Genomic DNA, 57,309 nt, shown 5'->3' on the forward strand with positions numbered 1-57,309 from the left:
AGCGAGCCGCCCCCCGATCCCCTGATGTCAGAGCCCGGGCAGGCTGTAAACCAGCCCCTGAGCACACTGAGTCCTTAAGCTGCGCTGGGTGTCAGAGCCCGTGGCCGCCTTGTCCTTGAAACGTCGCGGCTCGGTGCCCGGTGACCTCTCCGCGCCGAATGGCTCAGGCCTGGCTCGCCGGAGAGTTTTAAAGCTCCCTTCCGCGGGCCGTGGTCAGCTGCGCCCGCTGTGCGCTCCTCTCCGCCACTGCCACGATCGGCATCAGCCCGGGGGCTTTGTCTTCCTGGGGACACTGTGTCCACCTGAGTGAATGGGGCGCTCGACTCCTCCCCGCGCTGCCAGGGAGCTGGGGCCGCCCTACGCATTCAGACCCAGCTTCGCAGGGCGAGAGCTGCCGAAGCTGGAATTAGCCGGAGGCTTGACAGAGGAACAATTATTCCACAGTTATGAGTAACTCTGAAATCCTCTTGGCGCTGGGCCGGGTTTGGATCGTCAGACCCGAATGTGGGGAAGGCCCGATTAGAAAACCACTTGGTCTTTTAAAAAGTGGATTTCAATTGACCAAAGCCAATCACAAAACCCAGGTAAAAATGCAGCTACTGCCCTAATCAGATCATTCAGATGTAGTGACCTCGACATCTAACCTACTGTGTTGCTATCATACTGCTTCAAACAACTCATAGGAACATAAGAATGGCCATACTGGGTCAGACCAAAGGTCCATCCAGCCCAGTATCCTGTCTACCGACAGTGGCCAATGCCAGGTGCTTCAGAGGGAGTGAACCTAACAAGTAATGATCAAGTGATCTCTCTCCTGTCATCCATCTCCATCTTCTGACAAACAGAGGCTAGGGACACCATTCCTTACCCATCCTGGCTAATAGCCATTAATGGACTTAACCTCCATCAATGTATCTAATTCTCTTTTAAATCTTGTTATAGTCCTAGCCTTCACAACCTCCTCAGGCAAGGAGTTCCACAGATTGACTGGGTGCTGTGTGAAGAACTTCCTTTTATTTGTTTTAAACCTGCTGCCCATTAATTTCATTTGGCAGCCCTAGTTCTTATATTATGGGAACAAGTAAATACTTTTTCCTTATTCACTTTCTCCACACTACTCATGCTTTTATATGCCTCTATCATATCCCCCCTTAGTCTCTTCTTTTCCAAGCTGAAAAATCCTAGCCTCTTTAATCTCTCCTCACAGGGGACCTGTTCCAAACCCCTAATCATTTTAGTTGCCCTTCTCTGAACCTTTTGTAATGCCAGTATATCTTTTTTGAGATGAGGAGACCACCTCTGTAGGCAGTATTCAAGATGTGGGTCTACCATGGATTTAACTCAGCCGACCTTAGTTGAATCATTATTTGGGAAGAAGTCTACTTATATGCATTTTAAAAAACTTTTTACATCGATTTTTTTTAAAGAAATCAGGCCGCCTTGCTAGATTCTGATTACCTTGCTTTCTGGGTTGTCTTTTTATCCCATTTCCCTTTTTAGATTTTAATTAGTTTGCTCTGTATTTGGATATTTCTGGTTTAATGTCTTCTGTAAAATACATTCTTTGCTTACAAGTAATGGCTCTCTGTTGGGAGGGAAAAGTCTTTTTCTAAATTCGTTAAGCAATACATATGCTAATCGTTTTTCTATTCCTCTTTAATAAAAATCCGTTCTTGCTCTCAATGTTAGTGCAGATTTGTGGATAGATTTCCAAAGGTGCGTGGAAAAACGAAGTGAACGAAAATGAAGGGCAAGCAAGTGTAAGAGACGCGTTTCTCACGGTAAAACACTGATGGTTACTTCGGAGAACGAAGTGTATAGAAAATCCAAACGTTACTGGCATCGGAGTTTAACTACTGTCTCAGACCCTGGGACCCACCGCAGGCTTAACACAGCTTCTGATTTAAATGTTTCCTCTACATTCCAGTTGTCACGAAAAGGGGCGTTGTTTCCTGGAAATATCACAACATCTTCAGCTCCTTCCTGTTGGTTTTACTCCTCCCAGTTTGTCCTACTAAATCCCAGTCTCATTGAAGCCAATGGGACTAATGGGAGTAAGTAAAACAAGCAGGGTCTGGCTTCATGCCTTGACACCAGTGCAGGCTTGGGGAAGGGAAGGGAAGAGATTTCGTAGACAGACTTTCGCCGCATTATAGGGGCGTCAATCATGGTGCTGGTCAGCAGCCGGAGTCCGATCAGATCGTTTCCCTTCGCCAGGGGATTGCTCTCCAGCAATTCTGCATGGGCACCAGCTGCACATCCAATAGACCAACTAACTTCTTCAGCAAGTTAGGGGTGCTGGAGAGACACTCTGGGCTTGGCTGCCAGGCAAAGCACAGCGACCCCTTTTCAACGCTCAGAGCTCGGTGATAGCAGGGAGAACCTACATAAAATTGACGATGGGCTTGCTGGAGTCTTTCATGAAGTCCAACAGGGTAGTTAAAATTCTACCGTGTGTCTCAGCTCATCAGAAACCTTTAATTACATTAACCATAACAATAAATAATCCATTAACAGGTAGAGTTCTTGGTCCATACCTGACGTTTTCTCTGACCATCTGTTGACGTTTTGCTCTCCAAATTTGGCCAACGTAATTAAAAAAAAAGAAGCATAAATAGGTTTCAAATAGAAGCTGACTTCAAACGAAGAGGGGTTATGTGTTGGGATCACAGTTACTGATCTACCATTATTTCTAAATCTGAAAACGGATCTGGGCGTTATTCCTAAAACAAGCTGAGCATAAATAAAGGAGGTTAAAACTGAGATTCTGAGTTACACGACGGCTGGAAGGAGTGCCTGGCTCCTCGCGGGGCGATAACCCTGACCGAGGCAGGATAGAAGCAGTGATGAAGTGATCAGATTTGCCTAATGCCTAGAGATGGAATGATTTTGTACTGGATGATCAGACATGGGGCCACTGAGTGGACCTTCAACTAAGAAGAGGGACGGAACAAATTACAAGTGAGCTTCCCGCAGGGCAGGGAAACCATTCATAGTACTTTGCTGTCTCGGATAGTGTCAGAGTTAATAGTTATGCCATGGTATGGCCAACGTGCGCCCATCACGTAGGACAGTCAGTAGAGGAGTTTGTGCCTGTCCAGTTTCTGCTCACCGGGAGGGAGAGGAAGTTAGTGAGCTAGTTAATTTTTCCTTGGCACTTGTCTTTCCCCCTACCTGAGGAAGTGGACTCTCTCTCTCTCTCTCTGGATGGATAGAAAAGTCTAAACTGAGAGAGAAAAATACACAAGACAGCAGCCTGTAGCCTATGGGCACGTTCAGATCCCGCGTTTGTTCCTCCAAGAGAGATTGGCAGCGCTTTCCTGCGCTCCTGCCCACACGCTGCTAAGGGGCTTATGGTTTTGTTTGTTTCCCCAAAGATAATTCCGTTTAGAACTGCCCGGCTCTCCCGCATAGCGCCAGCTGAGGTTAGCCTGGAGTTACTGTGTACTGGGGGAAAGCAGGAAAAAACTCAGCAGCCATTGGCAAGGAGGGAAGAGCCAGAGAAAGGACAAGAAAAGGTTAGGCTAGCTTTTGTGTGCAGTATAAAAAGCAAGTCAATACCATTGTGGGGGCATTGGAGGGTACTCAAAGCAATCAGCCGGGGGTCATTGTGATGGTTTAATCTACATGTGTATTTCCCAAGAGCGCTATTAGTGAAGATGAATGGACTGTGCAATGTCCCTAATTTCTTCTCATTTGGAGCTGGATGTTTAGGGCCCTCACACCCGCACACAAAATGCTCCCGTCCCTCCAGAAACACGGGGCACGGAATCCCTCTGCACGATGCAGCAAAACGTAGAAGAAGATGAAATTACAAACTGCTGCTCAGCTCCCGAGCAGGGAATAAGGGCACAAAGGAGCCAGGGGAGCGCACCTTCTGCAAAAGCCACAGACTGTGGTCCTGCAGATGGGCTGTTTTCGTGTCTCACCAGGGTTGGATCAAAGGTAGGGTGAAGCAAGAGGGTCCAGGTTCCCAGACCACAGTGTGCAGGAGTCCTCCACTGTGACCTAACACAGCAGGATAATATCCTATCCAATGTCCGAGGTTCCTTCCTCGTGGCTAAGGAGCCCCTATTTTATTTTTTACCTTAGCGTCCCATAATCTATTATAAATACCTATATGACATCCAGTACCACACAGGCTTGCAATAACTACCCAGAACATGATGTATAATGGGAGGGGGTCAGCTGCCAACTCCCCTCAGAGAGAACTAACGATTACTGCACAGAAAGTATAACAAGTTTGTCTTACTTTATCCCCCCAACCAAGACTAACACTTGCAGTTTAGGTTAGCAAACGGAGGAAGGGTAATTGCTTGAACGTCTTCCTTTGGTACTAAAGCATTAACCACTAGATAAATCCTCTGCACACCACTGAATCCCATCTCACACTAGTGTGACATCTCAGAAACTGATCCCACGATAGGCCGGAGCTTAGCAAAGACGATTTCGCCTTGGAAATGACAAATAGGGGAATAGGATAAGATCTGAAAATATCAATCATCTGAATCAAGTAGCTGGGATATTCCTCTCCTTTGTGAGATAGTCCCCGCCCCTTCCCATTCCCTAGCTTCTTGCAAAGGTGTTTTGTATTATTACTATTATTGTTGCAGGTACTTTATGAAAAAAGTGTGAGACAAAAATAGAGACTATGTGAAGCGTTTATATACCAGCTTCTACACATGATGCAGAATAGAAGAGAATAACTTATCTCCTGTCAATAATACTCAGCGATATGCATCAATTTCTCCCTTATAGGGCAGGATGAAAGCAGAACCAGAAAGCACTGACCCACAGAATCCTGCTTCCCTTTTCCATGTCCTTTATTTGTCTAGATCAAATGATCATTGCCTTTACCCCTCCCACACACACACTTAAACTGTACGTAAACAAAAAAAATGTTTTAACCGTTACAATACTTACCAATATGGGTGTATGAAACAACGGAGTGCGAGCGCAGGTTTTAAATAGGCAGCAGGTTTAAAACACACAAAAGGAAGTATTTCTTCACACTAAGCACAGTCAACCTGTGGAACGCTTTGCCAGAGGATGCTGTGAAGGCCAAGACTATAACAGGGTTCAAAAAAGAACTAGATAAATTCATGGAGGATAGGTCCATTACCCAGGATGGGCAGAGATGGTGTCCCTGACCTCTTTGCTAGAAGCTGGGCATGGGCGACAGGGGATGGATAGCATGATGATTACCTATTCTGTTCATTCCCTCTGGGGCACCTGGCATTGGCCACTGTCGGAAGACAGGATAGTGGGCTAGATGGACCTCTGGTCTGACCCAGTATGGCCCTTTTTATGAAGGGTAAATATGGCTCTCTGGATGGACAGCGAAGTCTAAACTAAGAGAAAAAATACACAAGACAGTATCAGCCTGTGCTTATTGGAACATTCATATTCCCTGTTCGTTCCTCCAACAGACAGTTATAAAAATTTATAGCAATTTGTATTGTATTTTTCCTGTCTCTACATAGGTCATCTTATTTGCACATTAAAGCGCTCTTTTTGAAAACACAACTTGAACTTTACTGGGGAACTGGCGTCCTTCGCTTATTACTTATTGCGGGTCCCCTTGCAGTGCTGTGTAACATTTATCAGAGGGGTAGCCGTGTTAGTCTGAATCTGTAAAAAGCAACACCTGTGGCACCTTTGAGACTAACAGAAGTATTGGGAGCATAAGCTTTCGTGGGTAAGAACCTCACTTCTTCAGATGCAAGTGAACAAATGTGTAACATTTGTTTCTCGAAAGACGCATTTTCAGTTCCCATCCTCCTGGACAGTTGATGATATTTGTTCAGCCCAGTGTAGATGAAACATACACGCAGCATTAACAAGGAACGCGGAAAAGGTTAGATGTCCGCTGTAGGTCACTACACGTGGGAGTATACAAGACTGAGATTAACTATGTATCTGTTCAGTGTCCAGCACAATTCAGCCCGATTTGCCAAGGCGCTCCCCCAGTAGGAGCCATGTTAAAGAATAAATAACGATGGGTCACTTCTGTGGTCGGTGAATAAGCCAGGTGTGTGCCGCTGAGAAGCACAGACCTGGGCCGGTTGCACCAGTGATTTCTCCTGAGAGGGCGGAGCTGGGAGTTTCATGCCGCAAAGCTATATTAATGCAATCCTTCTTTACTTGTTTTCCAATTAGCCTAATTGAATTCAGATTGCTTAAAAGTGGGCACTAGAGACGTTTATCTTGATGGGATGACGGCCCTGAGCTCTAGCGATCCTATTAGCGGTAAGAATGCAAATCCCAGGTAGAGTCCCTCTAGCAGCAACAGCAGCAGCTCCCATGTGACAGACCCCTGCTAATCTGCCGTCTTCCCGGCGCGTCCCCCACACCCGTATGCGGCCCCTGCCCGCGGGCGAGAACGTTTAGAGAAAGTACTTAGAGCAAGATCATTTATTAATTATTAGTGGTGGTGTAAAAGGAGCGCGAATCTGGGCCTGGCTTATTCCTGGCTCTGTCCCAGGCTGGTTTAATGACCTAGGGCAAGTCACTCGGGGAAGCGCCCATTGATTTATAATTGGGGGGGGTTGTATGCTCGGCCTGACCCAACCGCAGATCTGATTTTCAGAAGCGCTGGGCAGCTACAACTCCATGTGCAGGCGATGGGGCCTGCGAGTCTTGAGGCGCGAGGGGGTCTCAAACCGGGCACCGCCCGCGAAGGCGCTCACAACTAGGGTCTCGTTATGACTTTTTTTTTTTGGACTTCCCCTCGCTCCGTTTTTCACACCTGTAAACTGGAGACGTGTACCTACCCCCAACCATGCAGTGAGAGTGAATTCCCGTTTGGGAAGCGGAGTTAGGTGCTCTGTAAAATGCAAAGCTGTAGTAACACTACTGCTGTCCAGATGCACTAATCAAGAAGCAGGACAAGAATAATTTTGGCTGGGTTATCAAAGGACTCTAAATCCCTTAAACTCCTTGGACAATCCCGAGCTTTATTTCTAAAAGGCCCACCAGTGCCACAACATTCAGGGTGAGATGTAGCTAATGAAGATTACAGTTTAAGGCTACAGTGCCTTTAAAAGGGAACAACATGCCTCTAATAAACCAAAACCTGCTGCTAGAGGGGAACCCCTTGGAGGCAGGGACTCTCTCATTGTGTGTCTTGTGTAGCACCAAGTAAATTGTGGAGTTTCACATCGAATACAAACAAAACATTTCACTTGCGGACTGCTAGCGCTTTTGGCGCGGGTGTGTGTGTGTGTGCACTTCCTCTATATAAACATGAAATAATAATAATCATTTCTCTGAAAAATAACCGGGGGAAGCGGAAGTGAGCGACACAGGGATCAACCTCAACTCCCCCTGAAGAAGGTTGAGTTTCAGTGAGGAGGAATGGACTGAATCCCACACGCCAAGGGCCACCCCAACAAAGCTCAGACACCTACTAATCCAAGGTTTCAGAGTAGCAGCCGTGTTAGTCTGTATCCGCAAAAAGAAGAACAGGAGTACTTGTGGCACCTTAGAGACTAACTGTTAGTCTCTAAGGTGCTACAAGTACTCCTGTTCTTCTTTCTACTAATCCAAGGTGAAGTGGCAGATACGTAGAGGGCTTGGTCTACATTGAGGATTTTCTCCCACTTTTGCTCTGGCCCCTACGCAGCGCCACTCCTGGGAGCATTAGTGCAGATCAGTCACAGCTGTGTTTACACACCGTCCTCCACACAGGCTCAAAACAGGTCCAGGCTGCCCCTTCCCCCGTTTTTACCACCAATGGACTGGTAGCCGCTGGGAACTGTGCTTCTGATTGATGCAGGTGGGATGGTTGATTTCTTTTTGTGTGTAAAATCAGTTCGGTTCAGAGCTCCGCCGCTGGCCTGCTGAGGGACCTTGGCAAAGTCCCTTCACTTCCGTGCCTCAGTTTCCCCATCGGCAAAATGGAGATATTACTGCTGCTTCCCTTCTTTGTAAGGTACTTTGAAATCCACAGAAGAAAAGTGCTATTTAAGAAGTAAGTGGTGTTATTAAGGATTTTGTCAGTTTTTACTAGTAATAAACCGCTAGATTCCCTGTGAGATAATTTAAGACACTGATTCTTCAAAGCTTTGCACCCATATTTAACGATCTCTTGCCAGTAATCTCATTGAAGGCAATGGACCTAGTGCTCACAGTCATTGGGGCAAATAATGTCTTTCCGTATTTGACTCGTGCATTTAAAAAAAAATAACCCTGTCAATTACCCAGAAACTCCTCCCTCTCCGTATTTGTCTAGGTTTGTAAACGCTGTTGAAGAAAGGGGCAAGCTAATTTCTGAAAACGCGAGCCCTTTAACGAGCAGAGCATGAGGTCATCTTTTTTAAGTGCCAGGCGGTGGGTCAGGTGACAGGAAGGATTTACTCTTCAATCCCCTTGCTTTTCATTCTCTGCTAGCTGCTGCTTTTAGATTTTTGCAAACCTAAAGCCGAATGGGAATCTCCCCTATTTCTCCGTAAAGTGCAATGTGTAATAAGAACAGGAGTTCTTGTGGCACCTTAGAGACTAACACATTTATTTGAGCATAAGCTTTTGTGGGCTACAGCCCACTTCTTCGGCTGCATAGAATGGAACATATATTGAGGAGATATATACACACACACACACACACATATACAGAGAGCATGAACAGGTGGGAGTTGTCTTACCAACTCTGAGAAGCCAATTAAGTAAGAGAAAAAAAACTTTTGAAGTGATAATCAAGATAGCTCAGTACAGACAGTTTGATAAGAAGTGTGAGAATACTTACATGGGGAGATAGATTCAATGTTTGTAATGGCTCAGACATTCCCAGTCTTTATTCAAACCTAAAGGGATTGTCTCTAATTTGCATATCACTTCGAGTTCAGCAGTCTCTCGTTGGAGTCTGTTTTTGAAGCTTTTCTGTTGTAAAATAGCCACCCGCAGGTCTGTCATTGAATGACCAGACACATTAAAGTGTTCTCCCACTGGTTTTTTAGTATTATGATTCCTGATGTCAGATTTGTGTTCATTAATTCTTTTGTGTAGAGACTGTCCGGTTTGGCCAATATACATGGCAGAGGGGCATTGCTGGCATATATCACATTGGTAGATGTGCAGGTGAAGGAGCCCCTGATGGTATGGCTGATGTGATTAGGTCCTATGATGATGTCACTTGAATAGATATGTGGACAGAGTGGGCATTGGGCTTTGTTGCAAGGATAGGTTCCTGGGTCAGTGTTTTTGTTCAGTGATGTGTGTTTGCATTCCTGTTCACAAGTCATTGGAGGTGTTTCTTGTAGGCAGCATTATGCCTCTGTCAGCAAAGTGCCATCTCTTCCGTATACGATTTTGAAACTTGTCTCAAGTAAGTGATTTGATTCCCAGAGGAGTTGAATATCTACAGATTCCAATGAAAATCAAACCACTTAGATGTCTAAACGTAGATCCAGGTACTGAATATTAGTCGCCCAAGTTTCAAAATTCTAGCTGGTGTTTTTGTTTTAAGTCCTTGGCTTGTCTTTAAAAAATGGTGCATAAAATAATCTGATTCCTTTCAAAAGGTATTTTAGTTCACTTCACTCTTGTTAATATCAGCCCAGCTTTATTACAGCACCCATTTGCTTTGAAATTCTTATATAGCTGCCCCTATATTTTGGTACATTAAAAAAGACATTACTTTTTAGTAATATGGGACAGTGTACAGCGAAAAGTCTTTTCTAACAGTGACTTCTATAATTACACTTCAAATCTATTTGCTTCATTCAACCCTTAATTTTTATGGAATCTCATTAATCACTTGTGTAGTGATTCTGATTGTACTTTCTCCTTTGACCCTTTAAACTGTGAAAATGCTGATCCTATATGTACTGACCAATTTAATTAGCTGCTTGAAACCACCAGATGCTTTCAATAAGATTTTCAAGATGTTTCTGTCACATTTTAATTCAAAGGTCAAATGCTTTAGCTGTGTTTACTGTGGTGTTTTTAGATAAGGTACTTTAATCTGCAAAGCTAGACAAAGGTTTAGCGGTAGTATCAGATTTATGTAGGGAAAAAATATAAATGGAGGCATGGACTGATCACTAGAAGTTAAAAGGTTGAAATTGGGCTTGTGACAATTTTTTTTCCCTTTGTGATGTAGAAAAGCAGGCTGAAACTTTAGTTTAACACACATCTGTTTTATTTTGGTTTTTTGTTTTAACCTAAGTAAAAACGTTCTTGAAAACCTCTGGTGACTGGTTACATGATGACATCACAAGAGACAAACTCAACCAAGTGTGGTGGGAAGATTTTCAAGCAGAAAATATTAAACTCTGACTAAAGTACTCTTTGAAAAAAGGGAGGGGGTCTTTATTAATGCTTATCCTCACCCCTTCAGTTAAGATGTGAGCACTCACAATACACGCCTTAGAGATGTCCCAGAAGTCTTTCAGAAAAAGAAGGGAAAACCAAACTTGACATTCCTGCTATTTTCTAAGGTGAAAAAGCCAAAAAACTACACACAATACTTTTTTTTTGGGGGGGGGGGGGGGAACGCCCCATGCTTGTACGTGGGTTAGAGGAGAACAAATCCAGTTATTAGCAATCCTTTGCAGTTCACCTTTGAAACAATAGTTGCCAAGAGATACAACATAATGGGTGTCTCAGTTACACGGCTAGCTGTACCGCTGCCCCACTCTGGTCTCTCCAAATGCATCTTCCAGGTGCCAGGCCTCATGTCTTAAACTATTCTGGGATGGAATTTCAGAATTCCTCCACTCTTAGACCAGGCCTTGGGGCTATAGTCCCCATGGATCCACCAGGCTTACTCACCAGATCTGACAGGGTGTGGCACCTGCAGTTCTTCCCTTCAGGAGCCTGTGTCCAGGGGCGAATAGTGACAAGACAGCCTTCTAAAGCTAAAAGTGTTTGTTTTGCAATAGGAACAAAAAGTATTTAGGGGAAAAAAGGGTTTAAAAAAACCCCAAACAGTCCATACCATCCCGTTATGGTAACCTAGGCAGGCCTAACTTCTTCAGACACCCCAGCAAGTGCCTGTGTCTCAATCTGGTTTCCCAGAACAGCTCCTCACTCCGTTAAGAGACACTCTTTTTAAACAGCCAAAGTTCTTTTTTTGTTCTGCATTCTTGAGCTCTGGCCTTTCTGGACAAACTCAGGCCTGTAGGCTCAGTAGGAGATTAAGCCAGGATCCTCCTCTGACTTTGTCCCTTAATGATCCTCAAGTGTTTGCTGAGAAGTGGCTTATCTTGAGCTATTCTTTCCTTTCCTGATAGTCCACCATTAAACCAATATATTCATACAGTAAACATCTCAATCACCAGGTCTACATACAGTATTCATAAATTAGTACAGAGTAGCTTCAATTGCATCACAGTTGGTTTAAAAACTTAGAAGCTATACCACATGGAACTACCTTATACTAGATGATGGTGAAGTTAGTTGCATGGATCTACAGATCTTTATCACTAACATCTATGATCCCATGATCACACGCATTGGGAGCGCTTTTTTCATAAGGTGATTCTGAATTAAAACTAAATAGCTTGATTCAACACTCAGGAATCTGTCAACCAATAGCTGTGAATACAGTGTAAATGTGACAAAGATGATAAAAGCAAAAATCTAGGTTGTCAGGGTTTTGTAAGAGTGAAAGAAAGTTTTCTGGCCAAAGAACTTAAACAAAACAACAACAACAAAAAACCACCACCACACAACACCATTTCATTTATACTGCGCCCACACTAATGCATGTGCTTAATTTCACTATTATTAGTGGCCCATTGACTTCAATAAGAACACTTGTAGTGCAGCAAAGCACAAGTGAGAATTTGGGGACATACCAAGGATGAGAAAGCTGGTTATCCTCCTAGTATTGCAGTCTTCCAGAGAGTCTTCTAGGCCAGATAAGAATGGACTTTATAATTAAAAATAAATAAATTTTATTTTGAAAAAACAAATCAAGCTTTTTTTAAAATGGCACAAATCCATTCCTCCCCACCCCTTAGCATTACATAGGAAGCACAAAAAAAGACCCACATTGATACATCTGTCAACCTAGGCATGACCAAGGTCAAATTTGCACTACATATAGGGCTTATTTGGTGGAAATAACAGGTTGAGCCAAACCAAACTGTCTTTACAACCACACCCTTATATACACCCACACACTTAAGCCCTAGTGTTCAGACACCCTGCTTTTCACACGCAATTATTGCACAACTTTGGCATTAAATGGACTAGCCCATTTGTAAGGAATTAAAAATAATTTGTTTAATCAAACCCCTTCAGGCATCTATCACTATAACAGAAGATTAACTACAGTAGCAGAAGAGATCTAGTAAAAAAGGTAGATTTACTATTCATTAGCTAATTGTATTTTGTTATAAATAGGGTAGCTACCAATTTATGGAAAGCTCATACACAGCTTAACGGAAGGACCCTACACCCATTCCTTCATCAAAGGACTGAACACCAAGGAGTGACATTTCATCTTAGCAATGTGAGTATAAATATAGCATTAATTTGTTATACTGCAATTTCTATACATGCTTTATTTTATCATAATAAAATTTTGATTGTCATCACTTATTGTGTCACTAAAGGTTCTTAGTCTGAATTAAATAAGTTACCTGCGATGAAATCAAGGCCCAAACCTTGGGCTTACATTATTTTTAAATTTTGCATCTAAACATATTATTAATGAGAATATTCAAATAAAAGTTTATAGTATGGGGAGCCTAGCACAATGGGGTCTTGATCTCTGAGGCCTCTGGGTGCTCGCTGTTGCAATAGAAATAGATAAAATAATAATGTGGTAGGTATAGAGGGCTGTATGTAGCAGTCACCTCTAATCTATCTTAAAAAAAAAAAGTGATTTAGGGCCAAATCCTGCTTCCCTTGCACATATGAAATCTCCAGCTGCTTACATGCGTGAAGCCCTGTCTACAGTGTGACTAGAATCACAGCAGGGATGCCAGTTACAAGAAAACTTGCAGTCCGAGGGTGAACATCCGTTTCGGTGGTAGGAGATACACCCTCCCAGCGTTATTCAAGGAGCCTTTTGCAGAGCTCCAGCCCAGTTGCTCCAATGGTAGGTTCAGGAGATACCAGTGAAGTTCAGCTGCAGGGAACTCCTCCTACTCTGGAAGAGCCCCAGAGATCCACAGGTGGTGACAGACACAGGACAGATGCCTCCATACCAGGCCCTTGGCTCCTAGCAGTACAGCTCCTTTGACTGTGGTTATATTAGCTTTTCTGAGTTAGCTCCATGAGGAAGATCAGGAGACTAGTTACATCTCCATTCCCAGGGCCACAGAGGGACCACTTAGTCCTTGCCTACTTCCCTTTATCCTTGGTGCAGAGCCTGATAGTCACCTCCTCATTGTCCTGCTCCTGAGGTCCTGTGAAGGGGGCGGGGAGGGAAGAGTGCTGTGGAGGCAGCTGACTCCACCCTTCTGTGGGAAGCCCACATGTGAAGGGGTCCTCTTAACAAGGAGATCTTGGAAAGATGAGGAAGCAGCTGTCTATACTGCAAATTAGATGCAACTCCCACCAACGATTCCCACTGGAGTCACTGGGAGTTGTTCTGCATCCCTGGGCCCCTATTCTGTAAAGAGAACCATGCAGATGAAGTCTCACTAAAGCCAGGGGTCCATCTGGATGCAGAGAGTCTGCCTGCGTGGTTCTCCTTATAGGATCAGGGCCCCTGTTTGTAAGGGACTTAAGGGATATGATTGATTATTATCCAAGTTCTCGGATGGGGTTGTATTGGACAGGTAGACAAGGCCCAAGGAAGCAGGATTTGGTCCTTAATGAACAAAGACTACATCAAATTGAAGGCTTGATTCTCATTTACCCCATTCTGGCTGCATAAAGGGGCCTTATGTGAATATAAATAGTGGTATAAAGGGACCTCAATGTACATGAGAATCAGGTCCTTTAAGTTTGTTACTTTCACTTTTAACTTGACTTTAAAATACAATGTAGATTTTAACAATGAAATGCTTCCAGCATCATTGTACAGGGCTCCCTTTCTCCCCTTGGAGCAATCAGAACAAACAGTGTCCTTGGGAAGCAGAAAGATTTAATTTGTCAAACCTCTACACATAAAATTGATGCCATCATCCAACTAATTCCCTACTTTAAAAATAAAATAAAAAAAACACACACTTTATACTTCCATTAATCATAACAAGAACATCGTCCATCCTCTAAAACCCAAGGGCAGTCAGTTTTCATTGATAATGTCAATGAATAATTATATTTAAGTGAAACCACAGAGAATGTACAATATGAGACAATATAAAGAAATCCAAGTGAAGGCCAGTTGCTGAAGCCTGCACTCAGAGTAAGGGCTGCAGGATCAGGTTCAAACAGTTGAACTGAGGAATGTAATTACACAGCAGGTAACGCGAGACTCTCCTTTGGTTCTACATACAGCACCATTCATGCACAAGGAGGATAGGTCCATCAATGACTATTAGCCCAGATGTTCAGGGACACTACCCCATGCTCTAGGGATTTCCTAAATGTCAGACTGCCGGAAGCTGGGACTGGCCAGAGGATGGATCACTCAATAATTGGCCTTTTCTGTTTATCCCCTCTGAAGCACCTGGCACTGCCCACTGTCAGAACACCGGAAATGGGCCTGATGGGTCATTTGTCAGACCCAGTATGGCTATTCTTATGTTCTTATAAGGAATTTCAAAGCCTTTTTTACTGTTAATAAACTGGCCAGATTGGAGGAAGCAAATACCTGGATACTGTCTGCATCTAAGGTTTTGTAGCCAGTTCTGGTAAGGGTTGCTTGTTCAGACATTTGGAAGCCTTTCAGGCACTGAGGAGCCAGAGTATACTAGAACAAGTCTCAAGGAGCTGGCTGAAATTTTTCATCTCAATCTTTTCCCTTTTTTAGGATAAAGCCAAAAATATCTATTTTTGCCCCCAGTTTTTGGTCTCTTCTCTTTTCCTTGACACTGAGGACAATAGCACGAATGTGGTCTAGGATTTTCATGCACACCCATTTTTATTTTGGGTCAATCTGTAACTATTCCAAAGTTGATGAAGATTTGAAAAGCGACAGACTAGCAAAAGGAAAAAGTGTGTGTATGGAGGGGGAGAATCCAAGCCCCTGGGTGCATCAGTCATTGTTGCGCTCAGTGGCAAAAAGATGGACATTTGTCAACTTTTAAAACATTTGTTGTTCAAAAAATATTAGGGCTGTTAAGCGATTAAAAATTAATTTCAATTAACTGTGCTACTAAACACTAGAATACAATTATTTAAATATTTTTGGATGTTTTCTACATTTTCAAATATCTATTTCAATTACAACACAATACAAAGTATACAGTGCTCACTTTATCTTTGATTAAATATTTGCATTGCAAAAAACAAAACAAGTTTTCAAATTCATCTCATACAAATACAGTAGTGCAATCTCATGAAAGTTGAACTTAGAAATATACAAAAAAATAACTGCATTCAAAAATAAAAATAAAACTTTAGGGCCTTCAAGTCCACTCAGTCCTACTTCTTGGTCAGACAATCGCTCAGACAAACAAGTTTTTTTTGTTTTAAACATTTGCAGGAGATAATGCTTCCCGCTTCTTGTTTGCAATGTCACCTGAAAGTGAGAACAGGCGTTCTCATGACAATGTTGTAGCTGGCGTCGCAAGATATTTGCGTGCCAGATGTGCTAAAGATTCATATGTCCCTTCATGCTTCAACCACCATTCCAGAGGACATGCGTCCATACTGATGACGGGTTCTGCTCGACAATGATCCAAAGCAGTGTGGACTGACGCATGTTCATTTTCCGAGTCAGACGCCACCAGCAGAAAGTGGATTTTCTTTTTTGGTGGTTCGGGTTCTGTAGTTTTATGCATCAGAATGTTTCTCTTAAGATTTCTGAAACCATCTTCCATACTCATCCCTCTCAGATTTTGGAAGGCACTTAAACCTTGGGTCAGTGCTGTAGCTATCTTTAGTAATTTGATATTGGGACCTTCTTTGTGCTTTGTCAAATCTGCAGTGAAAGTGTTCTTAAAATCAAACACCATATGCTGGGTTGTCATCCGAGACTACCATAACACTAAATATATGGCAGAATGAGAGTAAAACCATGGAGCAGGAGACATACAATTCTCCTCCAAGGAGTTCAGTCACATTTAACTAATGCATTTTTTTAAAACAAGCATCAGCATGGAAGCATGTCCTCTGGAATAGTGGTTGAAGCATGAAAAGGCATATGAATGTTTATTATACCTGGCACAAATATTGTACCTTGCAATGCCGGCTACAAAAGTGCCATGTGAACACCTGTTCTCACTTTCAGGTGACATTGTAAAGAAGAAGTGGGCAGCATTATCTCCCATACATGTAAACAAACTTGTTTCTCTTAATGATTGGCTGAACAAGAAGTAGGACTGACTGGACTAGTAGGTCTCTAAAGTTTTACATTGTTTTGTTTTGGAGAGCAGTTATGTAACAAAAAAACCCTCTACATTTGTAAGTTGCACTTTCATGATAAAGAGATTGCACTACAGTACTTGTATGAAATGAACTGAAAAATACTAGTGTCATTTTTACAGTGCAAATATTTGTAATCAAAAGTAATACAGTGAGCACTGTACACTTTGTATTCTGTGTTGTAATTGAAATAAATATATTTGGAAATGTAGAAGAACTTCCAAAAATATTTAATAAATTTCAATTGGTTTTCTATTGTTTAACAGTGCAACTAAAACTGCAATTAACTCAAAAAATAATCTCAATTAATCGCGCGAGTTAACTGCGATTAATCGACAGCCCTAGAAAATATTCAAAACCAAAAAATGGTTCTGCTTCAAACCCTGCACAATGGAAACAGCTCTGAGATTTCAACATGAAATTGGCTTTTTTCCCCCCAGCTTTACTTCTATCTCCAGCACATGCTTTCCATGTGACTTACCTTGCCATTGCCCAGGTTGGACCACTAGGTCAGGAATTGGCAATTGGATGATGTATGCCTCTCCAAAGAGAAGGAACTGGTGGGAAGCTGGAACAGATGGTAACAGGGCAGCACTTAAGAAGAAAGAAATAGCAATCCAACCTGGCCTCTCGTATGAGTTAAGTGGTGAGGGTGGGGTTGGGTCAGAGGCTGGAAGTGAGCCAGTTCCCTCCGTGGGAGGGAGAATCAGTTGCAGGGAGGATTAGGGTGTTGGATAGTTTGAGAACTAATTAGTATATTTAGTCTCCATGTTTGAAAGGTTGAACATTACTAAACACAGGTCTCAGCTGCAGCAGAAGTTGCTGAGTCTAAGCCCCTCAAAGAACAAGACCCCTAGTTACTGGTATTGCAGCAAATACATAGGCAAATGGAGTAGCTATTATGAGCTTAGAAATAGCTGACCCACAACCATAGACATTAGCATCTGTTTAAGAAATTTAGGGAGGAAATGTTGAGCACACTGTAACAGGGTCAGCACCCACCTCATGAGCACCCCCTCTGGTTGCATATGTCCACGGTCTTTCAACCAGTCCCAGCCCTGCCATCAGGTTGTACCCCCAGGGCTTCCTCCCTGGAGGCAATGGTTTTGCTCTCTTAGCCTGTTTTGGCCCCAGTCTTCACCTGGGCCTCCTGACAGTTCAGTCCCCTTCTGGGAGTTTACTGATATCCAATTGTAGGCCCTTCCCGAGTAGCCTATGTGGGGGGGGGGGGGGGGGGGGGGGGGGGGGGGGGAGGGATGAAGGGGGCAGGTACACCCACTACTCTGGTCCCAGCCCAGGAATACTAAGAAGAGGAGCTACGCACCACCGCATCCCTTTAGTAAAATGATCTTCAGTTCCCTGGGCCACTTTCCCATGGCCCCAGCCCTCACCAATGCCTTACCCTTAGCTCAGGGTTCTTCTAAGCTCAGGCCCAGTAGCCAGCCAAGAGCTCTTCCTTGTTCCTCACTAGCACTGAGCTATCCGTTCTGTTGGTCTTCCCTTTGCCAGCCTGGAGCCCCTCTACACTCTTCTACCTCCAGCAAGGAACTGCCTGTCTCCAGCGCTGTAGCTCCATTTTATAGGGCCCTCCTGGGCCCTTATTGGCTGCTTCCCTTGCAGCCACTCTAGTCTGCTTGGAGGACCTCTCCACTGCTTCTCACCTGGGACAAGTATGGCAGGACTCTGAGGCCTCCAGCAGGGGGCCTCTGGGCCTAGTCCACCCCATCACACACCGCCAGATGTTTTCCTTTCCTCTTTTCTACATGGCTGCTGAATTTTTAACTTTCACCTTGAGAGGCCCAAGGGACAGTCAGTTCAAACTTGCTAGATTAGGGATGACACATCTAGCACTATAGTACCTCCTACAGCAGCCACACAGAGCCAAAGTTCCTGATCCTGTACTGTACTTGAACCTGCAACACTTGACTCAGAGACAAACCTGCTACCAACAGCTTGATTACCTGTACAGGGTTAAGCATGGTCAACTTCCCATCAGGAGGAGGCGTATATATTTTGAGAGGCTTTGAACATTCCAGTTTTAGTCTTCTTTCAGATTTCTAATAGATACACACTGTATGACACCTGGTGTATCTGTAATCATCTGGTTACTATAACATATCAGAGTTTAATAATGCTGATTGCACATGTTTTGGGAAGCATGGTTTATAAATTACCAGTAATAAATATATACAATTTTTTCCCTTCTCTTTACTTACACATCACCTTTGCCATATTTTGAAACCAGTCTTGTACGCCTGACTCGGGCTGAACCCCCATTGATAATAAATGCAACTTCTGCCTGGGTCAAGATTGTAGCTCATTTCCACAGGATGTGTTACCTGTGTTGCCAAAGCAGTTAAGATACAAAAAATAATAAATTAATTGAAACAGATGCCCTCCTCTTTCTAAGAGAAGTCTTTAAATGCACTGTAGCCTTCTCAATGTTTGTCCTAAAAGTCACCTGCAAAGGGCTTTTAAAACTTTGGGCTTGTACCATTTGTGATTCTTGGCAATTGTACAAAGAGGGGAGGAAAGCTTTTCTTCTTCTACTTTCTAACTGTTTTCTTACCTTACCAGTATTCGGAATGATAGGTCTGATTCACCTGGTCTTGTTGGAGGACTTGTTGGGGGATGCAGCAGGTCTATATTGTTAGTTCTCCCACCATAACTGAAGGAGAGTACTGAATCTTTAGCAAATGCTTTCTTTCCCTAGAAATGTTATTGAAGTCACTGAAGTTAGAGGGTGTTCAAACTTTAAGAGTCAAGGTCTACACACCGCTTTTGTACCATATTGGCTAGGGATGTGGTTTTTTGTTTTTTTTTACCAGTGTAGTTATACCGAGACAATCCCTTGTGTAGACTCAGTTATACCATTATAAAGATGCCTTTTACAGATATATATTTCCCCCCCTGCCCATATAGGAATAAGATATACAGGTATAACTGCATCCACTCCAGGCACATTGTACCACTTTAATTATACCAGTATGGTTAAAACAGTACAACTTTTGCATGTAGACATGGCCAACACCTTGATTCAAATCTCCTCTCCTCTCATGCCCAGATCCTGCAATTAATTATGTGCAGGCACAGCCCTGCACCCATTTCAAGCTGCATAGTGAGTTGCACGTGTCTCAATCTCTGGGCTCACAAAATGTCATCATAGGGTCTTCCATGCTAGAGAGGACCTGCATTATTAATGGAAAAAAGCAAGTAGGGAAACTCTCCCTCTCAGTGTCAAGTTTTTTAGGAATAAATAAATAAAATTTTTAGACCTTCATTAAACATCACAGAAAAGCAAAAAGGACCTTAAAAGCAGGGGTCACCTTTAAAAACTCAGGACCTAAGATTTATGGGAAACTTACATAATTCTTAGCACACGGTCTCAAAGGCAGAAGTTCCTTTCACGTATATTAAATTAAAATAAAGTGCCCCTTCTGAGAAGCCAGGCAACATCAGATTGGTGTGTGTTTGTACTTGATTGACACCTGCCTGGGAGTTTGTGACTGATAACCTCAACCTTAAAGGGTTTTTTTTCTCTGTTGGCTGAGGCTTGAGACCGAAAAACACAGAGCTAGGGCCAGTTGATGTGAAAGGAGTAGTATAGTCGGTGGCTTGAACTATGATTACTTTGATGGGAGGGTCTGAAAATGGGGCTACAGCTGTGTACATTTTTCCTGCTACTATCTACCTTCAAAGAAACCATAGAAACAATATTATGTACATAATGGTAACAAAAATAGACTGGACACAATATCCTGAGTCTCTTTTGTCCCTCATAAACCCATCCCTGATATTCAAATCTTTCCTAACTGCTCAGCAGCCAGGACTGATGTATTAAATACGTAAACATTCCTGTAATTTTTTGCTGAAATCTCTAAATAACCTGAACTAATCAGAGCATATTTTCTGAAGCAAGTGCTGGGAAACAAACACATTTTAAACAAGATCACCTACATTTTCCCACTTCACAGAAAAAGGTAACCACTTTAAAATTACAAAAGTTTAGAAAATGTTGTGGCAGAAAATAAATCAGAGGTACACAGATATATAAGATTTGAATATACTCCCCCAAATGAATACAAAAATGGCCCTTGATATGATATATACAGTAATGAACATTTGAAGCCATATAGTGCTCTCAATCCCTTTGTGCAACTGGAGTTGCACTGTAGATGGGGGACAGTATTATAGCCCTTGCTGAGATGATAAACTTGTAAAAGTTTTGGACGAACTTATCCAGTCTATTTTTTCTGTGATAAAGCACCTAAGGTATTGCTTCTTGAGCACCATATTGGAAAGCTTGCAGGCTAAATGCAAGCATTGACACAACACCTAAGCCAAAGCCTTGTCACCGCTAACAAAATGGAGTGGTGGGGGAGGTGAGCGAATATATTACATTTAGGGAATTAACCCATCCTTAGAAATTGATCCTACTCAAATGAATGGAAAACTCCCATTGACATGAATGGTGCAGGATCAACCCCCTACTGAGGTCTTTTAATTCCTCTTTCTTACATACATGGGATGAGTAAACTGTCAGCAGCCATTCACATGAATGTTTGTATTCTGGTTCAAGAAAATGTCATACGCTGTTGTTCATAAAGCTGGTGAAGTATATTTTTATTACATTTATTCAAGTAGGGGGCTGGAATAAAGGGGAAAGAACTTTATATTCCAAGGGGATGTTGCCTTCTTCAATTGAGCAAAATACACATTTTGTGAAAGCAAAACTTTATAAAACTAATGGTTAGGATCAATATAAATGTCTCTTCAATGCTTTTAAATTCTAATTAAAACCATTGTGTTTAAATCAATACAAACATTGCAATCCAATCATTGCTGCACCAAATCCTGAAAGGGAAACTGGCTTCTTTGATATTCAGTGCCAAGCCAAGGGATATGCAACAGGCAAAGAGAGAGCATCAGCAAAGACAGGTACACTAGATTTTAAAGGATCTTTCACATTTAGTACCTAGGGTATGATTAGGAACATAGGGAAAGAAATGTGTTTACCAGACCTGGTTTAAGTTGACAGAATCCCTTTAAATGTTCAATAATAGAGAGGCAGGTGTTTCTCTGTATCCACCACTGGACTCTGAGAATGCCCAGCTACTTCCACACTATATCCACCCTGTGAAGGTCCCATTTCAAAGCAACCACACCTCCTTTCTGAAGACAGTCAAACAGGAATTCCTTTGGAGCTTCTCAACAAAGCTCCTTCACTGACCATGTTGTAGATACTGAAAGATACAAGGCACTCCCTCCCCTAGGGGCTTCAGGGGGCTAATCCCACAGAGGCCAGTTTTAACTCAAATAAACCCATTAGTCCAATATTAAAGGTGGAAGCTGTTGGGAAGAAGTAATTAAAAACTGGAGAACTGGGGGCAGGGGGGTTGAACTCTTAATGGATCTCATATCTGAAATCCACTTTAAAGCTGCCTTTGGACATTTCGAGGAAGATAAGTGAGACCAGGTTTGGCTTGTGTGCTCACAATGAAAAAGCGACCATATTTTAATGCATTTGTTCATCCTAAATTAACCCTTTACTTAAGGGGGAGGGGAGAGAGAGAGAGACAGACATATAAACCTCTCAAATAGCATTAATCTAGGTACACACATTGTAGAATATTTGTCAATTTCTTCCTGGCCTTTCTGTCCAAGGAATTACTCAGCCCGCGTCACTGTAGTATTGAGCATTCAGGGCCGGCTCTAGGCACCAGCAAAGCAAGCAGTTGCTTGGGGCGGCAAATTTGCAGGGGCGCAAGAATCCAGCATGGGAGCTGAGAACCAACAGAGGGCCCTGGGAGCTGTAGTTCCTTGGTTAGCGCCCTGCCTATAGAGCCAGCCCTGGAGCAGGGAAAGAACTACATTTCCCAGCATTCCCTTGGCCGCAATTAACAGAAAAGGGAGGGGAAGGAGTGTGGAACTGAAACCTCATGCTGCAGCTTGCTGTGAATGGTAGGGACAAAGCCAGCTCTAGGTTTTTTGCTGCCCCCAGCCCAGCCCTGGGCTCCCCCTGCACACCCGTGTTGCTCCAGCCCTGGACTCTCCCCTGCCCACACCGCCTGCTGCCCCAGCTCTGGCCCCCACCTGGGCTCTCCCTCCACCCGCATCTCCTGCCACCCTAGCCCTGGGCTCTTCTCTCCCCCCCCACATCTGCACCCCCTGCCACCCCAGCTCTGGCCCCCACCTGCACCTCCTGCTGCCCCAGCCCTGGGCTCTCCCCCAAAGAAAGAATTGGGTGGACTAAATGGACAGTGCACCTCTCTATCTGAAGCCTGGCAAGGGAGGTATGTGGATCCCACTAGCATTTAAAATGAAAAGTAAGGGAGGGGAGGCTCTACTAGGACCTGGGCAGCTTTAGATACAGTACCAGGCACGTATGAGGATTTACACTTCTGAGCTAGGGAAGCAGAAATTGACTTTTCTTTTTCAGATTTAGCTAATATTCAGAAAGGGAATCTAGCACCTGCCTTCCAGATTTGAACACCCTCAAAATTCAGGAGTGCTCAAGCTCGATTTGGGCAGCTGTTACTTTATTTCCCCCAAATCAAATATACTGATCCACTGTAACTTGCTGTAGAAAAAGTAAAATAAATTGAGCAAGAAATGCTTCCCAATGGTTATTAGGACTGGAATTGCTATTTTCAACAGCCATTGCCTTTTTTGTTAGTTTCAGTTTTATTTGTTTAAAAGGAAGACAGTGATATTGCATTGGCAAATTCCCCATAGAAACAAAGAATGGAACAAAAGAATAATAAAGGCACCTCAGCTTTTCCTCATTTATGTAGGACAGTCTTACAATATGCATCCAGATAGCCTTCAATCACACAAGCTGAAAATTGTTCCACTTTACTGCAGTTCTGTAACCATATGGGAACCAATCCTGTCTGTGTTCTGTGCACATTCAAAATTCCTGCTGAATGACCCGCCCTGGGAGCGAGCTACCAGTGACCCAGGGCTGGGGTGGCAGGAGGGTGCAGTTGAGGGAGGGGAGGGGGGGAGAGAGAGAGCCCAGGGCTGGCGGGGGGGTGGAGGGGCGGGCAGCAAAAAACCTAGAGCCAGCAGCCCTGTGAGCATTAATAAGTGTATTCTTACAACAGAGAAGTGTTGTTATCCCTGTGTTACAGGTGGAGAACTCCAGCCCCGAAAGAGTACATGATTTGCCTAAGGGCACACAGGAAGTCCATGACAGAACCAGGCACTGAATCTGATCTTGAGTCCCAGTTCACTGCCTTAACCACAAGACTATGCTTTGCACTAGCTATCGACGAGTTATCTCATAGTCCCTAATTTAATGTCACTTATTATAGGCTCTTTTAGAAAAAATAAATGCCTCAAGTCTGCCAGTCACTGAAGAGGACTAACTAACCTCGTGGTCCACAGGCAGCAGTTCTAGCAAGTGATCCAAAATTAAGCCTCCCTGTAACAAAGCCAGTAGAGGCAGTGCCAAGCTTGTCTCAGCTGGAAGCTGGTCGTTGCATACTGTACCTTTGTGCTTTGAAAACTTCTGGGATGAAAAGGGCTAAACCAATCAAATTATGATTAATCATATCTTCGTGTTCACCTGATTACAGGACCGAATCCCAAAGTCCTTATTCAGGACCTAATTCTCCCCATTTATGCTTCGGTCACTCCCACTTTATATCAGGGCAAGTGAAAGGAGAAATCAGGCTCTTGGCATTTACTTCGGCTTTACTCAGGCAAGTCTCCGGTTGACATTGATGAAAGTTTTGCTTGAGTCAAGACTAAAACCTAAGGGCCAGATTCTGCTATTACATTAGTGTAAATCAGAAGCAAGTCAGTGGAATTATTCAGAATTGATACGGGTGTAGCTGATCATAAACTTGTTTTGAGTAAGGAATTTAGGATTTAGCCCACTGTAAATACACCTCTACCCCGATATAACATGAATTCGGATATAACGCGGTAAAGCAGTGCTCCGGGGGGGCGGGGCTGCGTGATCCGGCAGATCAAAGCAAGTTCGATAGAACACGGTTTCACCTATAACGCAGTAAGATTTTTTGGGCTCCCGAGGACAGCGTTCTATGGGGGTAGAGGTGTACCTGCAAAACTGCAGGTAAGATAAATACTCGTGTCTAACAATTGCATTGGTTCCTCTTTCCTGATCTCACTGGTTCTTTGTTCTGAGATTTATAAGTAGCACATTTCATGAGAAGTAAAATATATTCTACCGTGTCTAATAACTGTAACTTAGTTACAGAAAAGCACGAGAAATAGTAGAGAGAAAAAATCAACAGCTGAAAAAGAAACAAAGCTACTATTCAAGTTGTGCAAATCCCAGACTTCAATCAGATTAAATGCTAACACACCACACGTGTATACAGTATAAGATGCACAACAAAGATGATTGCAGGAGTATAAGGTGACACCATGAGTTAAAATACTTACCTGTCACTTCTGGGGATCTGATAATGATCATACTTTGCATCATTCACCTGTAGAATAAGAACCAAATTCATTTCATTTAATAATCTCCGTTTAGCCTATGCTGGATATTTGTCAACATCAGAAACCCACAGAATTTGGCACCAATGGCAATCCAGGAGAGACCCACTACTGTAATAGTAAGTTTGTGTTGTAGGTCAGGATTGAGGAGCAGTTAAAGTAATTGGAGGAAGTTTGCGTTATTCGTTATTCCTGGCTCTAGTGCTAGCCACCTATCTTTGACTTACCACAAAAATCACTATATTCACTCAGAGCTGTGTGATTGTGCAGCATTTCCTGCAAGTTCTAAATCCATAAAGCATTTGTCCTATGATGCATTGTTATAAATGTCAAGATTTTTTTTTTATGTTTAGCATAGAGGTGGTCAAAAAAGGGAAATCTAGTTTGCAAAATGTGTCAAAATTTCAACATTATTTTTGTTCTGAAGAGTTTGAAAATGACCCGATTTTCATTTGTAACATTTTTTCCATGATTTATTTTTTCTGAAAACAATATCACAGTGGTTGTAGACATTTTTCATTTACCAAAGACCCAATTTCTGGTTAAAAAATTAAAAACCATTCTTATAAGCTTTTTGATGTTTTCAATACATTTTTTGGAAAAAAGGCAGCACTTTTTGCAAAAAATAATTTGACAATTTTTCATGAAAAATGTTGTTTTTGAAAATGCCATTTTTCCATGGAAAAACTTTGTTTGAAAAATGCTGACCAGCTCTAGATTAGTGCTATTTAAGCAGGTACATTGCCTACATTGATTTAAATCTGGAGGTTTAGAAGTCTCTCTCTCTCATATGTACACATATTGCTTTGGAACTATATGGCATGCCATCAATTTTGCTTGTACCGTCCAGCAACTCCCATGATACAATATTAAATTCACATGATTCGCAAAAACTCTCAAGCTCTGATTTCTCTTTCACATGACACAACATTTCTGTTCGGCTGCTTGCTTTATTTCAGTGAAAGTGGCTTGAGCTTTTTCTTTAATAGTGTCTATATCCATATTCTGAATGTTCTGTAACTGTCCAAGGATAGACTCCTTGTCTTCTTCTTCTACTTGATCCTCTGCCACCATTTTCTGGAGGTCTTCTGGTAAATCCACATCATCACCAGCCATTTGTATCTGGTTCTCATCCATTTCACTCTGTGAGAAAAACAAATATAGTACATTCCATTATGACAGCACACTGCCTTTGCTAATATAGAACCTAACCTGGGGGGAGGGATAGCTCAGTGGTTTGAGCATTGGCCTGCTAAACCCAGGCTTGTGAGTTCAATCCTTGAGGGGGCCACTTAGGGATCTGGGGCAAAAATCAGTACTTGGTCCTGCTAGTGAAGGCAGGGGGCTGGACTTGATGACCTTTTAAGGTCCCTTCCAGTTCTAGGAGATAGGATATCTCCATTAATTTTAAAAATATATATTTATTTAAAATGTAAAACAATTAACTTAACCTATTGCCTGTTGAAGTCAATGGGAGTCATTCCATTGACTTCAGTGGGACTAGAAGCAACCCATGGGCACTTCAGTCAAAATTTTTAGACACAACAAGTAAATTTTGGTGTCCAGCCTGGGAAACCATAAAGAGGCCTGATTTTCAGAAAATGTTGAGCACGTGCCCTCTGAAAATAGGTCCCTGTAAAGTGTCTCAAATAACACAATCAAAAATTGATGCACTCAGAATCACTTGACACTTTCGAAAATCTTGGCCATCACTATTAATGGAGGTGACAAGTTGGTACCCTGTGCGTGTGATCTATCTATATCAACAACATCATCAAAATCAACCTGGTGCAACTCCCATAGCTAACCTGCAGCATAACTCACTTCTGGAAGCTTATTCTTTCAGCTGTGACTTACAGATGACATGAAGCTATATTTTTAAATATTTTCTAGGCTAAGACGTCTATTGTGCAGGTGGTCCAGAAGTCATTAGCTTTAGAGAAATTGTGCTGTCCTTTTTTTGTTGCAACGCTTGCAAAATATCTATTAGATCCTGAAAACAAAGCCAGTGTGCCAGTTTGCACAGTGCAAGTGAAAGCTGGAAAAAATAGATTTGTATTTCCTCGGACCGTCGGAAAAGGCCTCCAATCAAAGGGGTGGTGGTGGTTGTGCTGAGGATGGGGATTGCTCTTTTAGAATTTGGCCATTGTAACATTATGCTGGGCTGCCACATCCCTACCCCCAAATTAGAAACTCAGTAAGTCACTTTTTCTGATCTGTTTCTTTCCAAGCTGTAAACAATATCTGCAGTTCCCATGCAATCACTTTTCTAAGGGAAAGCTGACAGGTGCGGAGGAACATGTGGTTTAGACAGAGACACCCCTTAGGGGAGTATCTATAAATGGAGATTCCCTGTGTCCTAATAAGAATGAGAGGATGGAAGACGATAAAATACAGGTAGGATCTGATGAAAAACAGTCCAATGAAAAAAAGTCTCATTCAGTTACATCATGTAATGGCAGCCAGCTAAAAAGTGACAAGTTTTTTAAGTGCTTATATGCCAATGCTAGAAGTCTAAATAATAAGATGGGTGAACTAGAGTGCCTCATATTAAATGAGGATATTGATATAATAGTCATCACAGAAACGTGGTGGAATGAGGATTATCAGTGGGACACAGTAATACCAGGGTACAAAATATATCAGAAGAACAGAACAGGTCATGCTAGTGGGGGAGTGGCACTATATGTGAAAGAAAGCATAGAATCAAATGAAGCAAAAAACCTTGACTGAACCAAACTGTATCATGGAATCTCTGTGGATAGTAATTCCATGCTCAAATAAGAAGAATATAGCAGTAGGGATATATTACCGACCACCTGACCAGGATGGTGATAGTGACTGGGAAATGCTCAGGGAGATTAGAGAGGCTATAAAAATAAAAAACTCAATAATAATAATGGGGGATTTCAACTATCCCCATATTGATTGGGTACATGTCACCTCAGGACGGGATGCAGAGGATAAAGTTTCTTGACACTTTAAATGACTGCTTCTTGGAGCAGCTAGTCCTGGAACCCACAAGAGGAGAGGCAATTCTTTAATTTAGTCCTAAGTAGAGCACAGGATGAGGTCCAAGAGGTGACTATAGCTGGACCGCTTGGTAATAGTGGCCATAATATAATTAAATTTAACATTCCTGTGGCAGGGAAAACACTACAGTGGCCCAACACTGTAGCATTTAATTTCAGAAAGGGGAACTACACACAAAAAAGTGGTTAGTTAAACAGAAATTAAATGGTACAGCGCCAAAAGTAAAATTCCTGTAAGCTGCACGGAAACGTTTTAAAGATACCATAATAGAGGCGCAACTTAAATGTATACCCCAAATTAAAAAATAATAGAACCAAAAAAGTGCCACCGTGGCTCAACAACAAAGTAAAAGAAGCAGTGAGAGACAAAAAGGCATCCTTTAAAAAGTGGAATTTAAATCCTAGTGAGGAAAATAGAAAGGAGCATAAACTCTGGCAAATAAAGTGTACAAATATGATTAGGAAGACCAAAAAAGAATTTGAAGAACAGCTAGCTAAAGACTCAAAAAGTAATAGCAACGTTTTTTAAAGTACATCAGAAGCCACTGGATAACTGAGATGCTAAAGAAGAACTCAAGGACGATAAGGCCATTGTGGAGAAATTAAATGAATTCTTTGCATCAGTCTTCACGGTTGAGGATGCGAGGGAGATTCCCAAACCCGAGCCATTCTTTTTAGGTGACAAATCTGAGGAACTGCCCCAGATTGAGGTGTCATTAGAGAAGGTTTTGGAACAAACTGATAAACTAAACAGTAGTAAGTCACCAGGACCAGATGGTATTCACCCAAGAGTTCTGAAGGAACTCAAATGTGAAATTGCAGAACTACTAACTGTAGTTTGTAACCTATCATTTAAATCAGCTTCTGTACCAAATGACTGGAGGTAATGTGATGTCAATTTTTAAAAAGGGCTCCAGAGGTGACCCCGGTAATTACAAGCCAGTAAGCTTGACTTCAGTACCGGGAAAACTGGTTGAAACTATAATAAAGAACACAATTGTCAGACACATAGATTAACATAATTTATTTGGGAAGAGTCAACATGGTTTCTGTAAAGGAAAATCATGCCTCACCAATCTACTGGAATTCTTTGAGGGGATCAACAAGCATGGGGACAAGGGGGATCCAGTGGATATAGTGTACTTAGATTTTCAGAAAGCTTTTGACAAGGTCCCTCACCAAGGCTCTTAAGCAAAGTAAGCTGTCATGGGATAAGAGGGAAGGTCCTCTCATGGATTGGTGACTGGTTTAAAGACAGGAAACAAAGGGTAGGAATAAATGGTCCATTTTTAGAATGGAGAGAGGTAAATAATGGTGTCCCTCAGGGGTCTGTACTCTGGGACCAGTCCTATTCAACATATTCATAAATGATCTGGAAAAAGGGGTAAACAGTGAAGTGGCAAAATTTGCAGGTGATACAAAACTACTCAAGATCGTTCCAGGCAGACTACGAAGAGCTACAAAAGGATCTCTCAAAACTGGGTGACTGGGCAACAAAATGGCAGATGAAATTCAGTGTTGATAAATGCAAAGTAATGCACATTGGAAAGCATAATCCCAACTATACATATAAAATGATGGAGTCTAAATTAGCTGTTACCACTCAAGAAAGAGCTCTTGGAGTCATTGTGGATAGTTCTCTGGAAACATCCACTCGATGTGCAGCGGCAGTCAAAAAAGCAAACAGAATGTTGGGCATCATTAAGAAAGGGATAGATAATAAGACAGAAAATATCATATTGCCTCTATACAAATCCATGATATGCTCACATCTTGAATACTGCATGCAGATGTGGTCACCCATCTCAAAAAAGAAATATTGCAATTGGAAAAGGTTCAGAAAAGGGCAACAAAAATTATTAGGGGTATGGAATGGCTTCTGTATGAGGAGAGACTAATAAGACTTGGACTTTTCAGCTTAGAAAAGAGACGACTAAGGGGGGATATGATAGAGGCCTATAAAATCATGACTGGTGTGGAGAAAGTAAATAAGGAAAATTTTATTTACTCCTTCTCATAACACAAGGAATCTGGTGGCCAATAAGGAATCTTAGGGATTGTCTACATGTGGAGTTTAAGCGTTTGCTAAACAGGAACACGGTACTCTTATGCCGGAATAAGAATGTCCACACATGGAGTTAATCAGGAACTACTCCATGGGTAAACAAGCCTTAAGAACAAAACTTCTTCCACCAAAGGCTCCTCAAAAAAGTGTGTCAGCATGAGAAGGCGCTCACATACTACAGTGATGAGTGTGGTATTAGATCCTATATAGGATGAATAATTGGACAAATTCTTCTCCATCTTCCTTAAACCAAATATACAAACTATATTTAGGTCTCCAGTCAGTGTCTGTCTATGACAGAGGTGGGCAAACTACTGCCTGCGGGCCACATCCGGCCCACGGGACCGTTCTCCGCGGCCCCTGAGCTCCTAGCCCGGGAGGCTAAGCCCCGGCCCCTCCCGCGCAGCCTCAGCTCACTCTACCGCCAGTGCAATGCTCTGGGCGGCGAGCTCCTGGGGCAGTTCAACTGCAGAGTCCAGCCTGACCCAGTGCTCTGTGCTGCACGGTGCGTGGCTGGCTCCAGCCGGGCAGCACGGCTGCCTATCATGGTGCAGCCACGCCGTCAGCCACTGGTGCTCCAGGCAGTGTGGTAAGGGGGCAGAGGGGTTGGATAGAGGGCAGGGGGGTGGTCAGGGGTGTGGATAGGGGTTAGGGCGATCAGAGGGCAGGGAACAGGGGCGTTGAATGGGGACAGAGGTTCCAGGGGCGGTCAGGGAGAAGGTGTGGTTGTATGGGGTAGGGGTCCTGGGGGGGGGCAGTCAGGAAGGAGACGGGGGGTTGGATGGGGCGACGGGAGATAGTCAGGGGTGGGGGTTCTGGGGGTGGCCAGGGAGTAGGGCGTGTGTGGATGTGGCAGTGGGAGGCAGTCGGGGCGGGGGGAAGTTATGGGTGGTCAGGAAGAAGGGGTGGTTGGATGGGACAGGGGTCCTGGGCGGGCAGTCAGGAAGGAAGGGGGGTTGGATGGGGTGGTAGAGGGCAGTTAGGGGCAGTGGGTCCGGGGGCGGTCAGGGGACAGGGAGCGTCAGGTAGAGGGCAGGGGCCGGGCCATGCCTGCCTGTTTGCCCCTAACCGGCCCTCCATACAATTTCTGAAACCTGATGCGGCCCTCAGGCCAAAAAGTTTGCCCGCCCCGGTCTATGACATGCTGACAGTGAGGGACTGTATTATGCATAATCAGAGCACTGGCTGCAGCGTCGTTAAGTGGGGTAATGGGAGGACTTAGACAACAAAAGAGAGGGTGGAAGTTGGGCATGAGGCTGAGAATGCAAACGAGAGGCAAGGGAAGGAACTAGTTAAGCAATTAAAGGGAACAAAATGCAGCAAATACTATACACGCTTGTTTCCTGCTTGCCCACTGAAAAGCCCTGCCAATGGGACCATGTCAATTTTTCAAACAATGGCCATTTTGTTCAAATTTTATGGTGAATTCTGATGGGTCCAGCATTCATAAGAGCAGGATATTTTGACACAGTTCACACATCAAAGATAAGCATTAATGCCTCATTATATCTCCAAAATGAAGCATGACAGTGGCTAAGGCCCAATGTGAATAAGCAGTAATGCAGTCAGCAGGAGGTGTTTCAGCGAGTGAGGGGGTTCTGGTATCTGAATGAATCAATGTAAGAATGAATGAAAGAATGCATATGTGCAGTGGACATTCAGTCTCGGTTCTATAGCAAGGGAGCTCAGATTGGCTTACCCAACTGCTTAATCATTATTTACTGTTACAGTTTTCCATGTGACAATATATTTGATAGCTTTGTTTACCTCAAATCTGATTTTTTTTCATATGCTGTTAAAATAGCCTGGGCAACACCAGAGTTAATATGATGCAAATAAAATCAACATGCTATCTCGTGGCTGCTTGCAAGAAACAACAGGAATATGATTTGCTACCACTAGAGCTGTTGAAGACAGCAACAATATTATAATGAATATTCTTTATAGAGTTAACAATGTGTTAATAAGGAAACTTTTGCTACAAAAGGAGTTTCTCTTCTTGAGGTTCTTCCCAACCAGTAGTATAGGTGGATGAGGGCAAACTTCAGATGACAAAAGTTACCCTACAAATTAGGCAAACTCACATTAACTAGTCAGCCATAGATTTCCCAACCTTCAGAACTGTAGCAATAAATGCACTAATAGTACTACATAATGAATTACTGTATATTAAATCCTTACCTGCACATGTGTATACAGTACTCACTCGGCCTACCTCTACATAGGCAATGATGGGGTTGAACCAAAATCCCAGGACTGAAGATCCTGGACTGTTGAAGTGTTTGAAGTCTGGTTTCAGGAGGCAATTTTTTGGATTTAACTAGTCTCTGACTATAGTGGGCCAAATTTAGAAGTGATGCAAGCAAGTACAATTCTAGTGAAGTCAGGGGAATTGCAACTGCTTACACCAAATCTGTATTTGGCCCAGTGTCTCTTAATCTTGCTAAGAATTCCAGTAGGGAATAGACTACCAATGGTAAACTAAAAGAAGAACAGGAGTACTTGTGGCACCTTAGAGACTAACAAATTTATTAGAGCATAAGCTTTCGTGGACTACAGCCCACTTCTTCGGATGCATAAACTAAGAAGAATATAAACCTCAACCTTCCTTTCGAGGCAGCTTCTCAGAGCTCCAGTTTTCCTACTTTGATTGTTTAATGGAAATTTAGTTTAGATATCTGGATTCTACTGATTTGCGTAAGCCTGATAGAACAAATCCCTTATTATTTCTATTCGAAAATCAGACCACATTTTTCAGTGGGAGCCAGCTGGTGCCCAATACTTAAAAAAATCAGTTCTATCATTCAGGTGCCTATATAAAGAATTAGGTGGCCAACTTTAGCACCCTGTTTTGAAAGTCTTGGCCTTAATAGCAAATTCATTTTAGAGCCTGCTGAAAAAAATAAAAATATCCTTTGTAATACATTTATACCAAAACCCACCAATCCCGGCCAGCGAATTCTTTTTAATGATTTTACATGGAAAGTGCTCAGACACTATGAATAGGTACCAGTCTGAAATCCTAAAATAGATAGGTGGAAACATTGTTTTCACCGGTGAGGAAAGCACAGATTTCAATATTATTTTAACTGAGGAAAGCATAATGTTACTTGAAGGCTTGTGGTCTACTGATGAATCACACACTACTTTCTACATGACTCTGCAAGTGCTTTTCAACACTCACTTGAGGACTTGCACTTCTGAGAGTATAGAGAACATTAGCCACGGTTTTGCGTTAGCCTACTTCCTTTAAAGCAGCATCTGCTCTAAGCCAGAGCCCTGATTATGAACCTTATACATCAGTGTAATTAGCAATCATCTAGTCTAACCATTCAGTCTGATCAACTCTATTTAAAATCAAAGCCAAAGGGATGAAAGATCACAGACTAATCCATAGGGGAGCCAAACGATCTCCTCAATATCATTAAGCAACAGACTACATTTAGGTTGATCATTCTGTCATGTGATTTGCCTGTGCCTAACGTACAGCGGTATTTGGATACGGTGAAACTGAACAGAATTCAGGGTTGTTTCAGTGCTTTGCAGTGGGCAGATGGCAATTCCAATTAGAGTGAATCTGCACCTACAATGAAAGTTGCATGCAAAATCTGACTTCATTAGGGCCATGGCTGTGTGCTGGGATTGCCAAGGGGAAGCAATTCTGCACCCCCAGGCACTGCTGTAGCCTCAAGGTTTCAGTTACACTGTGCGCAGTGCACTCCCACCTTTTTGTGGAGAAGAATGCCTGGCAGATTTATAGATCCACTAGCCCTTCTTCCCACAAACTCCCTTTGCAATGGAGAAAGATCTCACCTCCCATCCCTGCAGAGCTCCATGGCGCACAACTGGTGTGTGGAGCCTGCATGGAATCCCCAAATCTTACTCCTCTTTCTACAGTAGAGCTATATCTGTTCTATTAGGTCTGAAGACAGAGGATTTGGCCCTACAAGGGAGTCCAGTATATGTTTTGTACAGACAGTTCTCTGAAAACTCAGTGTTCCAAATTCTCCTCCTCAGGAAAGTTTCCCTTTGTGCTTTGACAATATCTATGAGGCAGAAAGAGATTATGTAGCATGCAGCATAACGTTTAGCAAATCACTTATTTCAGAATAGTGCAGTTATTAAACTGAGTCAGTGATAGTCTGGCTCCAAAAAAACAAAAAGGTTTTTTAGGGATTAGGAGGCTGCATGTAATTAATGATGTTTCTTTTGTTCTTCATGCATTGTAAGAGGAAAATGTATTCCTTTTTTAACTTAAAAACAAAGAGAATGTAAGTGCATCATTTTATAATGAGCCTGTTATATGGAAGATGCTTAACGATATCTGTAAACCTTTTCCTTCAAGTGGCAATGACTAAGAGACTCTTCATACCCAGCAACCAGGAATCTGCCAAAGCAACGTCAATGGACAGTGAAAGTGCAGAGATTAGATTATACTGTACATTTCAGCTGCAGTCCAGATGGTGTTTAGAATGATATTTTGCAAAGTCTTACATAAAAGCTGGGGGTGGGGGGATTTATGTTTCACTTCTAAAAATATTCATGACAAAAATTCAAGAAACTGACAAAGTCCCACAATTCTTTTCCTCTCCCTTGACCTTTCATTCTGACATTTTGCCCAGATCTAATTTTTCCTACAATTTTTTCACCTGGTTCCTTACTGCCACCTCAGGCCTTCTTTTTAAAGAAGCTATAAGCCATTCATGTACAGCTAGAGAGATGTCATCTCCCCCTGCCCTTTTTTGGGGGAGGGAGGGTAAGGCAACAAGAAAGCAGATTTTCTAGCCACCTCCGAACGACCTGAGCACGAGTCGTGAGATGTACAGTTACTGATTTGAATATGCCAGTCTGGGCTTTAAATGTGCAAGAGATAAACACAAAAAATCAGAGCTAAAAATTCCATGCCATGGTCTTATTATTGGACATTCAATAGCACAACACAGGTGGGAGCCAAGGAAAAGCACTGTCGAAGGTGAAAATAAACCAATTTACTTTTCAGAGGGTAGATTATACTCCCGGGGAGAGAAGAAGAACAGGGCACCTGTGGATAAGGAATGATGGTGATGATGACGACTCCACACCAGATTTTGATGCCAGTTACAACAGTGTAAATCCAGACTTCATGAAGACTTTTGTGGTTGGTAGTGCTAGAGATGCCAGTGAATAAGACACTGGATTGGGACTCAGGACACCCGGGCTCTATTCCCATCTCTGCCACTAATCTTGGGCAAGTTGTCTCATCTCCATTATCTTTTCCCACTCTGTCTCTCATCTATGACTGAGAACTTTGCAGGGCAGAGATGGTCTCTTACTATATGTCTGTACAGTGCAGCTCAATGCAATGGGATCTCAATTGAGCCACTAGGCACTACTATGACAAAAAGATAATAGCGTTAGTTTGATTTACACTGGGGTAAAGCAGAACACAGTCCAGGCCTACATTTAAAAACAAACCCTATCTGATACAGAAGTCCAACAGAAGAAAAACTATGGATATCTCTTGATCTAGCACAGGACTCAGTATGCTGGATTCTATCCCTGGCTGTGCCTTAATTAAAAATAATAATGCAATACCATCTCTGTCTAACTAACAGCTATAAATCAAATACTGGAGCATAACATTGAGAATTGACATCTCAGGTGTCAAATTCAGAGATGCAAAAATATTTTTTAGAATCTGATTTGGTATCATTTAAAATGAAAACGTTAGTTTCACCAATGTCTTTGAATTTTCAATCTATTTTTCTAGACAAATCACAGTGGGCAGCACACAGCAGCATATCTGCAGGTGTAATCAAGCTTACCAGTCAAGGTATTGAATCCACACTGTTCTTCCACTATTACACTAGCATAACACTGAAGTTAGGTAGTGATGAATCAAGTCCCCAAATGCAATGTTTAAGGCAGAGAGCTGTGCTCTTCCCCTATCTCACAGAGAATTCTTTGCTGACTACTGATGAGTTCCCTTACCACTACGCTTTCTTTTTCTGTGCAGAGAGGGACAATCACCTCCAAGTTTCTTGGCTCCTTTGTGCATGCAGTCCCAAAGTGCCTCATCATTATTATTAAATACACCTCTACCCCAATATAACGCAACCTGATATAACACGAATTCGGATCTAATGCGGTAAAACAGTGCTCCGGGGGGGGGCGGGACTGCGCACTCCAGCGGATCAAAGCAAGTTCGATATAACGTGGTTTCACCTATAACGCGGTAAGATTTTTTGGCTCCCGAGGACAGCATTATATCGAGGTAGAGGTGTATTTATATCTCAGCACCCGGAACCCCCCAATCAGAACTGGGGTCTCATTATGCCTGGTGCTTTAATTTTGTTGTTTTACCTTATAAATATTAGGAATGCCAAGTGCCATCTTCTCAATTTTGCTGAAAATCTTTCTTAGAGGAGCCAGACATATAAATCTGGAACTTTCTCATCCTTCAATTGAAGTGGGAAGCTATAGATTTTTTTTACCCAAAGAGCTTTTCTTCAAACTCTTATTCAGTCCATTGAGGTGTCAGACAACAACATTTTAAACAGTCTGAATAAGAATCACTTCCCCTCACACATTATCAAGGTTCCACCTTGCATGCTTTCTCTAATAACATCATCTTCACAGCTCTCCAGTCATCCAGGAAGCCTTTGAAGAAAACCAAGAGACACAAGGCCTGACTTTCTAATGCAAGTAACAAGCAGCAACTTCTCATTCAACCTCTTTCTTAAAAAAAAAAAAAAAAAGGCTCTCTGAATACATTATAAAGAAACAATAGTAGACCTAATTTTGGTTTCATTGTTGATCATCTTTAAAATAAGTTCCTATTGTTACTGGCATGTCATGGTTGGTTTTGGAATTACCTTGGCTGATCAAATATCTCAGGTTAGCTGTATATTTATATCAATTGCTCAAACTAGCCTAACAGTCCCATTATGATGATGTTTGAAAAGAGACACTATTTAGTACACAATTTTGGAGATCATAACCTAAGTTAGGATAACAGGAACTTTCCTCAAATGATGAGCTTTTAAAATGCAACTCATAAGGTATCTCCTATTTTCACTTTCTTTTTGAGGCCTAATCCTACAAACTTGAGACTTGAATGGGACCATGTGTGTGGGTAAGGTGGGTAAGAAATACTCAACTGAGACCAAGCCCAGTGTTGGGTAAAAAAAATAAATTATTAAGCTGAATCCAGTTCACTGTATTAAAAACATGCAGTAGAGACAGATCTTACCTTGGAAATAGGAGATATGCTGACTACAGTGGAGAGGCGAAAGTTGTCAACAAATAATACCTCTCATGGATGAAAACATCTTTTCAATGACAAACCTAAGCTGACAATTCTGTTAATAGGATTAAGGTTCATTAAGGAACTGTTTTCTCCTATAAATCTGGTCCAAATAGCATGGAGCTTTAGGTTTTGCACTGATGTGGGGGCCCTTTTTAATCTTGACGTTCATTATTTTATTTACACCTTAGGATACTTTTTGATATTATTAAAATTTACGCCTTTCAGTTCAATAGCCTGTTATTTAGATTCAGGCCAACGATTCCAACTGGTTAATGCAGTTTGGGCTGCCGAATTACCTTTTTGAGAGTATTATGCAGTGCTTTAGAAGGATAATGAAGGGGTATGCTTTTGTGCGGGAGATAATTTGAATCTAATTCTTTGTTTTTTTCAATGTATAATTTATATATATATTTTCTATGATCAGAGGGAGGAAAGCTGGGTTACAACCAAGAAAATAACAGATCATATAGACGCACAGATCCAAAATGGTGAATCTTGCAACACTTATCCAGTTAGGACCCAATTCAGCAAAACACGTGCTTAACTGTTTTGCTGACTCAGAGTTTCTGCCCTTACTTGGGCAGAACTCCCACTATTGTCATTGGAAGTTTGATTAGAGGGGACATGAAAAATGAGGCCAGAATCCTACAATGAGCACTGGAGAAATCCACTGGGCACACTGGGATTTTGGACAGAGGTGTGTGTGTGTGTGTGTGTTTGGGGAGAGGAGACCACCTGTTTAGAGATTACTGCAGCATCAGGGCTTAAGCATTACTAGGGTTGCCAGCTGTCTAATCACACAAACTCAAACACCTTTGCTCCGTGGCCCTGCCCCGCCTCTTCTCCAAGGCCCCATCCCTGCCCCCGCCCCTTCTCTGAGGCCCTGCCCTGCTCACTCCATCCCCCCTCCCTCCCTCTCTCACTCTTCCCCACCCTCACTGACTTTCACCAGGCTGGGGCAGGCGGTTGGGTTGCGGGAGGGGGTACGGGCTCTGGGCTGGGGCCAAGGGGTTTGGAGTGTGGGAGGTGACTCTGGGCTGAGCCGGGGGCAGGAGTTGGGGTGCAGGAGGAGGAGCAGGGTACAAGCTGTGGGAGGAAGTTTGGGTACAGGAGGGGTTTCAGGGCTGGAGCAGGGGATGGAGTGCAGGAGGGGGTGCAGGTTCTGGGAAGGAGTTTGGGTGTGGGAGGGGGTTGAGGGCTGGGGCAGGGGACTGGAGTGCGGGAGGAGGAGCAAGGTGCGGACTCTGGGAGGGAGCCTGGGTGAAGGAGGGGTTTCAGGGCTGGAGCAGGGGACTGGAGTGCAGGAGAGGGTGCAGGGTGCAGGTTCTGGGAGGGAGTTAGGGTCTGGGAGGGGGTTGAGGGCTAGGGCAGGGGTTCAGGAGGGGGTGCAGGCTCTGGGGTGGGGCTGAGGGGTTCAGAGTGTAGGAGGTGGCTCCGGGCTGAGCCTGGGGCAGAGGATTGGGGTAGAGTAGGAAGTGCAGGGTACAAGCTCTGGGAAGGAGTTTGGATGCAGGAGGGGGCTCACAGCTGGGGCAGGGGATTGGGGTACAGGAGGAGGAGCAAGGTGCAGGCTCTGGGAGGGAGTTTGGCTGCAGGAGGAGGTGAGGGGTGCAGGCTCCGGCCGGGCGGTGCTTACCTTGGGCGGCTTCTGATCAGTGGCACAGCAGAGCTAAGGCAGGCTCCCTGCCTGCCCTGGCCCTGCACTGCTCGTGGAAGCAGCTGGCATGTCTCGGAGGGGGGGGGGGGAGGAGAAGGGGGCTCTGAACACTGCCCCTGCCTGCAAACACTGCTCCCACAGCTCCCATTGGCCGCAGTTCCCGGCCAATGGGAACTGTGGGGGCGGTGCTTGCAGGCAGGTGCAGTGTGTGGAGACCCTCTGTCCTCCTCCTCACCCCCCGGGGGCTGCAGGGGCATGAAAAAAAGAAATTCTTTGACTACGCCAGTGCTAGGAGCCTGGTAACAAACAAGAACTGTATTTGCTCATTTGTGAGCATAAATTTGATCTAGTTGGTATTACTGAAACCTAGTGGGATGATTCACACTTTTGGAATGTTAAAATCAATGGTTCTAACCTACAGACACCCCCCGACTTAAGCAATCGTTCCATTCAGGAAAGCCTGGTGTAACTCAAATTTTGCGTAAATTGGAAACATATACCTGTAAGTTACATAAAAATTTCTGCAACTCGAAAATCCTATTTCTGGCTTATGGAACTTTTTCCGTAAGTGCAAATTTGCATAAGTTGAGTCTTGTGTAACCTGGGGAGCGTCTGTATTTAGGAAGGATCAAGTGGCAAAAGGGGAAGGGACTTGGCCCTTTTTGTCCAAAATAGAATTGCCTGCTTCATGTCACTGATAACTCAAAGTAAATCATCTTGAATGCTTCCGGATTAACATCCTGACAGACAATGCACAAGATGGGGTCGTAATTGGTGTCTGCTACAGAACACCAAATCACACTAGAGAACAGGATGACCAGCTCCTTATGCACCTATCTATAATGTGTAGGAAATAAAACTGTATGATCAGCCTGAGTTACATATGCAAACTGGTGGTGCAAACTGGCAGAAGGAATAAAGGGTACATACATAGAGGTTTACAGGGATTCCCTGGATCAGGAATCTATATAATAGTTCGCTAAAGGGTGGCATGTAAGGTGTCTACCAAGACCCAATAGCTTACTAGTCATCATATGTACAGATAACATTTAAGGAGTTATGCATCCATACTGAAAAATATGTCCTTAAATTATGTGAGCTGACAGGTCACCAGAAGGTGATACACAGGTTCTGTTCAGGGAGGGGGTAGTAGTCCCTCATCTCTCTGGCTGGTCATTGTGTAGTCAATGTCTCACAGTGTCTTACTGAGCCTGATGCAAATGAAGAGATTATGAATTCACATGAGAGGCAGCCTGTAGGAAAAAACAAAAACAGCTGGGGGGCATATTGTTTACAGGTAAAGACAATGGATTTTTGGGGTAGAACCGGGAGTACTGAGGTACCTCTGGGATCCTTCACTGAGGAGATGAACTGTCAATGTGTTCGGCCTTATGAAAGGAAGGTCACAGCCAACGTGGCTTGAAAACACTGCAAAGACTTTGGGGAGCTAAACTTCATTAGACAGGAAAGTATCTGGTTAATTAAGTCTAGGCTATAGAACGTGTATTATAATTTTATTTGACATGTAACCATTTGTTTCCAAGACTTTGACTTGCTACTTCTCAAATCTCTGTACTTTCTTAAATAAACTTTTACTTGTTTACTTTTATTGGTTTTCACTATAGGCATAAGTGCTGTATGTTAACCAGAGCGGTGATCTAAGGTGAACTGGTAAGCTGGTGCGTACTGCTTCTTTGGGAACATTGAATCTATGACTACTACAAGTGTCCAGCGGAACAGAGACTAGACACTCTAGGGGGATGCTCAGAGGGTCCAGGGGTTGCAGTGTGTCTGCAGAGGGACAGCAGAGCCTGCATAGGCTAAGAATATTTGTGTTTGCCTGGGGGAGGTGGAGTTGGGGAGCTGACAGACTAGGGGGGGGGGCAGATACAGACAAGGCTTCCTCATGCGTAGGGCAGGTGGTAGCGAGGTACCTCCCACCCTGGGTACCCCCAAGGAAAGATCAGGAAATGTCATGCTGCCATCCATGGAATTTCTCAATATAATAGATGACAATTGCCAAACTCAAAAAGTGTTGTATTCAACAAGGGGGAAATCTATATTAGAGTGCATTGTGGCAGATAAAGAGGATGTGATCACAAAACTAAAAATGAATGATAGTTTAGGTACGAGTGAACATGACTTGATCACATTTATAATATGCAAACAAAATAGAGTCCAGACCAGTGATATATGTACTTAGTGCTTTAAAAGGGCCAATTTCATAAAGTTTAAAACAATTATGAGGTAAGTCAGTTGGTAACAGGAATTAATCAGAAAAATGTCACTAATAATTGGTAATTGTTTAAGAACATTTTACTAGATGCCCCCAAAGACACAATCCCATAATCAAGGAATAAGGCTGTGCTGGTTAAAAAATATGACCTGGTTTAGAGGGAAGTGAAGGCAGCTATAAAAAAATAATGCACAACAAAAGGAAGAAAGGTGAAGCTGATAGTAATGAATATAAATCAGAAGCGAAGGAACTGTAGAAAATTGATAAAGGAAGTACAGGGACATAAGGAGAAATCTACGGCAAGCAGAGCTAAGGACAATAAAAAGGAGTTTTTAAAGAATATTACCAACAAAAAGACTCCTAACAGTGGTATTGATCCATTACTAAATGGAAATGGTAGAATGATCAATAATAAAGCAGGAAAGGCAGAAACATTCCATAAATATTTCTGTTCTGTATTTGGGGGGTGGGAGGGAGGAGGAAACAGATTATGCAGTCATATAATCTGATAACATTCTTTGCATTCCACTAATATCTCTGGATGATATTAAACAGCAATTACAAGATCTCTACAAGATCTCTATCAAGCATTCTTAAAACTACAATACCCACCTGCTGAAGTGAAAAAACAGATTGACAGAGCCAGACGAGTACCCAGAAGTCACCTCCTACAAGACAGGCCCAACAAAGAAAATAACAGAACACCACTAGCTGTCACCTTCAGCCCCCAACTAAAACCTCTCCAGCGCATCATCAGAGATCTACAACCTATCCTGAAAGATGATCCTTTACTCTCACAGATCTTGGGAGACAGACCTGTCCTCGCTTACAGACAACCCCCCAACCTAAAGCAAATACTCACCAGCAACCACACATCACTGAACAAAACCACTAACCCAGGAACCTATCCTTGTAACAAACCCCGATGCCAACTCTGTCCACATATCTATTCAAGTGACATCATCATAGGACCTAATCACATCAGCCATACCATCAGGGGCTCGTTCACCTGCACATCTACCAATGTGATATATGCCATCATGTGCCAGCAATGCCCCTCTGCCATGTACATTGGCCAAACCGGACAGTCTCTACACAAAAGAATTAATGGACACGAATCTGACATCAGGAATCAAAATACTCAAAAACCAGTGGGAGAACACTTTAATCTGTCTGGTCATTCAGTGACAGACCTGCGGGTGGCTATATTACAACAGAAAAACTTCAAAAACAGACTCCAACGAGAAACTGCTGAGCTAGAATTGATATGCAAACTAGACACAATCAACTCCGGTTTGAATAAGGACTGGGAATGGCTGAGCCATTACAAACATTGAATCTATCTCCCCTTGTAAGTATTCTCACACTTCTTAACTGTCTGTACTGGGCTAGCTTGATTATCACTTCAATAGTTTTTTTTCTCTTAATTAATTGGCCTCTCAGAGTTGGTAAGACAACTCCCACCTGTTTATGCTCTCTGTATGTGTGTATATATATCTCCTCAATATATGTTCCATTCTATATGCATCCGAAGAAGTGGGCTGTAATCCACGAAAGCTTATGCTCTAATAAATTTGTTAGTCTCTAAGGTGCCACAAGTACTCCTGTTCTTCTTTTTGCGGATACAGACTAACACGGCTGCTACTCTGAAAACAGCAATTAGACACTTTTAAATCAGAAGGTCCAGACAGCCAGCTCTTTTAAAACTCTTGGATGCAAGTTAGGTTGCTGGGCCATTAATGCTGATTTTCAATAATTCTTGAAGCACTGGGAAAGTTACAGAGGACTGGAAGAAAGCTAATGTTGTGCCAATATTTAAAAAAGGTAAATGGGATGACCTAGGTAATTATGGGCATGTCAATCTGCAGGGCCAGCTCCAGGCACCAGCTTAACAAGCAGGTGCTTGGGGTGGCCAAGGGAGAGGGGCGGCACTTGCAGCAATTCAGGGGCGGCAGGTCCCTCACTCCCTCTAAGAGCGTAGGACCTGCCGCCGAACTGCCGCCACCGATCGCGGCTTTTTTTTTTTGCTTGGGGCGGCAAAAATGCTGGAGGCGGCCCTGTCAATCTGACGTTGATCCCAGGCAAGATAATGGAGCAGCTAATATGGGACTCAATTAATAAAGAACTAAAGGAGGGTAATATAATTAATACCTATCAACATGGTCTTAGGGAAAACAGATCATTTCAAACTTTAACAAGATACCTTTTTTGATGAGATTACAAGTTTGGTTGATAAAGGTAATAGTGTTGATGTAATATACTTAGGCTTCTATAAGGCATCTGATTTGGTACTGCACATTTTAATTGAAAAACTAGCATATAAAATTAATAGGACATATATTAACTGGATTAAAAACTAGCTAAGGTCTCAAAATGTAATGTAAATGGGGAATCATCATCAAGTGGTGTGTTTCTAGTGGGGTCCAACGGCGATCGGTTCTTGGTCCCACACTATTGGACACTTTTATCACTGACTTGGAAGAAAATATAAAATCCTCTCTGATAAAGTTTGCAGATAACAAAAAATTGGGGGAGTGGTAAATAATGAAGATGACAGATCACTGATACAGAGCAGTCTGCATAGCTTGGTAAGCTGGGTTCCAGCAAACAATGTGTGTTTTAAATATGACTAAATGTGTACATCTAGGAGCAAATAATGTAGGCCATTATACTTACAGGACGAGGGACTCTATCCTGAGAAACAGCAACTCTGAACATTTTTGGGGGGTGGCAGTGGATAATCAGCTGAAGATGAGCTCCCAGTGCGACATTTTGGCCAAAAGGACTGATGTGATCCTTGGAAGCAAAAACGGGAATCTTGAGTAGTAAAGATGTTTATTTTACCTTGAATTTGGCACTGGTACAACCGTTGCTGGAGTACTGTGTCTAGTTCGGATGTCCACAATTCAAGAAGGATTCTGATAAATTGGAGAGGGTTCAGAGAAGAGCCACAAAAATGATTAAAAGATTTGAAAACCTGCCTTATAGTGATAGCCTCAAAGGAGTTCAATCTATTTAGTTTAACAAAAGAAGTTAGTGTGTGACTTGGTCACAGTTTACAAGTACTTACATGGGGAATAAATATTTGATAATGGGCTCCTCAGCAGAGAAGGGTATAACAATCCAATGTCTGGAAGTTGAAGGTAGACAATTTCAGACTAGAAATGAGGTGCATATTTTTAACCGCGAGCATTATTAACCATTGGAACAATTTACCAATGTCATGGTGGATTCTACATCCCTGGAAATTTTTAAATCAAGATTAGATATTTTTCTAGAAAATCTGCTCTCGGAATTACTTTTGGGAAGTTCTATGGCCTGTGTTATGTAAGAGGTCAGACTAGATGATTACAATGGTCCCTTCTGACCCTGGAAACTATGAATCTAAGACCTAAGAAGTGTTAGTGCTGTTATTACAATGGAGGAATCCAATGAAAAGCCACAAGTGAGATAACTTTCAACTGCAAAAGAAAAAGTGTGTCCATTCAGACTCTTAGGCTGTGATTTTAGGTTTAGGATCCTTTGAATATCCCAGTCTAAGGGCTAATATAAAATTGTTTTAGCTTTCTAATAGTTCACAGATATATTATTCAATAATGAAGAGTTGAAAGGGAGAAGGTGACAAACAAAGAAGGCCAATTACATTTTTACACAGTGTCATTTAAAAATAATCCTACCACATTTGACAGCAGCAGTTTTCATTGATGTCACTGAGCAATTAAAGTCAGTCAGCAAGTTTTCAATTATGGAGAAGGGTATATATTTTAAATGATAGATTGGATCACGAAAAAAAAATGGTTTTACATCTGGTAATGAACAAGGTTTGCCAAGTCATATAAAGAAAGATGGCATAATTTTTTGAAGCTGCAAGTTTGATTTTTTTTAACAGGGCTATTTGCTTTTAAAGCTGGTGAGTTTTAGATACCAACATTTGGTTATGCTTTAAAGGAAGAATGATGTAATGTTATGAAAAGGTCACCAGAGGGCCTTTAATGGCTAAAAGTTAGTAATAGACTAACTACACTACATACAATACACAGATTTATACTTGCTTTTTAAATACATGTGTGTGTTTATAATCATTTTCTGAAGCAATGTGGTTTTGTTTTCTAACTGATAGATCAGTTTAACTACTTTGTGGTTAGGTTCCCAGCTTTGTTTTGTTTAGTTTGTTTGTTTTAAACATTTTTGATGTTTTGGAAGGGAATTCTTTAAACCACTGGGCAGAGGTGGCTGTAACTATGTTAGTACTAAGTTATGTTTTTTGTAGGAAATAGATGTGTAAAATATAGTTCAGCTATAGGTTAGGGAACGTGTTTTTAAATTCTCCATTTAATTCATACACCAGCAGTCTCAGGTTTTCATGCAAAAAACAGAAGAGTTTTTGAATGACATTAAAATATTAGATGAAGCTGGCCGTGTGAAGTGTATGTAAACTTCCTTACAATATTTTTGCCTTGGGGAGGCTCTCAAAGAGGCTATTTCAATAGTCCGGGTGCTGTTTCTCTGAGACAGTGTGATGGTACACCAGTCGGGTTTTATTTATTTTTCTAGCAGACCACTGGAGATATATGAATGATGCAGGACTCTCCAAAATCCCATACACAGCACTGGGTAACTGTCGAGCCCACAGATCGCAACTTTCTTAAAATGCTTTGTGCTCATGTATGCTTTAGGGAATTATTTTGATTTTTCCCCCCACTATACAGTAAAACTCCCTCCAACCTCATTAGTGCCATTAAATACAGAGTCAGGGTGGAGGCAGTGGCACACAGAAGACCTACCAAAAAGCACCTCCCCTGGGAAAGAAAGCAAATGAAGACATACAGGCTGCCCTCCAGAGAATGCTTAAGGATACAAGCTCCAACAAAGGCCTTGATGAATTTGTGGCTGTGTGATGGTTTCATGAATGTTATAATATTCTTCAGGGAGACTGAGAAGTGGCAACAGAAAATTTCTTAAACAAGACAGCTTACCAACTCACAGATTAAGCCAGATTATTGCAGAAGGTTCTTTTAGGATTGCAAGTAACAGTGGTTAAAAGTACAGAGGTGGGTGATGGGCCTCCTAAAGCAATCAACACTCATGTACAGGAAAATTGTTGGCATGCAATGGAAAACTGGAATTGTTTTAAGAAATCTGCATGACAAGTTTAGTTTTGCTGGTCGACCCCTGTGATTTATATCAGCATGGAATACCAGAGAGTTGTTAGAGGGAGTCAGACAGCTACCAGTGGTGGTCCATTTTTCAGACCAAAATGAAAGATTAGTTTGAAAAATGTCACCATGTTTGAACAGCACTTTGGGGCTCAATCATAGTCCTGTAGCATGAAACTGGAGACTTCTTAACAGTGGGTGAAGAATCTCCACGAAAAAGGCCTTTATTTTGTTGCACAATGAACATTACTACAGTATTCTTAATGGGAAAACTTTAGTTGGTGAAGATTTTTTACTACAAGTTCTGCTTCCTGACTTTTAGCTATAAAAACAAACATTCATGCAAATAAACTCACAAGACCTGTGCAGGTCTCTTATTCCCAATTTTACCAACCAGGGAAAGTGATAGGGTGCTGCTTATCTTGTGCCTTACCTTCACAGAAAACAGGCAAATAGTAGTTTACGTTTATGGTGATAAAGGAAGTACCTGATGCATTGAAGAGTTGAATGCCACTTTAGAAAGGGTTATAAGGTGGCTAAAATTTTTAGATTGGAAGCTCTTTTGGGTAGGGACTGTCCTTTTGTTTGGTGTATGGACTGCATCAAGCACAATAGTAGAGTTGTGTTGGAAATAGTTTTCCTGTCCTATGAATATTTTTAAGACTTAAATTTTTCCTGTTTTGAATCAGAACAAAATACCCAAATCTAAAAAAATATGAATGAATAATGTCTTTGTTTTGGATTAGTTGAAACATTTTGTTTCAATAATTTTGAAATGTCTTGTTTAGATTTAGACTTTTAAAAACATTTTTTCAGGCTAGTTAGCTTAAACATTGAAATGAAAAGTTGTGTCAAAAAATGTCAAAACCAATTTTTTTTTTTTTTTACAATAAAAAAATTGACTCTTTCCAAGTCTGGATATGTGTCCCTGTTCCACTTTTGATGAATTGGCAAGTTTTGATGAAAAAAATTATCAAAAAATTTCCACCCAGCTCCATGCAATAGGATCTTGGACAATAACTGGGTCTCCAAGGTGCTACCACAATTCAAATAATTAATAACGACAACATTTGGCATTTTAGCCAAGGAACCATAGAGCCATTTTAGGAAGCATATCAAAATGCACCTCTGCCAGAACAAGAAACTTCTTGTTGTTCCTCATTGATATATTGGGGTAACCCGAACAATACATAAACAAGGCATACATTTATATTGAACTCCACTGCCACGATTCTCACTAAATTTCAAAATTGTTTTTAAATCAGATAAGTTTGGGCAACAAAAAACGCCCCACCCAAAAATCTGCTAAAAAAACCCTTGTCTAACTCTTCCAGTATGTTTATTTTTCTCCATCATCTTCCAGATCAAAGCAATGAAGGGACACCAAGTGACTTCAGTATTTTTATCAACTTTGATCAGGTTAAATCCTTCTTATGGTGCTCAAATAAGCAAGAGCAAAACTCATGGCAAGAAGTCTCATACTGCTAGCTAAAGCTGATGGAAATTTTTCCACACAAAAAGATTTTAATGAAATAACGGCCTTTTTACAAACATTTTTGAGAAAAAATTGACAGATTTTTTTTCTGTTTTTTTGGTGAAACTTGCTACGACTTTAATCTATATTTTAGACAAATTTTATCAAAATTGTTTTTAAGACATTATAGAAAATGGACTCCCTACCTTTCTTTCCCCCACAAAGAATACACTGTTTTTATTAAATAAGACATTTTTATAAAATGTTGGTAAAAATATTGTGAAAAATCCATGAAAACCAGAAAATGAATCCATTTGAAATCATGCAAAATGGAACTTTTTTTTTTTTTTTTTTTTTTTAAAGTGTGACATTATTTTCCTGGGTTTTCTGACCATCTCTATTGGTAGCCTTCAACAATGGTTATACTATTACAGTAAAAACCCCATTTATCCAAATAAAACTGAGGTCATGGAATTTATTCTGGTAAATGGAAGTGTTAATAAAAGTGGGAGTTTTTCCAGGTAAGTGATGCTCACAGAAGAACGTAATCTAAATTAGGATAACAGAAGCATTCGGATAAGAGGGGTTAATATAAGAGGGGCTCAACTGTGTTAGATTTATTGCTGACATCCTACATTTTCCTTACCCATTTCAGTAGTTAGCACATTCTTTTTGCACAGGAAAGAAGATGCCATAGACTTATTTTTTCCTCCCAGAAAAATCCATTCCCAAATCCGTGCTTTGGCAAAGTTAAAATTACAAGAGCTGACAGCTCATGGGAAGATTTTTTTCTTAACTTTTCTTTAAGTTGGGCCTTAATAGGGTGGTTGCTGATGGGCCCATGGTTGACTCTTTATTCCCTGCTGTTACATAGCCTCTGTGATAGTAACCCCGAGCAATTATGAATGAAGTACCTTGGCGGATTAATAATTTGTCAGTTGAGGGCATTTTGAATGTGTTGAACTCCCTGTTGATTGTTAATTTCATTATTGCTGCTTAGTTAATATAGAGAACAAAGTTGCATGGAGACTTCTCAACATTTAATAGGGCCATCATCTCAGATAAACCCTAACCCTTTTTCACCAGTAAAAGAAGACTGCAGGAAAATGCTATGAGTTTACGGCTACAATAACCTGACGTTTACATACACTGCACTAGTTACTAGAACTTTACTTATAAGGCCTTGACTCAGCAGTCATATGTTCGATAAAATGTATCTTGATTCAGCCTAGTTGAATCCTGGGTCGGGGGCAGAGTCCACCAAAACAAAGGAAAACCCGTCCTCTCAGGTGAGAGAAGGGCCACAGAGCCAGAAACTCAGCTGATTACAAGAGAGAGAGAATGAAAAACACGGGTGAGCGTATAGATCACAGGATCAAACAAGGGATCCAGAGGAGGACACCAAGCAGAGAACTCAAGACAATGCCCCCTGTTCCAAGAAGGTGCCAGTCGATGCCATCCAGAGGAACTCTTGACGAAGGAATATACCCCTAATTGATCGCTATATTTGGGGTCAGGAAGGAATTGTCCCCTGGGTCAGATTGGCTGAGACCCTGGGGTTTTTTTGCCTGCCTCTGCAGCATGGGGTACAGGTTGCCTACAGGTTTAAACTAATGTAAATGGTGAATTCTCTGTAACCTGAAGTCTTTAAATCATGATTTGAGGACTTCAGTAACTCAGATAGAGGTTAGGGGTCTATTTATAGGAGTGAGTGGGTGGGTGAGATTTTGTGGCCTGCAATGTGCAGAAGGTAAGACTAGATGATCACGATGGTCCCTTCTGACCTTAAAATCTGAGAGTATGAATCTATCTAAAATCTCAGAAATTCAGTATAGTTGAGGACCAAAAACCCTTTTATGTTGTATTTGTACACAATGGCTATTTTATCCAACATGGAAAGAGAAACGCTCTAGGAATCTTTAAAATGCTGTGAAGTGATCCTATTGGAGCCTGATAGGCCTGCCCGAATTGTGAGCCTAATTGTGGAAAAGTGGATGGAAGTTTATAAAATGGTCCAAATCATCTATAATAATAAATGTTGATGGGAAAAGGCAACAGATGACCAACTCTGCCTGTTACAGGTAATTTAACCATTTTTAACCTTCTATCCACTTTCCCACAGTTAGGCTCGCAATTAATATGGACTACTAGACCCCAATGCCACCTGCATGGAGCCCCATTTACATGGCTCCCCAATACCCTTTCTATTATGGGCCTGATCATGCAGCCTTAAATTACACGAATAGCCCCACTGGAAACACATGATCAAAAACTGCTGGACCAAGTCCTATATCAACAGAATTTTGAACCGGCTTCATCTCATTCTATTCTAAATGTGCTAAGTACAAAGGCATAGACAAATATAATGAGGCACAATTAACGGATCTGATAATGCAAGGCCTTCCAGGTGGGGAAAAAAAAAGTATAAAATGAGAGACAACAGGTGGATACAACAAACAGCTGTGGGGAGCACGAGGTAACAGTGACTCAATTATGGTAAGTGTAATGAGGATTAATACGTTCATTTCAAAGAGTCGGACATTAAAATTACAAAGACAATTGTAATTAATATTGCTATACCACCCACTGTCCATGTACTCACTTTATATGGAATATGCCAGAGAACCATTTATCTTTTTGCACTAGGCAAAAAAAGTGTAAAGATTTTCAAGGACAACCATTGTAGTACTGATTGATGCAGCAGATGTTTGATTCTGTATAAGAAACTGAGTTGGTTCCTGGTCTGGTTAAACTGTGGTCAGAAAAATATTACAAGGCAGTCTTGGAAGAGCAGATGTGTTATTATGTAAACTCAGACCTTTGCCTGAGGAAACGAAGATGTAAGGCTGGCTTTTAAACTTTACGGAGTCAGTTGCTCACACCGTACACAGAAATGTCCAGTACAAAAGGGCTTAAAGTGAAGAGACTAAGCATTACATCCATGCCTCGTCTAGTGGTAGCTGTTCACACACCTATTAGCTCCCCAGGAAGGCTGAGTGGCCCAGAATTATTTGTAGGGCTTCTTAGCCTTCAGAAAGAGGGTTGAGTAGGGAATCAAGGGGAAAATACATATTACCGATGAGGACAAACCAGTCTTTTAGAGAAAAGGGAATAAAAGCTGAAATTTCAAGCAGAGAATTGGCAAATGAAGTTAACCAAAGCAATCTTTAGATCTTCCTGCAGAGCTCTCCTAACCCACCAGACAAGTCCACTAATAAGAGAAAAAAAATAAGTTCAATATCAGAAAAAACTGATCATTAGTAGTTCAGTTATCCCAAGTACTGTGGAAACCCCCCCAGCCTTCTCCACCTCAGCAGGTGGCAGTGACTTATGGTCCACAATACTCCACAGTGGTCTCTAAGGCCTTGTCTCAGAGAAATGTAGAAGGAAAGAAATACATTTTGCTACTTTCCACAGGCTGAAACCATAGCAAAATGCTACAACTATGAACTCAGACGTGACTAGAAAAGAAAAAGGAGGTGTGGTTGCAAGTTCTGATTAGTGGAGATGAATCACATACTTGGGTCAGATTGGCAGCCGCTGGAGGAGGCCAGGCATGAAGTCAGATAGAACAGGCTGGAGTCTCAATGAATCCCTGTCAATTTTCTGAGCAACTATTTCAGACACTATGATTTCACATTGACTTAACTCTATGGACAGACATATATACATCTTTCTACATATTCATTTGGATGCCAGTCTGGGAAATGCCACTGTCTTAAGAAATGCCAATGCCAATTCAGCTCCAACATGCTATTTTAAATGCTCCTGAAGCCATCTCTGCTTGCCCAGGCTGTTAGCAATGTTCCAGATATCTTTGTTGCTTGACAGCTTTTACTTCTTTTGGGGTTACCTTTTGGTTTCTCAGTTAATATTTGATTAGTGGCAGTAGGGACAGGGATGGGAGAAGGAGAGACTACCCATTGCAACAAACTTCTGACCTTATAAGAACGGCAGAATAAATGAAACTCAGCATTCAAAAGGTTCAGAGGGTTTGAACCTACAACATTGAAGTGGGAGTTTGCAATGCCATCAAAATGCTGAAAGCCCTAGTTTTCAATGTTATTGTGCATGTCTCGCTGAGCATTGGCCCTCTGTTCAGTGCAGTACAGAACAAAGCTAGAAACACACTCTTTCCCCATATTTACAGTATAAGTACAGCTGTTAAAACCTAATAATTAAGTCGTAACTAAATCATGTCATTTAACTGCAGACTCTGTAATACAATAGTCCAGCAGCAATGCTTGGTATACAGCCTCTATATGAACATTTAAATTTAAAAAAGGCTCCAAATGCTAATCATAGAATATCAGGGTTGGAAGGGACCTCAGGAGGTCATCTAGTCCAACCCCCTGCTCAAAGCAGGACCAATCCCCAGACAGATTTTTGCCCCAGATCCCTAAATGCCCCCCCAAGGATTGAACTCACAACCCTGGGTTTAACAGGTCAATGCTCAAACCACTGCCAATGCCAATTCAGTTCCAACTTCCTCTTTTCTTCTTTTCTTTTGCTGCCAAAGCACTCTGCTTACAGACCTTCCAAAATTCTCTCACTGAGGAGTAACAGGAACCTAAAGCTACACAAGTCTCACCCGCAAGTTGTCCTCCCCTTTTATGCTTAATCATACATACCAAGAACCAAGGGTAACATTTTCAAAAGAGCCTATATCCCATTTTCAGAAATGACCAACACACTTATGAGCTGAAGTCTCATTGAAAAATCAATGGAATTTAGCCTCCACAGTATGTCACTTAAAAAAAAAAAAAGGAATGTAGGCTCCTAAATCACCTAGGCACTTTTGAAAATTTTACCCCAAATATTTAATAGTGGTGATACCCGGTAATATTGCGAAGGGCAGTTCACCCTCATTATTGTAGGTTGGACAACTGGAGTAAGAAACCATAAGATTTTTAAAAATTATTTCAGTAACACAATTTTATCATTAAAATATTTTTCACTCCCATAGGGCTGTCCATCTGAAGTAGCTCATATAAATATTAATCAATGAAGCCTCACAATAATCCTGCGAGGTAAAGTGGAGAAACTTGGGCACAGAGAGATTAAGTGATACTATACTGGGTCCCAAAGCAAGAGGCAGGCTGTGGCAGAGCCAGGAATTAGAGTGGGTCAGAAAATGCCCTCCACCCCCCATGGATAATTTTGACTTTTCCTTGGAAAAAAACAAAAGATTTTTGACAAAAACCATCAAAGTTTTCTAAAGCAGACACATTTTTCCAAAAAATTCATTTGATCAAACCCCAATTTTCTTGAAAAACCCATACCGATGGAAAATTTTCAGCCATCTCTTCCAGGAATAAAACTAAGGTCTCCGAAGCCCAATCCCCACACCTTAACGAGACAGGGTTTTCAAGGGTGACTAGCAATTTTGAGTGCCAAACCTGATGGAGATTTATCTGAGCACCCTTTAAAAATCAAGTCCCTTTAAAGCATCTCAGGTTGGGCACCTAAAATGGAGGCACTGAAAATCACTGGCAGCTTTTGAGAACCTAGAGCCAGCCTTCCTCCATTTTTGTGTTATGTGAAGTGTAGTGTAGCATAGGAATCTCTTTGGCCGAGAGACTCGATAGTCTCAATGTGCACATTTGTTGGAAGATGACATGGGTATGGAAATCTCCCCAGCCAGCCAGCAGGTCTGACTGCAACTGTTTTAAAATCGGCCTGTGAACTAGGTCATGATTGTGACTTCATCTTACCTTAGGAAGCCTGTACTTTTCTCTCAGATGAACCCTCAGACAAGCTCTCTCTGCCTTTTTTTGTGCAAACGCTGCATCTCTCTCCATCCTGAAAATCAAAATAATAGGTGTGTAACCAGAAACCTATCATGTGACAACTTGTCATTGTCACGGAACTAATTACTCAGCTACAGAAAACTACAGGCTGAAGTCATTCTCATCCCATGTTATGCTTTAAAACAGCATAGTCTGTATCAGACTAAACAAACAACAACGAACATATGTAGAGCTCTTTCCAAACATTTACTAGTCAGCTTCACGGCACCTATGGAAGGTAGGCTAGTATTATGCCCATTTTACAGGGGAACTTGAGTCACAAAGTTAAGTTACTGGTCCAAAGCTACAAATGGAGTCATGGTTAGAGGTTGCACTAGAAGTCAGGCCTGTGCTTAGTCTAGTAGGTCATTAATCTCTGTAAGAAATGAAGGACAAGTCTAATGACATAAGTGATGTTTTGGTCTCTCCTCCAGTTTTGTTCTCTCTACGTGGCTGGATCTTGCATTGATTATCACTGAGATCAATGGAGAGCTCTGTACAACAGAATCTGAAAGTTAAAATCTTTCCCTCATAATCTTAGAGGAGAATCTTTTCCTCCATTCAGTAACAATGTGCCTGTTGAAGGGAGGCAGCTATATCACCACAAATTTAATGGGATAAAAAAATTAAATAAAAAAAAAGTGGTCATAGGTTTGTTTACCCCTCACATGACCATTGTTTCCAAGCGATATTTTATAGGGACGCTACCTTTGGGCCAAATGCAACAGTCCTTAATCAAAACTCCAGGATTTGGCCATTCCTATCAAATACCTTCCGAGACTGAAGCCAAATAAGGGGTAAACAGCCATTTGTCACTGCCAAATTTATGAATGGCCATTTTACTGAATCAAGGTAAAATTTTACTTAATTTGATTTCAAAAAAATTCACTGTGATTTTTGGTTAGATTGTTTATATTTTCAGCTGTAAAGTTGATAGCACTACAGCTGGTTGAGAAATATTCCTCCCCCCCCACACACACACACTCTCCAAACTTCTTAATTTTCATGAATTTTTTTCATAAAATGTTTGTTTTTTGTACATATACCAAAGTGGTTTGATCAAATCTTAACCATAAGCTTTCAAAACAATATACGTGGATTTAGCAGAAAAACTTCCTTTAAAGTTAAAAACCTGCATACATAATGTGCAATTGCCTGCCATGCAGTTTCCTGTTCCTGTCCACTAGAGGTTAATGGGCTGTCGTAGATTCATAACAACTGTGACATATCTATTAGGTCGCGTAGTTCACCCTCTTGCTGGTGCAACATTATTTTCTGTGGAACCTATTCTAAAGTTTCACGTAAGCTAGTTTTAAGCGTCCACTTGAAAAGGTATTCCACCGCCGAATAGATCTCACTCAGGAACTTTTTCTGATATTCAGCATACATTTTCTCACCTAATGTCATCCCAATACTCTAAGTAGCCTGCCCATGTACAATAATAAGAGATTCTCTTTCTGCATTTTTACATCCATCACATACTTGTAGATAGTTATTTCCCACTTATTTATTGCTATCCTCAAATCTTTATAAAGAAGATGGGGTCAAAGTGTGACTTCAGAGATGAAGTTCTAGAAAATCAAGGCTAGAATTGATGCTCATCTATCATGAATAGTGAAATCAACCTTTTTATGATGCAGGAGAATGGACTATGTGACTCATTAGAGGACCCCTTTGCTTTTAACAAGTCTCTCATTTGCTCGTTTACATGCCTTCCAGATGGTGATTGATGCATTTTTACATTTTTAACCTAAGCAGTGTTGGTTAGAGGTTAAACAAAAATAGTGGAGGCAACGGGGTCACGTCAGGGGTTCTAATCCAGTCTGAGCCTCTGACTCACTGGGTGACCTTGGGCAAGTCACTTAACCTCTTTGATCCTCAGGCTGTGCAGCTGTAAAACTGAGTAAAATTAGGAGGTCACTAAAACCAGATGTTGCATCTGTGATCACGTTTCCAGGATGAACTGAAATACAATTACAGAACCAGTGCAGCGTCCAGTTCCATCATTCAGTTTTTCTGTGCAAAAACACAACCATTTTCATTACAGTTCCCCTATTCCCACCTGTGCTGGAAGGAATATTGTTCGGTTATTGACTTATAGCACAGCTTCATATTTAACAAACGCAGCAGGCTTCAAAACATTATTAAAAGAACATGCTCTTCTCTTTCAAATCTTTCCTCCTCTCCGGATTTCTTGCTTTGCTTATCTATTCCAGCACAGCATCTTTTTGCAGGCTGATTGAAAAGAAAAAAGAATCTCCCCTATGTAATGTACCACAAAAGAAAGTAACATTTTGAATTGTGTTTACAAACAGGTTACATTTATTCAGAATTTTATGACTGAAGTTGCTGCTGCTAAATATAGACCTGGATACCTCTTAAATTCTATAAGTCATTAACCTTTCACCTATAATCATCTTAAATGTAGGATTTAGACAACCATTATGTAATTGATCATTAGTGAACTAGATGCAGTGGAGATTTAGAATTCAATTGTCTTTCTTTATAATTCTACAGGGTTTAAACTCCTACCTGCTTGAAACTCATTATTTTACTTGATATCTGCTATGTAAACAGTACCCCTGCATTTTACTTGTCAGAATGTGGTTACGGATTGCAATTATCAGCCAAATAAAATTCCTGAGCTATAAACACAGATCAAAACCTCTCTCCTTCATTTAATAGAGTTTGGACAACTGAAAAAATGGTTTAAATTTCTAGTTTTGAAATTAGTCAAGCATCCTTCGAATAAACATTACCAGCTTTACATTCTTCGTTCTTACCCTGTCCTCAATTTTTGCAATGATAAATGGGGGAGATTAAATATTTTAAGCATATCAGATTTATGTTTTAAGAGGGTAGATCATGTGATTTTCAGCATTAACCACTGCATACTTAGATTGCAACCAGCATTTACACCATTAAACCTACAGAAATAAACTTGAAAGAAATTCTCTTGCCCATATGGAAGCAGAAAGCAACACCAGCACAAGATGTGTAGGTCAGTGTGTGGGGAGGTGGGGAGGATTGGAAATGAGGGTGAAGGATGAAACCACGATACAAAACATCTTACAGCTAGATTAGCTTTTGTTTTGGAGAGGCTGTTCGGCAAGGCAATGTTCCCTATGCTTAAAAACAGGAATGTGGGGTAAGGAGACAATGTACTGACTTTTTCTGGGGTTATTCTCAGATGAGCCAAGTCATCATGAATTAGTCACACATTGATAATAAGGGAATGTGTACTCACTTCTCCTCAACAATTTGCTTTTGATATTCCTCATATTCCTCTCTAGTCATTCCTGCTGCTGCAGCTGGGTCGGAAGGACCACTTTCTTCTTTGCTTTCCTCACCTCCACCACCAAGTCCTAAATTCTTTACCTGGTTGCTCAACATGCTTTTCATTAAGAAAGCCATTTTCTTCCCAAGAAAATTTAAAAACAAAACAAAACAAAACCAAAAAATGCTCCCGAAAGACAACAATAGGTTTGTCAGCAAGGGAATTTCTACAGCCTCAGCAGCTCTTCAAGGGCACAATGCTAGTGAGAAGTGGATGCCAAAAACAGTTCGTCAGCCATAATCTGGATTAAAGTGGTGAACTCCTTAGTATCTAGAGGCAGATGGTTCAGATTACTCCAAAAAGTCATTAGATGCAGCTCCCTACTTTTAATATTAATACCTTAAGCTAATTGTAAATACAGAAAAATTCACATAG

General features: G+C 41.7%; 1 protein-coding gene across 1 annotated transcript; it reads right to left on the reverse strand.

Annotated features, from left to right (window-relative positions):
* Window positions 1–25,573: 25,573 nt before the first annotated feature.
* On the reverse strand, window positions 25,574–57,011 carry CPLX4 (complexin 4). Its single transcript, XM_034774785.1, has 3 exons — window positions 56,845–57,011; window positions 53,523–53,610; window positions 25,574–26,043 (listed from the first exon to the last, which is right to left on the reverse strand). Exons 1-3 carry the CDS (start codon window positions 57,009–57,011, stop codon window positions 25,816–25,818), a joined length of 483 nt encoding a protein of 160 aa, XP_034630676.1. The 3' UTR covers window positions 25,574–25,815.
* Window positions 57,012–57,309: the final 298 nt, after the last annotated feature.

The sequence above is a fragment of the Trachemys scripta genome, chromosome 6 (genome assembly GCF_013100865.1).
Source record: "Trachemys scripta elegans isolate TJP31775 chromosome 6, CAS_Tse_1.0, whole genome shotgun sequence".
Taxonomy (NCBI): domain Eukaryota; kingdom Metazoa; phylum Chordata; order Testudines; family Emydidae; genus Trachemys; species Trachemys scripta.

Coding starts and splice junctions, on each gene's coding strand:
- CPLX4 (XM_034774785.1), bottom strand. CDS start 57,011: ATGGCTTTCTTAATGAAAAGCATGTTGAGCAACCAGGTAAAGAATTTA. Junction 53,611..56,844: donor AAGCAAATTGTTGAGGAGAA/GTGAGTACACAT, acceptor TTTGATTTTCAG/GATGGAGAGAGATGCAGCGT. Junction 26,044..53,522: donor AAAAGTACAGGCTTCCTAAG/GTAAGATGAAGT, acceptor TTTTTCTCACAG/AGTGAAATGGATGAGAACCA.